The sequence below is a fragment of the Chanos chanos genome, chromosome 8 (assembly GCF_902362185.1).
Source record: "Chanos chanos chromosome 8, fChaCha1.1, whole genome shotgun sequence".
Lineage (NCBI taxonomy): Eukaryota > Metazoa > Chordata > Actinopteri > Gonorynchiformes > Chanidae > Chanos > Chanos chanos.
In genome coordinates, this window is record NC_044502.1 from 26,027,119 (window position 1) to 26,088,815 (window position 61,697).

The following is a 61,697-nucleotide window of genomic DNA, read 5'->3' on the forward strand; positions in this document are numbered from 1 at the left end:
ACAAGCATCTCTAACCATAAGGCCGCGGCTGCCTCAGCCTTTGACAGCCTAAAACAAGCCCAAAATGACTGCTCAAAGTAACTGACAGTCATAGCATATGAATTTAATGACTACATTACTGCAGACATTGCAATGCTTAAAATATGTATGGCATATATAACCTTCAGAAAAAGGAAGGAATAAGCAGTGAAAATAGAAGTGTCTCAGACTGCAAGAATGGCTGAGTCCAACAGCCCTCAATGGACCAAGGTACTGAGAAATATCAGCTTGTTAAATACATACGCAGTCCCTAACTGTCATGTAAACGCACACAGAAATAAACTGATTAATGTTCCAAATGAAATCTGATTTTGGAAAATCACGTGCGTTTGAATGACACTCTGTGTTGCAGAATTTTGCATGATAACATAAGCAACCCTGTCTGTACCCAGTTTCCGAGAAGAACGACAACATTTGCACTACTTCCTGTGAGCTACTTTTTAAAATCTTGCCCAAAATAAATTATTTTAGGTTCTTTCATAAATGCATATTTTAATCACTACAAACAAAAATGCTAATAAAGGAGGGAGGAAAGAATTTTTTTCTCTTAGTGAACATTGTGCTTAAATGCTTGAAAAAGCAAAGTTACTGTCTTTTTTCTCTGCTTTTTTTTTTTAAAACCACCTCTCTTCCCAGAAGTGCTCATAGATCTTGATGTACAAACCCGTCCTCTTACAGTTGATAAACCAAAGCTGCTAAACCAGTCCTGCAGCCTGTGATAACAGTACATTATCAAAGGTTTTATGATGATTGACATATTTTCTGTTACTAATTTCGCAGCAAAAAATTAGCCATGTACTTATATTGTTAATTCGGCCAGTATTCAGACATTCAGGCTCACCATTCCAAAATCTTACATTCACATTTAGTTAACTGGGGGATGATTTTGTCCAAAGCAACTTACAGAGGAGCAGTGAGGATAGGCTTAAATCAACACATCACAGTACACAAAACTACAGCCAAGAGCCAGTCTAGGTATTGTGTATGGTTTTATTGCTTCATACAGCCGATATCTGTTCTATATGTCACAGTGCCCTTTAGTAATAAGGGTATAACTAGACTGGTTCTAACACACCCTCTTTTATCTATTTATATTAATCCCTCTAGCTCTTCATCCATCTTTACTAGTAGCCTTCCTTACTGTCCAAAGTTTCTTTCTATTCTAACATATTACTGCAAAATTGTCCTGCCACTCCCTTTTCTATAGTTCCACTCATCCCTCCATCCATTAAACAAGCATTATTCATCGATGAATCTCATGTTAAATCACTGGTAATATTGGCAGTAACTACACCCCTAATATATCCCCTTGGCTCCTGATTATTATCCTGTTGTTACCTTATGGGCCCCCTCGCCATTTTCTATTAAAACCAGTGGTAAATCTGTGTTATAGTCCTTTACTTTGGCACAGACGAATCTTTATTAAAAAGAGAGATGTAATTTGTCAAATTGTTTATTGTTCCAGTTGGCTCCACTCCTATGAGAACATTTAACTATGATTTTATGAACAGTAAACCAAGACATGAACCAAGGCAGTCTCTGAGTAGTTACCAAAAAACACAAATTAATAAAAAAAAAGAAAAGAAAAATGCTGTCTGGGTGATGCAGGCCCTCCTGTCTACTTTACTGTACCAGGCCCTGACAAACAATCACTGCATTTCAGAACGGAGTTGAAAAACACCTTTATCACAAACTGACTTTCAGAATCATACATCTATAAGCCCATTCCCATAGTAATACCCAATAATAAAACCCAATAATAATTAAAATTCTTACACTAGCTTGCAGCAAATTTCATGTGTTTTGAAATTTGGCCGTGTAACATGAAACATGAAGGTCATGAGGGATTTTATTTGGGTCAGATCATGTGTGATATGAGTTCATTTACACTCATCAAACACAAAACCTGGAGTAAAGCATTAGAATGTACAGACAAAAATTTAATTAAATTAGACTTTAATGATTAAATTATTTCGCCACTAATCAATGCCCCCTTAGATATTTTACTATCCTGTCAAAACTGACATCAATAACAATAATTAAATAAATTAATGAAGAAATCAATTCCCAAAGGGTCTTAAAAACCAAGATAGTCTTAACAAAGACCGTATGTCAACTTTAAACCTGCCTGGAAAAAGATATATATTTAATTTGCTCATATACCTAAAAATATATTGGGGTAGTTAGTAAAATAAAAACATACATGAAATCAAAACATCGAAAGAAAAAAGAGATGCACTCTGAATTACAGTATAAACAAACAATTCAAACACAAAGAAAAGGACATCTATACAAACATACGACAAAAATCTGATGAGTGACAAACATCTCATTCCATAGCCTATTATATGACTCAGTAAACATGGAAGGCACTGTGCTTCAGTCTCAGGCCTGTACAGTCTCCTACACGGGGCAATGAGACAGTTTTAAAGGCAGCCTGTGGTACTGGTGCTGTATTCCACTGGTATTACATTCTGTTGTATTGATATTGTATCGGTACTGTATTCTGCTGTATTGGTACTGTTTTGTATTGATGCTTGTGGATCAGAGTGATTTGAAATGCCATGGCCAGGTATCTCTATGAGTAAACTCTGAGTATGACAGCTATGATAGATGAGACTATGATATACAGTATAATACGTGAACTCCAAAATAACTGAGATGAAAGTAGCACACTACTGCTCCTGTTGGAAGAAAAGTCACTATAGGTCAAATAAGAGCAGGTCAAACCCAAATCCTCTCTGATTATACAGACTGTTAGCCAATGCTGACAAGAAATCAAGATCAATTTGTTATAGACAGACATTTAAATACGAAAAAGGGAGAGAGATCTCATAAACATTCCATTTGTCAATAATTTGAGACTTTATATGGAAAGTAAACCTGTGAAATCAAAGTGCTAATGATAACTTCTACAGTCAGTTGCCGTCGGTAAGAAAGGAGTGATGATGCTAATGGTTGGGCACTGCTAATCACAGTGCACTTCACCGACATCATCAGTGAAGAGCATTCTCAGTGTAACGAGGGCAGTATCTCCAGTATCTATTAACTGCTCTCTTTCCGATCCACACACATACATATGACACACATACACACACACACACATGCCAGAGAGATGATGGGAACAGTTTTACAGAGTGTGTTTCAGGGCAGTCCTTGGTTCCAGTTTGCTGAAAATGTTGTGCTGCAGCTCTGTCAGCATGCTATCACGCACCTCTGAATCTGAAAGGATTTGCTAGTACAGGGAAAAAAAAGGTAAAACGTAGAGTCACAATGCCATATGCACACACTTGTATTCAGTTTAAAAAGATATACTGAAGTCTGTAGTCTAAAGCTAGCGTGGAAACCAAGCAAACAGTCATGTGTACAATACACCTCCTTACACAAATAGGAGAGCAGAATTAAGGTTGGGGTTTTTTTGTATTAAAATGCTTACCTCTATAAGCTCATTCCTCTTCAGCAGACTGTCATTTAACGTTCTCTCTGTTTCCTCTCTCTCACGTTTCTCAGTTCTCCATGCTTGCTCAGCCTCTCTCTTTTGTTTTGCTCTCTCCTTCAGTTGATTCTGTGCCTGTCTGAGTTGGTCTGTTAGTGCAGAGATGGCCTGTGCATGATTCTGTCTTTGGTCCTGGTATGGAAAACAAAAGGGGGAAGAAATCAAACCAGAATGTTCTTTACTGCTGAAGGGTCAGACGACTAGTTTTACGGCTTGACGCAGCTAATGTTGGTGGCGTCTGAAGAACCTTCCGGAAGAACAGGTCTGGTGATCATACAGTAAGAGCCACTGTAAGATAACTGTAACCTTACCTGAAGCGTTGTCTGTGCCTCCTCCAGGGCTGTGGAGAGCTTAGACACCTCCTGTTTTACAATGGTGCCTTGCTCTTCCCTCTCTTTGAGCCATGCTGTCAACAGAGCATCTTTTTCTTGCAGCTGTCTGGCCAGAGCAGCTTCTGCTCCACCCCCTGATACCCCCTGGCCTATCACAGAGTCTGAAAGGGCCTGTGGGAGGAGCAAAAGGACACACCAGAAAACATAAGTAGACTTTAGTGAAACCTATAACAGAGAACTGTGAAAAATTTGATTTCTTAACTCTCACTTTGCTTTCCACCATATTTGGAATTTTGCCAGGGAAAAAGAAGAAAAATAAGGTTTTAACCAAAAATGAACAGTTAACTGTTGGTAGACTGTGCAGACCTGCACATCTTTCTGGGAGCTCTGTAGTTTCTCTTTCAGATGGAGGATGAGTGTGTCCCTCTCACGAAGCACGGCTGCCAAGGCCTGGTCTCGGTCTCTCCACGCCTCCCTTTCTTTCAGCAGCTCCTTCTGGTCTCGTTCTCGCGTTGCCAGCTCCACACGCAGCTCCTGATATTAAAGAAACACAGGAATTTTTTTCTCAGGAGGGTCTAAGATGGATGTATTTATGTATTTACCCAAGGAGAAGTCAATGGTCAACACAACAAAAATAGAGTATGTCAAGGGAAACAAAATGAACGTGCTACTAGTACCATGGACAATTGACTTAAGAAGCAGTAAAAAGGAAAACTGGAATCAGTAACGACGGGGGGGAAGGAAATAATCAGATTTAGAGAAAAAGAGGAGTTATATTATTAAGGGTCTATAAGTGAAGAACATTACATAGTAGACTGGAAATATTATTACATTTTCTTTAAAACCTGCACAGTGTAGCAACTTTTATGGGAGATGGGCTCATCCAGAGCAGACACAGTCAGTTTGGAAACAGTGTTAAATCAGCTGATTTATTCTGAATGGTCAACCTCGCACAGACACAAAGTGACCAAGACGTTATGGGGATTTTAATCACAACATAAATCAGAATCTAATAATCTGTCCTCAGTTTTCTCATATTTTAGCATCCTGAGGTAAGACCTCACTAGCTAAGTTGAAACTGATGATGTTAACTACAGATTTGTTAATTGCACATAAAAACAAATGGTCTCTGTTATTTCATGTAGACATATTTCTGGCACAGAGAATATACAATTATTTTCTTAACTTCAGATACCACATGCATAATCCAAATACATTTTGGCATCATGTATGTTTTACTTCACTTTTACTGTTTTAGCAGAAGCTCCTGGGATCCAAGAAATAGTGACTGTCAAATTCTAAGTGAACTCTTTCGAATGAAAACACAAGTATCTGTGCCCTGTATTAATCAGAACCAAACCAAAATCCATGGCCACTGCAATCTACTGGTTATAGCAACATTATGTGAACATATATTTGTTGGGTTTCTTTCTTCCTCTCTCTGGCTCTCTGTCTCTCCACTCTCTGACTTACAAAGGTAATGCCATATAACTTCTAGATTATGCAGAGTGCTGTGATTGGCCTGAACCCATGCCAATCTTTGTTAATGTCTCCATCCACTTGTTATCTGTGAATGGTGAAACAATGACGCCTGTTTGCTGTGCTTTTAGCCTCCAGCTTTTGCTCTCTGCGGTTGTGATCCTGTTAACTGTGACTGTTTCATTGCCCTGTGGACTATGTGTGTCTTTATGGGGCTGTTGACTTTTGGCTTATGGCTTGTACTGGATGATTTGGAAAATTACTTTGTTTGAGGACAGAGAGAGCAGGTGATATGAGGCGTTTTACACTACGTTTAAAGCAGCTATCATGTAAATAATAGTTCGACAGAATGGGCGAAAACCACGTATTTAGCTTTATTAGAAAGGTAGCTGGAGTCGGCAGGTAGACTCAAGAAGACTGTTCCATGACTCTGCCCTTCTTTCTTTTGGGATTAAACTTTAAGGTAGCTATTTTCCTAAACCAAGTATAAATGAAAGAAAGTCACTGCTGTTCATCTATGCCTCTTTGTTCATGCACCGCCACCAGCTCTCTTCCTCCTTTTCTCTGTTTCAGTTTGTAAATATATTTGCTCAGTAAATATCTGCGTGCATTGTGTCTTGTATTTCTGTGTATCGCATCCTTCATTCTTTCCATAACGTTTTGTTATGCTACAGATCTCCTAGTCCACCTACAAGCAAAAGGTCATAACAAACACAGAATGCAAAGCATATAATGCTCTGACTTTAAAATCATGGCTTCAGACGCTTGCCATACGTCTTATTCAGCACTAATCCACCAAGAGCTATTCAGTGTGCCCTCTACCACATCAAGGCAGGAAAAAAGCCCTTGGGTTTTGAAGTGTGGAAAAAAGCCAAACAGACTGAATCCTGGGTAAACTGAGTGTTCTGCTCAACTGGGTTGATGTGTTTGCTCTGAGCGCTTACATTGATGACATCCTGGTTGCACTGTAGAACGGTGTTAAGTGTGTTCAGGTCTCTCTCCCTGTCTGCTGCAGCCTGCCTCAACATCTCCAACTCCTTCCTCATCTCCTGCTCTTGCTCTCTCAGCTCCACCAGCTGTGCATCCACCACACCCTGAAAACAAATACAGAGAAGAAATAAAATCAAACAACCAACACACATGAGAAACAAAGGTAACCACTGATCCAGAACAGTCACATTATGGAACCATATGGACACTGCTGCATCATCATGCAAAACAAGAAACTGAATGGAGAAATTAGTTTTTGAAATTTGTTTAACCTGTTGAATGTGGATTCAAATGTGTTCCTGAAACTGAAAATCGGTGACACTGTATAGGAGCATGTGGGTATATCATTACATTAAAGAGCCATCTTAGAAGCATCATCTGCTTATCCTGACAATGGCACTTTATTTCTCTATGCAAGAGTTTCAGCTTCATTAGTTAGATGAAAACTTTATGATGTTGAGTCATCTTTTTTGCAGTTAGAGAGTTGGTACAAACCTTGTTGTCAGGTTGTGCATTTACCAGCAAACTTTTCACCAGTTTATCTGTCTCCTCAGTTCCTGCCCCCACTTCTGAACAGAATTTACTGATCAAAGTAACGCATTCCTGAGAAGAAAAGAATTTCAGCTTTCTTCAGTACATGTGCCTGGTTATCTGCTGTTTCTTTTTCTTTGTTGTGATGATAAACAACTAGACTGTCTCACCTGGATGACTTTCTCTCTGCTGTGAAGCGACCGACTCATGTTACGCATTAGTTCACTCTCATTCTCTGTGTTTACCCGCGGAAACTGCGAGAGAATACACAAACAAACATGAACCAGGTGGACCATCTGCAACTGTCTCACACACAATATGACCTTCAGTTCATTTTTTGTACCAGCTTTTCTTTATCGGCACACATAAAACACATAACACTCTTGTCCCACATTTAATTATATAACCAAAGTACAAAGACTAATTCAGATGACGTCTAATGCAGTGCTTCTTATGACTGCATGTAATTTATGTGAACACAGGAGCAGCCACAGAAAACCATGCTATCCTAAAGTCCACGAGTGCACAGCACAGTAAGAATAACCATGCAGAAGTTTCACTTTTCAGGTTCTTCAGTTTTTAATCTTTAAATAACGAATCATACAATCAAATTCTGTGTCAAAAACAACAACAACTATTAGATGTACAATCCTTTTAAAGAAGTGTGGAAGCACAAGCTGTTGGTTTTGAGTGGCATGCAGAGATATGGGGAATGACAGACACACAAAAGAGACTGAGAAGAGATTTTGATCTGATAAGTTAATGATTCACATGTAGCCAGACTAGCAGAGCCCAGGGCAAACTCCTCCGGTTTGAGAAGATTCCAGAGAGAGGCAGATTGAGAAAGTATACCTCAGTGTATTAACACACCTTTGTTTCATAAGAAAACACCACACACCTACAGCATAATCACTTCACCAAAAGTGGGTGTGTGGGCAAGCATGTCACAAATATTTTTAATCATGTTTTGTCCTGTCACAAACAGGACAAAGAAATGAATCCATTCCATCTGATTGTCTAAAGTGTTAACTTTAACTTATTACTAATGCACTGTCAACTGAAACCAGCAGCTTTTTTTTCTCATGGCTTTTAAAAGTATTTCTTAATGGCCCTGATAAATTTCAGTGAATACCCTTAAGTATCTTCCCTTTTATGACTCACCTCTGCAGGGTAAGCTGGCTGACTGGAACCATTTGTGACAGGTTTGGTCTCCTCCTTTAGCTTTGCTTCCAGGACCCTGATGCGGGAATGAGCTTGTTCCAGCTGTTCACGTAATTGTCTAACCGCATGGTGCCCTCTGCCTCTGGTGACCTAGACCAATGGAAAGACAGAAAAACGCTCAGGGCAGGCCTTCAAACCAAACATTAATTACCAAAAGAATCTGACAAGAAATATGTAATTCATGGCATGAACTGAACTACACAGGTTTCTGCATGAAGACGAGGGGGGAAAAAAGTTGAAAATGCCTTAAAATTCCAAAGAGAACGGAAAAAATGTTTGTTCTCACAGATAAAGATACATTTTGTTGTTTGTTAGAGCACTGGCCTGCAGAGGGCTCTGAGATGTGGACTTAAGGGGGACATCAGCCTGTGCCCCTGTGCCAGGCGGAGGTTTAACTCTCCTTCTCACCTGTCTCTGAAGAGGAAGGAACTCGTCTCTCAGTTCGGTCAGCATGTCTTCACTCTCTCCGTCCAACCCAACTTCCATCCTCCCATCCTCCTCTCCGTAACTCAGCACCCTAACTACACCCGCCCTGGGTGACACGCCTGCATCGACACCATTTTGCCCTCTCCTGCCCAAAACCGGGATGCGACTTCCTGCAGGTGAACTCAGTGGCTTTATCCCAATGTTTTTCATCTCTCGAAGAACTATATCGAAGTCAAAGGACTGCTCCTCTGGCCAATCAAATGGATCGAGGCCGTCAACTAAATCCACTGACTGGACAGAGTTAGTACGAGATGGCCCATGTAATGAGACAGTTGAACCAGTTGCAGAAATAGCACTACCGCTGAGCGACGGTGCTCTTGACCAATGAAGAGGCATGCTGCGGGACTTATCCCTAGACAGGGCCAATGGGGAGAAAGCTTGGTCGGGAAGGTGACGAGGAACACCACACACAGATTCATAGTCAGAGTCTGACACTCGTAGGTAGTCACACCCCTCGCAGTTTTTCCCCTTTTTGCATCTTTTACCCGTTTTCTTAAAATGTGGGCATGAATTGGATTTTTCAGACCACCACTCAAACTCGGACAGTGCCATGTTGTCTCTAAGCATTTCTCTGTAGCCCTCAAATGCAGATCCTCCTCTCTCTCCTCCTGCCTCCCAGTCATCTTCACTGGAGCTTCCCTTCACCCCAAAGCCTGGGTTAGACCGTCTGAACGAGCTGCGGACCCACTGTCTTATCTTATCTCTCTCTAGGGTGAGCTTCTGAAGTCTCTCTGTGGACAGGGCTCTAACTCTGGCAATGACAGTGTCAAACTTAAACACTCGCTCCAGCACAGACGCACATTTACCACATATGAAATCCATTTGGCTGCCACCTCTGGGCACATCCTGCCCTAAGATATGTGTCAGTATTGAAAGCAGATCCAGGTCTTTATTGGTGGTGGGGAGGGTGCGCGACTTGGAGAGAGAGTGAGAGGAGCTCAGTGACAAGGTACTGCCTAAAAAAAAAGGTAGACAAGAACAGGTTCATTAAAAAAAAAATGAAAAAAAAAATTAACAAACCAATAAGAAATGTAAAACCAGAAGTTGGCATTCTATGAAGAAAATCTACCTGACCAGAGCAAAACTTGGTTTAAAAAAAACAAAACAAAAACTAAACATAATCCATAATGTCTGTAATAAGAAATCGGTGACTGAGTTTAGGTGTGTAGTGTGTGCCCTACCCCAGGGGCTGCTGTGGGCAGAACTGGGGAGAACTCCCCTGGATAAGGACCCTGTTGGGGTTTGGGGCCTCCCTCTTCTCCTATGCTGAGCTGCAAACAGCCATCGCCTCTGGTTGCCCTGCAGGTCCCCTCCACATATTCTACATCCCTCACTGCTCTTCCTTGAGGTCATCCTGAATGAAGCAGGTGTCCTGTAACAAAAACACGGGTCAGTGTTGTCCAGCGTCTCTCCGTGATGTATCATTTCACGGGTGCAGCACGGCCCATAAAATACAGCACAAGGGTGCTACATTATTCTATACATTTATTTAATACAGAGGACTATACGGCTAAAGCGAATTTAGCTGTTATGAAGTAAAATGGACTAATCTGGTTAATCTCTGTATACGACTCCCATTATTCGGTCTGGCCTCATAGCTGACCGTTAAACCTGTCATCACCGGCCCGCTGAACCCAGTGTTTACAATTGGAAACCACAGCCTGTACACGTCGACCTTCAGCCTACACAATCAGCCAACACTCACACGTTCGACCAACTGAAAAGCCCACAGGCACTTCGAAGAGTAAAAAAAGATTCCTTCGCGGACAATTCGTGAACAACAGAAAGGAGACGCTGAGTAGCCTTGTTCCTTCAATATTTATCAGTTCGGTCTCTTTACGTGCGCATTTTTGTCACTATATTTTGAATATTACAGGTAAAGCTACGAAGAGTCGACAGAGACCTCATCTCGACCGGGAGGTGTTCACGTGTTGCGCGATTTTATCAGCTTTTCTCAATCTGTTCCGCAACATCTGAATAGTTTAGAAAAGAGCAGAGAGGTGCGCTGTCTATCGAATATTAACGATCATTTACTTGCGAATTCAAAACAATTCCAAAAATAAGACTTAAGTTACTTTCTTGTCCTCGATGGAACGAGGAAATAGCCTAAACAGACAGCCTTGCAAACAAAATATCTCGATAACGTTTGCAACACGAAACAATCTAAGCAGTTTATCAAAATTAAGTTTTTAATCGAGGCCACAGAAAACCGCGAAGCAAAGTATTAGGCTTAAAAAGTTACAACATTCAAACTTACAATCTCGACCAGGAACTCCACAAGACAGCTGCACCGCAGAGAGCCTTGGCGCTTTACCTTGCTGACGTCACTACAAACTCGTACCTATTTTTGACTTCTGCTGATGTTAGGTACCTGTCCACGCAATGCTGTTAAAAACATTTTTTTATGGTTCGCGTCGTTGTAAAACAATTTACGGTGCGTCTAGCCGTTATATGTGTTCTATGGATATGGTGCGTTGAGGGTAATTTATACAGAGTGACCCACGTAGTAGAATAAAACACACAGTACAACGTGTAGCTATTCTTGTCCTCAGTTGTCATTGATGACGTTTTTAATGTTTAATGGAATGACAATTGTAATGTCAAATGTCCAAACCACAATAAAAAGCAGCAGATTAATTTGTTGTTCAAAAACCAACAATAATATTCATTATTATAAACTGTCTAAATCAGCCTGTTACTGGAACTGTGATGCTACAAAAATATTAATATCAATAATTAAAAAAAAAATGCAGAAAACGCATAGATCTTAGTCTTTGTATGCATGCATAGATTTAGTTAATCTAAATAGTCAGAGACAGGTGGGCATGGCAGGTATGAGGTGTGTTTGAGTTCATTATGTAAGCCAGGGTTCAATGCAGTCCCTAAACACAGTGAAGTTTGAATGCCAGGAGGTATGACGAACTCCAGAAAAAACACACTGGTGCAGGCCTCCATTAGCATCCAGTGTTTTCAGTCCAAACGTGTCCTTAAGGTACCACTGAAAGGGAGAGGAGAAGAATACTTAAGAACAGCAGTAAAAAGAGCAATGATAAAACCAGTGATAATGTTGAGGTGTCAAATGAGTGTACACACGCGCACGTGTATGTGACGAAAACAGATGCGCACAACTGTCATTAAGGAAGATCTATAAAACAACTCACATTCTGATGCTTCATATCAACAACATTTTCATTTGAATCATAAAATCCAAAGAGACTGTTGGGAAGAGGAGACAACAAAAACGGTTATTCAAAAAGTTCCGGTAACATCTCCATATTTCCTAAAAACCTTCTGAATTACAGCTCTAACTCAATGCTGCTAACAATGCCAACTCTCAAAACATCATCCCTTTCCATGAAATATTACTGAAATGTCCCTTATGTTATATGAGCTTTTCAAAGAAAAACAGATATGAATGATTGATTCTGTAAGTTACACAGCGACTGAGTTGAAGATTTGAGGTGAACATTTCTTACTTGGAGTACATACTAAAAGGCCATGCCGACCTGCCTCTCTTGCTGACCTGGAATACCCTGAACATAAACAGGTGGACAGAGAACTACCAGAGATGTTGACAAGGGGGAGGGGGGAATATGTTGCCATGTTTTGGTGTAAAAATGGTGCTTTGTGCTTTGTCAAGATTTGATTGCGAGTGATATTTGCACTCCTCTGTAAATTTCTGCTCTGGAATCTATAAACTCCCATCAAACATATGAGCCTTAAAACCCTAAATCGCAAGGCATCTTCCTGTCAGAGAGATGAAGAAACATTTGTACAGACCTGGACTGCCATGGTGTAATGACTCCATCATCTGGCCCTCCAATCAACACCAGTTTCTTAATGCGCAGGAAGTTCCTCTTCCACGCTGAGGGAGCACAGAAATTTAGTGCACTCAAATTCAATTAATGTAACTAACTCAAGCAAAGTCATGAACAATAAGATCTACATAAATCTTGCTATTAAAGCAATCCACAACTTTTCTAGAAAGAAAATCAACCCAATCATGTACTGAAAAAGAAAAGCCTGATGTATGAATGTTTAATGGAGTCTTGACTTATTCACAGTAATAAAGGAGTACTATTCCACAGTAGTATTTTTTTTCAGTCCCTTTTACTATGATGGAAATGAGCGTCCATTTACTTACATAAAATATTTGAATGTGCTCTCTCACCATTCAGCAGGGGAAGGTAATTATTGCCCTTAAGATACCTATTCTCTTGGTGTGGATCTGGAGGGAGAGTCAAACAAACAAAACAAAAAAAACAAACAGATGAATAAAAAGTGAAGCGATATGGCAGGTAATGTCAGAATGAAAGATAAGTGACTGGTAGATGATTAATACCTTATATATATGAGTGCTTGTACAAAATCCATTTGAAAAAAAAAAGTAACATGTAACACATAACAAGTAACACATTTAAAAACACGCCCACACAATTACTCAAAATAATCATAATTTTATTTATTTATTTTCACAGTCAACAGAGCAAGCTAATATTTTTTTAATTATTAAATTCAATAAATTCTAATATATCTTATTAAAAAAAATTTAATTCAATTTTGCTCTTATAGTATCTAGTTTTGTATCTAGTCCCTTATTAAAATCTGGACAGACCTTTGACAGATTTGGTACAAACTGATGTAACCCTCTGGCCAGAAAAGTCATCTGCCCTCCTATAGCAGTGACTATTTTATGGACAGTCATACACACATTAAAGATAAATATCTAAATCAAACGTACAGTGTTTTGTGTTGTGTTTACACGAAAGCTATTCTTTTTTTTCCTTAATACAAATATATTCAAATAATTAAAGGGTCCTATTAATGAATTACTGCAGCACATTATGAAATAGAAATGACCAGGTGCAGTTGCTTTTACCTTTCCAGTAGTTGCAGACTGATATTCTCTGTCCCAAAGGATTGTAACAGATGCGATGGACTCTTGGTTTGATGTAACGGGGGAAGAAGTGTCTGAGATAACTGGTGTCTGTAAGAGACAGGTTTTCAGAGCCACATTACCCATGGTTTTACCCAGACATTTTTTAGTCAAATATGATTAACTGACGCAGTGTTGAAACGTTCAGTTACTCCTTTGGATGTTTCCATTGATCTGGATATTTCAGAGACAAATCATTATCACATTTGTATGAAAACACAAACACAAATCACATGTTATATATTTGTTCTAGCTATTTGCTATACATTTTGTTGAACTTAATAAATAAAAGGTTCAGTCATTATTTTGCATGTCATTTTTCTGATTCTCCAAATAAGAATAACAGAATGCAAAAGCATATGACAAGGCCCTTTTTTTATTTAATCTAACTACAATGTGCAATACTGGAGGGACAGGATGGTCCCTTGCCCTGGCAGATCTTCTGCTACCTCTCCATTGTAAAGCTAACTACTTGCACAATCTAAGCAGTGACCTCTAGCGGCCTAAAAGAGGAACTAGCCCCTGGACAATTTCTTACTTTCTTTGTGTGCTCAAGGTTCTTTGTCTTAAATAAGACCGGATATTTTATAAGTACATTTGCTAACCTCCATACTGCCCAGCGAGGGGTGAGGACAGGCAGATCAGGCTGTGAACGTTGTGGGTGGGAAGAGTGGCAAGAATCCCACGACATATCAGTCCTCCTGTGAGAGAAATGCACAGAGCTGTCATAACAAGCACAGACAAAATCAAATGATGATATTCACATTGTTTCAGCATCCCCATAGCCGAAAGCCACTCGAAGAAAACAGGATGATGAATATTTTAACCGTTTTGGGTTTTTTTTTAAACCAACATCCAGACATAATAGGAAATGTCAGGATCAACAATCGAAGTTTATTCACTTTTGTTTGTCTAGTCAGTTCAGTGCTCATCTATATTATTAAGGAAAGGTTTGGAGAATTATAGTCAATTAACACATTTTCCAACTGCTGCACAGGCTCACAGAGAGGTAGAGAGGGGTGGCACAGAATGGATGGAGGGATGGGCAGATGGACAGACAGACAGACAAACATCTTCATCACAGTAACACTAATAAAATCAACACATACATTTCTTTTAAGTGATCTAAAAGCACACAGAAAAAGTTTAGCACCCACCCGGTTTCATTTTCGACCGTCATACATGCATTTTGTTAAGCCACGAAACCGCAATGAAAACATCAAGTTCACTTCCCCTTTTAATCCATTTTCTGTAAAGTGCTATCAAGCACGCAGAATGATCCCTGTGACTGATTAAGCACAGCGAGGTCACGATTAGAGCTGCGTATATAGACAATCCTGAGGACTGAGCCGCGGTGACGGACCCCCTGTATATTACAGCACTGTACCGACTTAGTCATTTGTTAAGTTTGACTTCAGTGCAACTTTTAAAAAGTCAGTAGTACTAATGATATAGAGATGGTACATCATGTGTTTAAACAATTTAACAGGCAATAAAACCAAAAAGGTAAACAATAGTGATGGCCAATCATGGAAAACTGTACAAAAAAATATCTAAGGCCTTAACAACTGATCTGAGTTCAGCTGCACTCTTCCACTCATAGTGGTTGCACTGAGGAGAGCAGCTGAAAGAACTGAACCATGTATCTTGTGTGTCAGGTAATGGTTAAGGAGAGTGAATAGAGCCAAGGCAGAGAAAACACGGACACTTTCGAGCACGGACTGACCTTGTGAGAAGCAGATGAGATGGACTCCATCTTTGGCCTTTTGCATGATAGGGTAGACAAACCTTTTGATGCTCTCTACCTGTTTCCACAGTCTTTTGAAACTGGCCAGGTAGTTAAACATGTTCACTGGTATCACTTCAGTGCCTGGGTGAGACTGGGATAGCATTGGGGAAGAGGAAGTGAGATGACAAAGAGGAACAAAGCAACAAAATTTGTCTGAACATGTGTCACTTATGTCAAATTATGTGGATATTATACCATACATCATTTACCAAGTGCATTTTGGGTTTTTTTCTGTTTTATGTGCTCAGACAAACTTAAGTGTTTATCACAGAGGCTCTTTTTAAAATTGTACCCCCAAATCACTCTTCTTTATCTTCTTCTGGCCATGGCAACCAGAACAACAGGCAAATGGACCAGCCTTTTGTGTTCATACATGACCCTAGTTTTGGGTTATGATAACTGCTATGATTAACTCAGGGGATATGCATGCAAAAACATGCTTACACTGTCTATTGTGTCTCTGATTTAATCATGTGATTCCTTAATTTCGTCACTAAAGTACAGGTTCGTTTGCGCTGTGCGGCACCGTAACGGGCTGTAAACTAATAGTACTGGTAGTTATCATTCAACGTTTAAACATCATAAAAAATGACAATAGTACCGGAATTTTTCAGGGCTAAAAAACAACAACGCGTAAAATTAGCTAAGCGTAAAGCTTTGTTCTTACCTTAGCGATAAATCTCGCCAAACCTGAGAGCTGTTTGGGACTATCAAGTATCCCATGAACAATAATTACAGGTCGGTATCCTGCCACAGAAACGTACATACAAGTTGTGCAGAAAAACGCGAGGCAGAGCAGTTCGAAGTTCTTCATTTCAACATGCGTTCGATTAATGATGCGCAAAACTTGAAAGATTTTTTGATCTTCTAGACAGATCAGTTGTGCGCCATTTAAACCTGTTTTAGCGTCAGGTAGCACTGAAATGACTTCCTTTAATATTCGTAATGACCAGGATTTGTCTTCTACTTCTATGTTCTCCTCTGAGTTCACTTCCTCAGACTCTAAGCATGCACTGATGTTACTGTACAGACCTATGAGGCGAGTATGTGACTGCGGCCAGCTGCCGAGCTCCAAGTATCGGAATCGGAGTAGCGCTTGCGCGCGAAACACGTTAAATGTTTTAATGTTGTGGTTGACGCCTGCTTGTCATTCATTGGCAGACTATAGACCAATCATGGTTATAGTTTATGATGCGCACTCTTAACGCCCACGTGTTCTCCGAAGTAATTAATCTGGCACTGAGCCGTTCCTTAGCCTTGAGCTAAACCAAATAAATGGTAAAGGAAGCGTAATCTGCAGAACACCATTGTGTCTATATTTTCATGCCAAATGAAGGGACATTCCTACTTTGCATTATTTACGGTTTGATTCGGGTACTCGCCTGAATCACACTTAGCGAGCTTATTCGAAAAGACCTCAGACAAAACACTGCTTTCAGTGTGGTGTTTTTAAATTGTGTTATATTCACACAGTGTTTATTCGTATATGCCAAATGTAGTTATGGGATTTGAAAAAAAAAAATTACCTTACTTCCGTCTCTTGTGTTTTTATTGAGTGGAATGTTTCCTGTGAATTTTCCCAAAAGCTTAGATGTCACAGGGTTCTTGTCTGATCTCTGTGTTAAATTGTTCAAACAAGTAAAAACTGTATAAAGCACATGATAAGTGCATTCATTTAAGAGATATGCATCAAGAACACTGATGAACCAGTTCCATTTGAATATGTTGAGGTGAGTACCATATGTATTTGACACTTTACCTTGACAAAACATGACAATGTTTTCCAGTCTATAATTTGTCAGTTTGTCTCCAAAACAATATAATTTGCTCCAGTCCAAGCGTTCTCAGTTGTCGGCGAATTTCCTTTAATTATCTCTGTTTTATCTGGTTTTGCAGGATGCTTAAAGCAGATTACTTTACATTAGATTAGTTTGGATCAAAACCCTATCCAGGAAATATCTATTGGGTCCGACAATAACTTTGGAAAATTGCGTTATGTCAGGAAAAGAGGAAAGGAAGGCGGCGTGCGTCGACGCATTAGGAAGCAACCGTTAAAGAATCGCATTCCTCTGCCTTCCATACTTCTGGCAAATGTTCAGTCCTTGAGGAAAAAGATTGACGAGCTTCGAGGAAATGAAATCCATTTACGCGGTTATAGGGACGCGGATCTTATGGCATTCCCCGAAACCTGGCTCACTGACTTGGACATGTACTCGAATTTGGATATTAGCGGCTTTCCTACCGCTCTCCCTTCCTCTGGAATGGTTTACCAACAGAAATTAGGGAGGCAAACTCTCTCCATACCTTTAAAACCAGACTAAAGACTTATCTATTTTCTCTAAATTATGGATAATATAATTCTGATTTGGTTATAGACATGTGAATTCCTTTGAGACTATAAATAGTGACATTGGGCTCTAAATAAACGTGAATTATTATTATTTTTATTATTATTATTATTATTATTATTATAATTATTATTATTATTATTATTTGGGTCTCCTGCCCTGTTGGTTCGGGTACAGGGAGGTGACACAGAAATCGGTGGGGGCGGGGGTGCGCTTGTACATCAACCGCAGATGGTGCAGTAATGTTACTGTGAGTGAACGGCTGTGCCTCCCCGACATATAGCTATTGTCTGTGTCAGTAAGGCCGTTTTACCCCCGAGGGAGTTCCCCCAAATATTCGTTACCTTTGACTACATTCACCTAGTGTTAATCTCGTCAATGAAATTAATGACGAATATATTCGTTGACGAAGGGATTTTTAATTTAGTCAACGATGACGACGACTAAACGAAACACTGCATCTTGACGATATAAGAGGTAAATTTGATCTCATTATATTATTGACGAAAATACGACGAAACGAAAACATCGTGAGACGTTTATTATATCAAAAACATTTTAGAAAGAACATGGATGATTTAAATAGTCCAATCACAGACACACATTTGCTGTTGCAAAGTAGCACTAGAAAACGCATGCTCATTATCGACAGATAGGTAGGCTAACTATGTTAAGGAAACATCTGCACTCTTTCTTCATTTCGTCGTGTCCTCAAACAGCCGTACGGTATGGCAGACAATTCACCAGAACCGGGGAGGAAGAGGTCAAATATATGGCAGTTCTTTATTATCCCTGTCGTTTTTCTGACCGTATGTACTCCCGCAGTTTTCATGATATCAGTTCCATTGCAGCGGTATCATGTCCGTCCTAATGCTGTGTAGAGTGCTTGTATACAGCTAACTAATTGGTCTACTCGTTTTTTTTTAATTTCCGTTTTCAATCGTTCATTTTCCCATTGAAAATGAATGGGGAAAGTTCTAGGTTTCTAGTTCTACGACGAGGGGTTGTACACAACTCAGTTTTTGCACATTTAGCACTGCCAAATGTAAAAAAAGAAATGCAATAAGATTTTCAACTTTCAGTTTGTTAAACATTTAGAGAGAAATTCATTTAAAATATTGTAATACCTTTTCCAAGGGTAATGATCAGCATTAAAGCAAAATTATAATATAACATATTATATAAATATAAATTTTAAATGAAAATGTTAAATATAAATGCAAATGAATTTCTCTCTAAATGTTTAAAAAAGTGACAATTGAAAATTGTCGTGCTTTCTTTTGTTTTGTTTGGTTTTTTTTAACATTTGGCAGTGCTAAATGTGCAAAAACTAAGCAGGAAAACACAAGGTGCAACTTTTTACAAACGGCACCCCAAAGCAAGCTCAAACCAGTATGAATCAAACACTGATGCTGCGGCAATGCATCTCTAGTTGTAATCTACAGTTAACGAATTGTTACAATTTGACAAATATAATTTCGTCAACTAAAATGATATTATTTTCGTTGACTAAAATGATGTGCCACTGTAGTCAGTGAGTTATTAACTAAATTGAATAAATATGACATGACTAATATCTGACTAAATTTAAGCGACATTTAAGTCGAAAGACTAAGACTATGACTAAACTTAAATGTGTAAAAATAAAAACTGCACTCACCCCAAGTCACCCCAAATCTGAACATATATGTATTAGGCTCTGGAAAAAAAATGTCAGTACGCTACACTAAACGCACAGAAGTGTGGACAGCGATCGGCGAAGCATGTGCTGACCCTTCAGACCGTGTGATCAGCACCGCAGAAAGCAGCGCGCAACAAAGCAGTGCGTATGAGACAACCAGCATCATGACAGCTGAATCGATGACCCAGAAGAACATATAGGCCTACATGTTTAAAACTGAGTAAAATACATATTTGCCATTAAGACAACGGCGGAGCAGATGCAAAACTCAACTGGCTTACTTATACAGCCTACATTGACACTGTGTATTTCCTTTTTTCTTTTCGGTTAGTTTTCTGGCCTGGGATATGTTGATTTGAATTATGACCCCTGTTTGACGTTAAACTTTACACTTGCGTAAATTAAATGACGACAGTAACTTTAAGGGATACGACCGCTCAAGCCGTTAGAAACGTAGCGATTCGGAGTAATTTTTTGACGAAGCATTTCGCATTCGAAGCGTTTTGCACAGCCATTAAAGGAGTACTCATGTTTTCTCGTTTTGCTCTACACTGGGATTTTTGACGTAGTCAGTTGTCGAGAATGAGATGAATATAATACAAGCATGGATGTCCAAATCAAATTCAGCTCTTAAGTTTACGGTTTTGTACATGTAGCACATGGTGTAACAAAACACCATGTGTAAATATCTAAAATTAACCAAGAATTTAATTATTAAACAAATGATCCAAAATCTGAAAATGCTTTTGTAATTTTAATACTTCTAGCCTGCTAAATATTTGAATCGAAATCCTAAATGTCTGAACAGCTTGTGAGTCTTGTTATCAAACCATGTGTTGACGTCCGCTGTTGCCGTGTAGATGGGGGGACATCGTTACTGTTGCTCTCTGCTTTTGTGGTTCAGAACTGGTTTATCATAGTATATTTGCTATGTATTTGAAGATTCCGCAAACATCACAAGAGGTACACCAAGCCAAGTGATAATCAAATGTAGCGTAAGTACATGGGGGACATGGAAGCGCTTGCTGTCACTGCAAATAACACTGTCAGTGACTGCGGCCAAGACAGGCAACAGCTCTGTTCTGTTCTGTTCATTAGGCCAATGTACACAGCACCCTGCGTATCTCTAACAGCAATGGCTCTGTTATCGTTTTTTAGACATTTCGATAGATTTTTCTTTCAGATTCTGTTGGATGACTGTGTTACTCCCAAATATTCCAAAAGGATCAGCAGGAGGAATTTTGTGAGGAGTTTAGTGTGAAATCTGCCACTTTGATGACAATATTCTGCACATCATTGCATCAAGTATTTTAATATATGACCCTGGGGATGATCACCATCTTCTTTAATATAGTGCGTGAGTGTGTGTGTGTGTGTGTGTGTGAGAGAGAGAGCGAGTTAAAAGATTCCAGCCAGCAGTCATTTTGCTTCAGCCTTCGTAGAGTTCTGGCCATGTGGCAGTACAGAGCTTTAGTTATCATGCTTCAGAGATTATGTTGTTTAATCATGACATTGGTTGATGATTTGATCATGGTCAGAGAGGTAATACTTGCATGAATGGTTGTCTGTTTGAACAGAACAGCTTGTATCAACAAGGTCCAGCTCTGGAAATCTAACTGTCTCTGTGTATAGACTTCAGCAGCTGGCAGTTTGTGCTGGAGTGAGTGCTCAGTACAGACAGGGTGATGGAGAGAGATGGTGTGTCACTTTGTGATAGTGATTGCATTCTTTTACCTCAGAAGGTATCAGGGAAAACTTTCCCTTATTGTTAAAATAACTGATAAAAAGCCTGATTAGTCTGTGAAACTTAGCAATGCTTTAATCGATATATATCATTGAATTGAACCGTCACGTGAGATTTGCCCAAGTTTATTCAGTATGTCCTTTCTTTTGATTGTTTCCAGGCAGTTTTAGAGGTTACTAACCTAAACATTCTTTTCCCCTTCCAGTCTTTGTCTTCTGAGTTACTGACATCTACCCTTTCACTATGTTCTTCCATCCTTTTGCTGAGTTACCCTTGGTATCCATGGTGATACTGAATATGTTCGACCTCCTGTCTCTCTTAGCCTGTTCTCATTCAGCATGTAAACCCCTCAACCAATAAAAAAAGCCAGATATTTAGCATTGCCTGCTCCTCTGGTGTGTCTCTCTCCCTAACTCATCCAGCACTGACATACCGATGTCTGATCAAAATGCTGCCTATTCATACTCCACATGAACTCCCCCACTTCCCTACAAAGTGCATATGGAGCCATTGACCCTTAGACAGGTATTTACTGAGCGAAACTCATTCTGATCCACACCAGTTCTCTTTGGTGACCTGTTGGTCATCTCTTCCTGCATTGCCATGTTAGCAGCTGTGAAGACACAGGTGGTAAACTTCTACAAGACTTCAGTGTGCTACAACCCTGATCTCACGTGACTTTAAATCATCTGATAGACAGCTCGAGTGACGGTCCTCGATAGTTCACGTTTCAGTGTCTGCAAAGCTTTTGAATTCTGGATGGCCACCAGTTCCTGTTTAACTATAAATCCCCTCGGGACTCTAAACCTATGTACCTCTATTCATATAGGCGAAAACATAGAAATGTTAATCAAAGATAAATATTTGCCACCTTGTCGTATTTGAAAGATGAAATAAGGACTTTTACGTTGTTTTTTCCTTAGCAGTAGACGACCCGGAAGTAAACTCGAAACTTCCTGAATAATGGCCGTAATGAAAAGTCGTGTGAGTAATGTTGGTTACACCGTTGAGAGTAGAACTATTTAATTGACGTGACACAAAAATTAGCAAAAATACTCGTTGTGCCCCAAAATGTCGATTGGTAGAGTTTTTACGATAGCCTGTGTTTAGGAGGGAATAGCATAGCAATTTCAAGTTGGTTAACTTAGGCTACCGCAACAACTGTAAACAAGGTAAGTTAATGTTTTGTTAACACGTGTTTCTTTTGCACTAATGACTAAATTAGCAAGTGTTACTGTCAGGTTCTTAGTGACATATTTCATATTATAGATCTGTCTTTGAGAATGAGAGGGAAGCTGAGTGCATTTGCAGCTAAATAGCTAGGCGGTAAAGAGTACAAGGCACTGACAACGTCGAGAAGACGTTATTTGTAGTGTCTCAGAGCACAGCTATATAAGACAGTTATAGGTATACGTTTGTAGCTGATGTTTTGTCAGGTTGTACTATACACTATAAAGTAACTTTGCAATTAGCGATGAAGTTAAGTATTTCTTTTAGAGTTAAAACCTCGCATCTTTTGACTCTTGAGATGCGGTCTGTATTTTTAAGATACACTTACCTAACGATTTACCTGAAGAAATAATTCTGCTCTACACTAATGCGTCTGGCAGCGTTTTCGTTCCATATTATATTGTAGTCTGTTGATGATTTATTCAGTAAGCCACTACTTACATCTGCTCTGATAATATACGTCCTTTGTTCTACAGACAGATCTTCTCACCTCGCCATGGCGAATCTGGAGCAGTGGGTTAATGACCGTCTCCATGACATCCTGGGCTTGAGTGACAAGTACGTTGCCCAGTTCATGATAGGCCTCGCACGAAAGTCAGCTGGACCTCAGGACTTTATCGGTCGCCTTCAGCAAACGGGAACTATCGACATTGACCGGAGAGTAACGGCATTTGCGGAGGAATTGTACAACAAGGTTTAGTTTTTTGTTTTGTTTTTTGTCTCCCACAATGATTTATCTTTATTACTTTAGTGCACAGTAGTCCTACTTTAAATATCCTTATTGGATTCATTTAGGAGTATGATAAAAATGTGTCTGTAATATTTTAGTTGTGGTAGATGAATGACTGCTTTTAACACTTATATGTTTTTTGGTTAGGTTCCGAAGAAGCAAGTGGTTGCAAAACCCTCCCGTGCAGTGGAGCAACAGGTGATAGAAATGGAGAGAAAGAACAGAACCTACACTCTTCTGGAGGATAGTGAGAGCGATGATGGGGCAACCAGAGAAAAGACGAGAGAGAAAAAAAGCAAAGAGAAGAGCCGAGATAGGAAGAGGAAGCACCTCAGACAGAAAAGAGATGAGAGCCCTTCGTCCAGTGAAGAAGAGATGAAGAAGAGGTGAGATATGATAGCCTGTCACATGGGGGAAAAGCAGCCCAAATTGAACTTGTATTTTTGGTAACAGTCTCTTACTCCTGTGCTTAGAGATTGATAACTACTATTTGTGCTTATATTGTTTAGTTCCAGAGGAGCTGTAGAAGAAAGCAAGCGAGCTGTGAAGGAGGAGGAAGAAGAGGAGGAGTGGGAGAGAGAAGAGAGAGAAAGACTACAGGATCTGCAAGAGAGGGATGCCTTTGCTGAAAGAGTGAAGCAAAAGGACAAAGACAAGACAAGAAACATCATGGAGAGGTCTGATAAAAAGGTGAGAGGTTTAAGATAGGCTGAGCAGATTTGTATTGTGGGAAACTTCAGAATGAGAGCAGCACTAACAGACTGTGTACTATTGTGTAAGTGTAGGTTGTGAACATCAGTTTTCATGTGTCACGTTTAATATGTCTGGAGGACAGACTACACATTCAGTGGCCACTTTATTAGGAAGACCCAGTCTGCTCTGGTGAGACCCGGCTTTGGCTTTAGAGCAGCACGAATAACTTGGCACATGGGTTCTACAGGATGTCCGGAAAACTCCACAGGGACGCTGCCATGCTGTGTTTTGAATGGCGGTGCTCCACACAAGCTGCTTTCATTGGGTTGAGGTCTGGGGACTGCACAGGCTACAGAGGAACAGTGACCTGTCAGTCATGTCTCTGGAGCTAATTTGAGACAGCATGCGCTCTGTGACGTGACACATGTCCTGGCTGAAGTATCCATGGGTGGCATGTTTCAGTGTGAAGGGGCATGAAGGGATGCACTAAGTTGGCATCAGTGCTCAGTTGTCCCCATGTATTCTTTGTCTGCTTTATATCGTAGTGATTGTAACAGGTGAACTAATATATTCACTGATCTGTTTCCCAGGCTTATGAAGAGGCACAGAAGAGACTGAAGATGGCTGAAGAGGACCAGAAAAAAATTGTATGAATTTCTCACTTGCATGTTTTAATGTGACAGAATTGTAATTAAAAATTCTACATTTGTTTTTATCTTGATCACTGTACCAATTACTTATATGTTTCTGTTGTGATACACATTGTGACAGAGTTTTTCAAGGACCAGTAGATCTAACTGAAATGTGTTACATGTGAAATGGGATAATTTTTTTTAAACAGACACATGTCTCAGAATGGCAGAATACAAACTGTAATGGAACACTTTACCAATGTACTGAATCCTAAGAACATTTTCTGAACATAAACTACTCCTAGTTTATCTATGAAAAAAAAAAAAAAAAGTGGTGGTTTGATTGAAAAGGGGGCAGCGTGCTGGCTTGCTGTTAATGTTGGTGTCTTTTTTTCTCTCTCTCTCTCTCTCTCTCTCTGTGTGTCTCCAGCTCCCAGAGCTGAGGAAGAAGTCGCGTTGGGAGTACCTGGCCAAGCGGGAGCAGGAAAAGCTGGAGGATCTTGAGGCTGAGATCGCTGATGAGGAGTTCCTCTTCTCCTCCGACAACCTCACCGAGCGGGAGAGGAAAGATCTGGAATACAAGCGTCAAATCCGAGACCTGGCACGGGATTATAAGAAAGCCGGAGCTAAGGAGCAGGAGGAAAGGAAAAACAGATACTACATGCCTGAGGAAGTCAGGAATAAGGTAAAGAGAACGGCTGAAGTTGTAGTTTGCCCACTATGACTGACTTGTAGTTGGTTTTACTCTGTGAATATTTCTGAGGGACATGCAGATTCTCTAGGAACTTGACCATTGCACCCTGTTTGATGGGCACTCTTGCGGCTAAAAACTCGGTTTGGTGATAACACCTGCCCTCTATAGAATTCATGAACGGCTAACGTCACATATTTTGATATGTTTGGATCTTCTTAACATTCTCTTTGCCATACCACTCCTTTCTGTCCTCCCCTTCTTCTTGTTTCCACTCCTCCTCCTCGTCCAGTCTGTCCCTCAGAGGGACATGGAGATGGAGTTTGAGGATGGGCCGCGTGAGGGAGGAGGAGAACAGGGGCGCTGGGAGGAGGCCCGTGTCGCCACGGCCACGCTGCATTTCGGGGCCAGAGAAGAGAGGGAGCGCCGAATAAAGGAAGAGAAGGAGAAGTACCAGCTGGTGCTGGAGGAGGAGGAGATGATAAACTTTGTGAGCAGTGCCATTACCATGAAAGGAACTCTGTCTGAGAAGGTTGGTTTTCTTTCTGTTTGCATTCAGCATTGAGCACTGTGCTGTTTGGTGTGTATCGGCCAGGTACTGGCTGGGCCTGTGTCCTCTCCACCGTTACCGCAGCGTTCACTGTCTTTAGAAACTTGACTGGAATGTGCAGAGTCAGTCACCTTCTATCTACTCATTCTGACATGCCCAACGTCGGCCCAGTCACACGTGACAACACATATACCCCTTTTCCACTGCCCCGGTGCCGGTGCCTGATCGAGCACCGGGGCCGCGCTTTTCCACTGACAAAATACTGGTGCCGGAGCCCGAAAAGCTGGCACCGGCACGGCACCACAGAATTGCTGGTCCCAAAAGTTGGAACCGCTGACGTCAGAGGCTATGCAAATAAAAACCATGCGAGAACCAATCAGTTCAGCGTTTGATGTGTTTGGTACGTGACGTTCTCTAGAGAGGCGGGAGTAACGAAAAACGTCTGACCAAGTAGCGATAGGCTAAAGGATATTTATAGCATGAAAATATGTATATGATTAAAAGATGTATGCGCAACAATTTGTGTCTGCATCAATACGGGCTGTTGTTTACATGTTACATGAACGTAGTCAAACCCAGAGTGGTAGAAAAAGACACTCTCTCTCTCGGCTCCGGCTGGTGCAAACCACTGCAGACCTTCATTTAAACACTCGTTTTAACTTTTGAGCTAGGTGACAGACTTACTATTTTCATTCATTTTGCCCGCAGAACGAAAAGTTATAGGGCAAAATTCGTGAGGTGTTTCGCTGTGTAGAAGCCTAGCGCAAAAGTAAATTTATAAAAGCAAGCAGATGTGTTCTGTCCGACATTATTTTTTCCCCACGGAAATTACCCAAACTTTCGCTATGTAGCGTTCGGTTCCCAAACCTGTGGAAATGCGGGCCGGTTCTCAAAAGGCACCAAGGCAGCACTGGCTCCGCACCGGCACCGGCACGGGCGCCAGCACCGTCGTAGTGGAAAAGAGCTAATTGTCCAGCCTCAGACCAGTTATTTAGGGGAGAGACTGCAAGCAAGAATCTCTACTCATCTCTGGAAAATAAAGTTAACCCCTCAGAGCCGTTTTGGCTCAGCAATGGAAAGGGTCAAATAAACGCTGTTTATTTCTTTTGACATGTTCTAAAGACTTGTCTGAAAGAGTCATGTGTGTCTCCCATTAACATTGTAAGGGAACACAGAAACAGAAATGAAAGTTTTAGAGAGCTGTCTCAAGAGGGCGCCATTTCTCCTGTGTTTTGCCTGAGAAAAAGCAACAGGCCGGTCTGAATGTAGAACTGATGTGTGAGACACGTGTTAGGGATGGTACTGACAGATGCCAAAAGTGGCTGACTGTATGGAGTGAACAGAGGAACAGAACTCTTGTTCATTTAATGCAATAAAGTTCATTGATTTCTCTGTGTGTGTTTGTGTCTGTATGTGTGTATGTGTGTGTGCATCCCCGTGCACATGCGTATATATCTATTGTATATAAATGTGCATGAATGTGTGTGTGTGTTGTCTGGGCAGGAGGAGCATGACTCCGAGCTGTCTCAGGCGGAGAAACAGAAACTGTCCATACAGGAAGTGAGGAGGAGTCTTCCCGTCTTCCCCTACAGACAAGACCTACTCGCCGCCATCCGAGACCACCAGATCCTGGTCATCGAGGGAGAGACAGGGTCTGGGAAGACCACTCAGATCCCTCAGTACCTCCATGAAGAGGTGCATAACATTTACTGTATCACTGCCATTTAGCCTGCTGAACTGTGCCTTTTAGGCCAGATGAGTGGATGGTCTTTTTTTAGCAAAACTAAACTTATAAAGCGTCAGAGAAAAATAAAGACAGTCGCAGTAAAATCAGCCCATATGGGGTTTGTGTTTTAGACACTTGTCTGGTTACAAGATGATTCTATATATCGTATTTACGTTCTCCTAAATGCTTTCCAAAATAAAAGGTCTTTCGTTATTTGTTTAACACTCTGTGAACATCTACCCATTGTTGTCTTTCAGAGTTATAGAAAAGGTGGCTTGTGTGTGTTTCAGGGTTATAGAAAAGGTGGCTTGTGTGTGTTTCAGGGTTTCAGCAAAGGTGGGTGTGTGTGTGTTTGTGTTTCAGGATTATAGTAAAGGCGTGTGTGTGTGTGTTTTGTGTTTCAGGGATATACTAAAGGAGGGATGAAGATCGGGTGTACTCAGCCTCGCAGGGTGGCTGCCATGTCCGTAGCAGCCAGAGTAGCGCAGGAAATGGGCGTCAAACTGGGGAATGAGGTAACATCCTAATCAAAATCAAACTTCAGCCTTTCAGAAATCCAGCTAGTGCCCAAATAAGGTGAAGTAAAAATTGCTCTAAGTAAATGATACTTCCCTCAACCAAAAGACAGTTTTATGTGAACTGGGAAAGCGGAATGGTTGTGATGTGTTGGTAATTGTCCTTTACAGGTGGGTTACAGTATCCGTTTTGAAGACTGTACATCAGAGCGCACTGTTCTCAAATACATGACTGATGGCATGCTGCTAAGGGAGTTCCTCACTGAGCCTGACCTGGCCAGCTACAGGTAATCTCAAACTGTCCTGTCTTTACTTAACTACAGGCAATGTCAAACTGAAATACCTTTACTTAACTATAGGTAATGTCAAACTGGCCTCTCTGTACTGAACTTCAGGTAGTGTTAAATAGGCCTGTCTTTACTTAGCTACAGGTAAAATCAACCTGGCTTATCTCTACTTGTCTTTTTTTCTAGCCACAGATAATATTAAACTTAACACTCTATAGGTAATGTCCAGCTTACCATTCTGAACAGATAGCGTCGAAATTACCAGTCTACCTGTAGTGTTAAACTCCCCTGTCTATCAAAATAAAACTAATGCTAGACAGGACACATTATAGGTGATGGTGTCAGTAAATGTAGTTGTTTGCTGTGTAAATGATCTAACGGGGTCATGTAAATATTGTAACTCTACCCTGTGTCAATATAAGTTGGTGATTTCTGTGAGAAGACAATGGGTGTTTTTGCAATGTAACTGCAGGAATGAGCTACACAGCTTCAGCTGAAATTTCAGTCATGTCATTTTCCTAATTTGCTTTAACTCAGTGCCCAACAGAACAAATTCTTACTATCTCTGCTGCCATCTAGTGGTCTGTATGGATAACTTTTAACAGGAAAATGTTAGGTGACAATCAAACTTTGTTAGCCATTTGTTTACCAACAAGATATTTTTTCTTTCTGTACTGTTCATTCTTCTCTCTCTCTCTCTCCCTCTCTTGCTCTCTCTCAGCGTGATCATCATAGACGAAGCTCATGAGCGGACGTTGCACACAGACATCCTCTTTGGGTTGGTCAAAGACATCGCCCGCTTCCGTCCAGACCTGAAGGTTCTGGTGGCCAGTGCTACCCTGGACACGGAGCGCTTCTCCTGCTTCTTCGATGACGCGCCCGTCTTCCGCATACCAGGCCGCAGGTTCCCCGTTGATATCTACTACACCAAGGTAAGTTTTGCCTTTTCATCCTTTAGCAATTTAACATAACAAACTTCGAACGGATTCACCAGAAATGCAGTACAATTTACATAGAAGGATATAATGTTGTAATATATGAATCGGTTCATTTCATGGTCGTCTGTCCTGGACAGTTTGGGGTTACTCTGTGTGTGTGAGGTGAAATGAAAACAGTGGTGATGTCATGTGATGGAAGGTTTGCCTTTGTCAGACTGATAAGACGGTTCTGTGTCTCTGTGAGACAGGCTCCTGAAGCTGATTACCTGGAGGCCTGTGTGGTATCAGTGCTACAGATCCACGTCACGCAGCCTCCTGGAGACATTCTTGTCTTCCTCACCGGTCAGGTTAGTCTGCCTGCAACCTTTTCATTCTTTCACTTTCATTCGTCTCTGCATGAGGAAGATTTCCACTATCTGATGTGACCTGAGAACTTTACAGGCATCAGATCTGCCTGACTTTTTTTCTGTCCTTCTTCACAGCCTTACCATACATCATTTATAAACCTCTTATTCATGCAGAAATGACATCATGACTAAAAAAAAAAGAAAAAAGCTTGGAGCTTGATGACAGATGCGGTTGTTAAATGTATCATGTTGTGTAAATGCTGTCTATCTCATTGTTAATAATGCTATCATTTATCATTATTATTTATGCATTATTTACCCTCCCCCGCTCAGCTGTGACAGCTGTGCTTGATGTGTGTCCATGCTGTTCTCCTGTTCTCCTCTAACAGGAGGAAATTGAGGCGTGCTGTGAGCTCCTGCAGGAGAGGTGTCGACGCCTGGGCTCCAAGATCTCGGAGCTGCTTGTCCTCCCCATTTATGCCAACCTGCCGTCTGACATGCAGGCCAAGATCTTTAACCCCACACCCCCCGGGGCACGCAAGGTCACCACACTCAGCTGTGTTTTTCAAACCCAGTCCTCTGGGGGGTGCCATCTCTGTTAAAGATTATTAGAGCAGATTTGACAAAGAGCAATTAGTGAAGTTATAGTTATTAGTTATCAGTAGTAGTAAAGAAATAGTTATTATTATTGGTACATATTGATTGATTGTTTGATGGGTTGGAGTAATAATAGTAATAGCTGGATTAGATTTTCAGTCTCAGTGGGACTCACTGGCATTGTAATCTCAGTCATTTCTGTGTGGTTTCTGTGCTACAGGTGGTGGTGGCGACAAACATAGCTGAAACCTCCCTCACTATCGACGGCATCATCTACGTGATTGATCCAGGCTTCTGTAAACAGAAGAGTTATAACGCCCGCACAGGGATGGAGTCACTCATAGTCACACCCTGCTCACGAGTAAGACGCACGCACACACACATATATGCACACGCATACGTAGGCACACGTACATACACAAGCATGCGCGCGTGCACACACACACACACACACACACACACACAATTTAAAGTTGACCATCTGTCCAACTAGTGTCAAACTAGAGAGCTGACACCCCTAACACTGTTCCAACCCCATCCCTCGGTGTTAATGTACATTTCATGACTGTTCCTGCGGCAATACTGTAAAGCCCACGCTGATTCTCACTGTGACTGCGGGGATATTTTTCAATTTGGTCCCATACCTGCAGATTAGTGTGGAACCCTGTGTTAGTACCACTACCCCTGTTCCCCTGCTCTGCGAAACCTCAGACCCCCTCAGAAATGTGTGTTAAAGTTTCATTTCTTATTGAAATGTCTTTGATGTTACTTGTGCATTTGATTGGATGCTGTGTCATTTAGGCCTCAGCCAATCAGAGGGCAGGACGTGCGGGCCGTGTGGCAGCGGGAAAGTGTTTCAGACTCTACACGGCCTGGGCCTTCAAACACGAGATGGAGGAGACCACGGTCCCCGAGATCCAGAGAACCAACCTGGGCAATGTCGTACTGCTCCTCAAGAGTCTGGGTCAGAACCACACTGTTTAACACAATGTAGTACTTCTTTTAAACAGTCTGGGTCAGAACCACACTGTTTAACACAATGTAGTACATAAAAACAGTCTGGGTCAGAACCACGCTGTTTAACACAATGTAGTACTTCTTTTAAACAGTCTGGGTCAGAACCACACTGTTTAACACAATGTAGTACTTCTTTTAAACAGTCTGGGTCAGAACCACGCTGTTTAACACAGTGTAGTACTTCTTTTAAACAGTCTGGGTCAGAACCACGCTGTTTAACACAATGTAGTACTTCTTTTAAACAGTCTGGGTCAGAACCACACTGTTTAACACAATGTAGTACTTCTTTTAAACAGTCTGGGTCAGAACCATGCTGTTTAACACAATGTAGTACTGCTCCTGAAGAATGTGGGTCAGAACCACACTGTTTAAACACAGTACCAATCCTGTTCTCATTCTCTTCATTACTTCATTACATCATTACTGCAGCATAGTTAATGCTCTATTACTGCACTCAACAAGATATAACTATGGTAAATCTACAAAATTACTGTAGTTCTGGTCAAATGTTGCGTTTGTGCATATGAGACCATGTTCATCAGACCATCATTAAGAAAGTATTTTTGTTTAATATTGTGAGTGGATTTGCATAGCCATCATGTATAGTGTAGTGCAGTTTGTGCTTAATGAAAATGGAGTTTGTTGGGTTTTTTTTTTTTATATGTATAGGATTATATATGGCTTGTCTAACTGAGTGTTGTTCTGTGTGACAGGTGTTGATGACCTGATCCATTTTGACTGATCCATGTTGTTCTGTGTGACAGGTATTAATGACTTGATCCATTTTGATTTTATGGATCCTCCTCCTCATGAAACCCTGGTTCTGGCCCTGGAGCAGCTCTATGCCCTGGGAGCTCTCAACCACATGGGAGAACTCACCAAGGTAACACACACACTCCCTGATGCCTGCGCACACACACTGTCTACTTCCTGCACACTGAATGATTGATTTCCCTTGGGTTTTGGGCCACATGTAATCATATTTGTTACTTACTCAATCTTTGTCACTTCTGATGATTTAAATTTTTTTCATTTTGGTTTTAATGTTTCAAATTACCAAGGAAACCACTTTTTGCAGCATACACACTACACTCGTCACACAGACTATATATGATTAAGAAATTATTCTTTCCATCATGAAATTTCCTAAAAACAATGAAATATCTTTAGAGGCATGAGTCATTGTTTTTCTTTTGAAAGTTGGTTAGCTCTAGTCTCTACCTTGTCAGGTCAAGAGTTTTAGTCAGGCTCTTTCATGAAGGTCATAGAAAGCTGACTGTTATTCCTGGGCTCTTTTTGTTTTGTCCAGTTGGGGAGGAGAATGGCTGAGCTGCCCGTGGACCCCATGTTGAGCAAAATGATCCTGGCGTCTGAACAGTGAGTCTCCATAGTGACACCATGATACCATGACTACACACAGCAATCGTCTGCTCATCATCTCACGCTGTTTTCACTGACAGACAACCAACAGCAACTTCTATACTTTACGTTGATAAAGGCAATAAAAAAACATTATGGGCAAAGTTTGCCAAAATGGTTGTTATTTGATGTTCCAGCGATAGTGGAGGGTAAAAGCATAGAGAAGTCCGTGTGACTGAGGGGTGTGGCATTCTGTCGGTTCTGTACTGTCAGTATACGACTCCTACACAGCTGTGGAAAAACCCCACACACAGAGTGACTCACAGAGAGACATGGATGACCCTGTCCTTATGTGTGTGAGCTGTACACGGTACACATTCCTGAATGTCCCAAAGACAGTCATGTCAGTTATGGACAAGGACATGCCTAAACTTGTAAATGAATGAACAAAAGTATTCTATGTTTTTTTGTTGTTGTTTGTTTGTTTGTTTTGACTCGGGTCCGTGCTCCTCTCCCTGTCTCCTCTCGCAGGTATAAGTGTTCAGAGGAGGTGCTGACCATTGCGGCGATGTTGTCTGTCAATAACTCCATCTTCTACCGACCCAAAGATAAGGTGGTACACGCAGACAATGCCAGGATGAACTTCGTCATCCCGGGAGGAGACCATCTAGTGCTTCTGAATGTTTACACACAGGTAACAGGCGTGTGTGTGTGTCTGTGTTTTGGAAGTTTAGTGGATGCCCTTGGATGAATCACAGGGGTGCGGAAGTGTGTGTTTATGCATGTTTGTTTTTGGTTTTAATAAGATGGGTGAGTGGTTTCAGGGTGGCTGACCTGGATAGGGAAAACGATAAGTGTGTGTCTGTTTATGTTTACTTTACAACCTGTAAACACAAGGTTTATGGAGAGTATTTGTCTAACACGCCTCTTGTCTCTGCTTAAGCTCCTTTAAAAAGGTCAGCTCTGTGTATGTTGTCATAGCTCCATGTAAGTTGAACAACACGGCTGATCTGTCTTTGCCTGTTCATTTCTGGTATAATAAGTCATACAGTGGCTCTTGCTGTATGTTTTGAATGTATTGAGTTGACTGTGAATATCATTTTCTCTGCTGTGTCCAGTGGGTGGAAAGTGGCTATTCTACCCAGTGGTGTTTTGAGAACTTTATCCAGTTCCGGTCCATGAAGAGGGCGCGGGATGTTCGGGAACAGTTGGAGGGGCTGATGGACAGGATTGAGGTGGAGGTGTGCAGCGCCAATGGAGACAGCGCCCCCATCCGCAAGGTCTTACACATGCACACTTATCCCCCCTCCTCTCGGTCTAACCCTGCTGAGTCATCTAATTAACATCTTTAGCACCAAGATGTAGAGAAATGTACACAAATGTAGAAATATAGACCATTGTTTTTCAGTTTAAGTCATGCATAGCTGTGCCACGTTGGTAAAAACAAACAAACAAAAGAAGAAATGCCACACAGCGCACACTCTTTTAATAAGATGCACATATGCACTTTGGCAGAGGATAGTATTGTTATTTTAACACTCTGACTACTGACTACCAAAAATATCTCACAACATTTACATAGTTACACTTTCACATTTTGTCTGCGTGTGTCTCTGTGTGTGTGAGACCAATCCCACATTACACTGCATTACTCAGCAAATCTTCAGCTTCCTCCATCTTTCATTCAGTCTTTCATTCACTCACTCACTCACACACACACACACACACATACACACACACACAGTCTCTTGCTCTCTCTCTCTTTTTCTTTCTTTCTTTCTGACACTGTTCTTTTATTGAACACAGCTTTCTGTGTTCAGGTGACACCCCAGCACACAATGCTCTACACTACAGGAAGAGGAAGAAAAATGTGATAAACAGTAGTGATGTTTTTACATTTAGTCATTTATTCATTTAGTGAAAAGAAACTCTTCCAAACACACGAAATGTTTGAGTTTTGACTGGTTAGATATGAGACACTTGACTGTTTGCTTTATTATATTGTTTTTATGTATACATTTATCCATGGCTGCTTGTGTGGTGCCTATGTTATGATTTGTAATGACTCCATCATACTGTGTCTTTGAGGGAGTCAAATACAGCAATTCCATACTGTTTGTATGAGAGTTAATACGATTTAATGACTCCTTCATACCTTGTGTTTTTGAGACAATCCGTATGGTTCATTGACTCTGTCGTGCAGTGTGTTTGAATCCTGTCTGTCTCCCCTGTCTCAGGCCATCACTGCGGGGTATTTTTACCACACGGCGCGGCTGAGTAAAGGAGGCTATAAGACTGTGAAGCACCAGCAGACGGTCTATGTCCACCCTAACAGCTCTCTGTTTGAGGAGCAGCCACGCTGGCTTATCTACCACGAACTTGTCTTCACCACCAAGGAGTTTATGAGACAGGTCAGAGTCTGGCCTCCTCTCTGTCTCCCTCTCTTTCTCTGTCTCCCTCCCTTTCTCTGTCTCCCTCTCTTTCTCTGTCTCCCTCTCTTTCTCTGTCTCCCTCCCTTTCTCTGTCTCCCTCCCTTTCTCTGTCTCCCTCCCTTTCTCTGTCTCTCTCCCTTTCTCTGTCTCCCTCTCTTTCTCTGTCTCCCTCCCTTTCTCTGTCTCCCTCTCTTTCTCTGTCTCCCTCCCTTTCTCTGTCTCCCTCCCTTTCTCTGTCTCTCTCCCTGCCTGCCTGCACGCTTCTACTCTTTTGTATATTTACCTCTTTTATTCATTCACTCACTTATCCACTCATTCATGTGATCTTTTGTCCACTTGTTTGTTCACTTATTCATTCATTGATTGAGTTTCTTTTCTGTCACTTTATTACCACATACATGCTCTGATACTTGCCTTAAACTCCAGCACTTGGTCTTGCTTCTCTATCAGTTCATGCCACTGGATTTTTTTCTCACTCATTGTCTCTGTTAGGTTGTGGTGTTGGGGGTTTTTCTCGCTCTCTCATTCTGTCTGTTAGGTTGTGGTGTTGGGTTTTTTTTTCTCACTGTCTCTCTCTGTCTGTTAGGTTGTGGTGTTGGGGGTTTTTCTCACTGTCTCATTCTCTCTGTTAGGTTGTGGTGTTGGGGGTTTTTCTCACTCTGTCTCATTGTCTCTGTTAGGTGATTGAGATTGAGAGCAGCTGGTTGCTGGAGGTGGCTCCTCATTACTATAAAACCAAAGAGCTGGAGGACAGCAGCAGTAAGAAGATGCCCCGTAAACAGGGCAAGGCCCGCGAGGAACTGGGCTGAACCAGCAGGCCGCCGAACGAAGGAGAGCGTGTGTCCTGCTGTCTGCAGACCATGCTTAACCACAGGACCTGATTCATGACTCTTTCTTGCATGTGGGACAAATACAGAGAAAAAAAGACCTGGATAAGAAAATGTGTCTTACTTCGTTTGGCCAGACTGTGTTTCAGATATCTTTGGGACGTATTGAGTGCCTGAAACATGAATCTAGGGTAAACATGAATGAGTGTTTGTAGAGTCCTTTGCTTTGGCTGTGAGCCCAGTGAATTCAGTGTCTTTGTGTTAATGTTGTCATGCATCTTGTTTGCTTTATGCAGATCAGTGTAGCAGTGAAAGTTGGAGAGAATGAACTGTGGATGCACAGCACTGAGAATATGAGTCATGTTTGACTTATTCCCTTTTTTTATATTTTGATACTTTTTTTTTTTTTTGCAAACTAAGGTTAAATATTTTGAATGTGTATTTGACCTGGGTTTAGGTGAAAATGTACAGGGAGAAAAAAAACATTATTTTGCTCTTTTCTGTTTGTAAAGGGAAAAAAAGTTTTTAAAAAGTGTGAATTAGCATTTGACTGTTGGTGTGTTGTGTTTGGATCTGGGATACAGTTTTTCAGATCACAGCTGTAGGTTTCTGTCTGGGCCAGCATGTCTGGATAATGATGGAATTTTTGGACGAGAAAGAGAAGAGTCGTAAAGATGAAAATTTTTGATACTCAAATTCACCAAGCAGTGTATGTGGTAAACTGATAGCATGTGAGCGCTTAGCTACATGATTTAACAGTCTGCCAGAGGCGTCAGAGTGTGGCTATGCTAAGTTTGATGCCTCACTGACGGTAGAAAAGCTGTTGTAGAACAGTGGACAGCATCCACTCCTGATGGACACTGGACAGACTCTCTGAAAGGTAGGCTTTTGTGATGTAGCAAGGATACACTGCTAGTGAAACATACCTCAGAAATGATTCAGGAATTAGTGGTGTAAAATAGTTGATACAGGAAGACTGCAACCTGACCTGCTCTTGTTCCAGACTTTCTCAAGAAGTCTGTATCTCTCAGTGGAATCTCCACCTTCTGGAAAGTGCCGAGTCATGACTCCACACAAAGCCTGTTATCCTTTTTCTGTCATACAAATACAGACCAGTATCCCTCCTGTTTGAATTATGTACAGCTGTGCCACGCTTGTGGAAAAAACAAACAAACAAGAAACAGTATAAAACCTACAAAATATTTCATGTTCAACAAAATGCTTAGACACATACTAGTCACTACTCACATGGACAGTGGCAACAGGCAATTAGCATAACAATTAGTGGCAGTGTAATGACACATAATGGATATGGGTGGAGCAATGAAGGTTCTCACTCATTTTTACCTCACTCACACCTCATACATGAACTCATTTACAAGGTTGGGTGGGATTTAGAGAAATCAAGAGAGCACAAATGAAAGAGTTACCTGTTTGATCGCAAAACAGTTTCAGCAAACCACAGATATGAGCCCACTGACCAGTTGCTTCCCGTGGGGGTTGGGACAGCCCGCCCAGTGATGCATGCTGAGGATGGAGTGGTAGCCCACAGCTCTGGTCACTCTGCAGGTTAGTAGATAAAACGGCAGAAAGAAAGGACTGATGTTAATCCAGGTCAAGACCAGTTATCCATCAACATCCCTTGCTGTCAGATCAGTATTTCAGGAAGAGAAATGTTATATCATAAAGGAAGAAAAAAAACACTCTTTAAGCAACTAACTTTATTTTAAAGAACTGTTAGTTGAATGTCACTTGAAAAATATTAGCATTAGACACTCAGTTGTGACCAGGTAGGAGACAATGTTTTTAGTGAGAACTAAAAGCTGAACTAAAGTAGGACTAAAGCCAGGCATACCCAGGACAGCATTGTTTTACAGTGTGAATGCTCTGTGGCACAGATTGCCTCACTGCTTCTCCACCTCGTAAACAAGCGAAGTGAATGTGTAAGTCCTCAGAACGTCCTCTAACACACTCATGACAACACACACGCTGTTCAAAGGTGCCACTGTTAAGTAGTAGCTTAAATAAGCATGTATAACTATTTAGAGACAGACAATATCAGATATTTTTCTTTTTGATACTTTTCACTGTTGTGGCCAGAAAGGATCCTCAGTAAACAACGGTAGGAGGGAACCACGCAGAGAACGGTCTGGATTTTTCCACAGGGGCAGATTAAGACTAGATCAAGGTTTAGTTATTTCATCTTCCTTTGAATCACACACTGTTGTAATGATATTAAGGTGGTGACTTGTTGTTTTGATTAAACAGTACCTAGTGATGTCTGAGTTACAAAGCCAAATATGAATTTACCCATCCCCCCCCCCCCCCCACCCATGCCCTGCCAACTTCACCAGCTGCATTATCACTCCAGCTTGTCTGCACCTGTTTGTGTGTGGTGATGCCTCATCTCCATTGTTCTGAACGTGATCGGGGCCTGGCTCTCCGGATTTTTCCGTGACTTGTCAACTCCTCTCTGAACCTTTTTACACATTGAGATAATGTTTAAGCCACTGTGGCAGTCAGCAGTCAGAAAACACAAACATTCGCAGTCTTTGGCTTTCTCTCAGATACGGGCATGCTACACACTTGAGATCTCATGTGTTCTTATCTGCTCATGGTTCTCACAAGTGTGCGGCTATCTGTGTTTGTGTTTCCTTTTTTTACCGCCTCGTCAGAGTGGTTTGGAGGCCCGGGGGTTTGTGTGGTAAGATCAGGAATGACAGGCATGCTGGATAAGTGTGTAAGCACTATTGTGCTCTACCTAAAAACGGAATTTTCCATGAGTAGAGGTGCTCTTCACTGTCATGCGTCACATAAGTTCACATACATTTACAGTGTTTGGAATGTGTACTGTACATACTGTGTGAAAGTGTGTGTGTGCACGCACCCACAGTTATGAAAATGATCAGCTATTCATTGAATTTAACTATTTTTTACTTTAAAATGTCATACCTCAGATTTCCACCTGTTTCTAGATTTGGACTCAGAGTCTTTCTACGTCTACGTGGATAAAGGCATTTACAGAATTTATCAGCAGGTGTGAAAGAGAATGTAAAGTAATATCACAGAGAAACACACAACAGCACACAGGCCTTTGATAGAGACCCATACACGCATAAAATACAACCTTTTATGTAATACATGCTTCTGTTACCAAGGGGCATGTGCATTTACTTGTGCATTCCACACCAGCAACATGAAACAAGCATTTAAAATGCCACTCCGACTGGTCCAACAGGTTTATGAGATGAGAGGGAGACAGAGAGTGAGAGAGGGAGGGTGGATAGGCAGGTAGATTAAAAATATTCAGAGGAAGAAAGTATGCACAGAGAGGAGCCAAGAGAAGAAGGAAATGAATGTATAAGGAAGTGAGGAGGGGGGACGACTGGAACAGGCGAGGTGTGAAGTCAATTAACTTTACCTGTTTACCTCTGGCTCTTTCAGTCGGACGGCATTGGCAATGAAGTGGACAGCAGTTTAAACTGCTGGAAAATGGCTGGACAGGATCACATATAATTCCACACAACTCTACCTCATCAGGTAAATACAGTTGTTTTCTTTATCATTATCACAAAAAGACTTTCGCTAATATCTGACCAGGTAGGTATAGAACAACTGGACACTACTTTGTGAACACTGCGACGTTGACGTCTGAGTAAGACTAGTGTAGTAACGAGAGCAGGAGTGGATCACACACACCATGTCTGTGTGTTTTGTTTGTGTTATTAAATATTCTTTTACGTGACTTCTGTTTCTCTGTGTGGAGACCTGAGGATTGATGCAGCTTAACAACATTAAAAAAACACAGTTTTACCGAGGACTGATGATTAATAACCTTGTTAATTTTAGAATATGACTGACTGATTGACCTTTTCATTAACATATCGGCAGCGGGTGGTAGCAGCTGAAAGTTTTGATATGTGTGTCATCAAAACACAAAACATTCCTAATGAAGGGCGCTATTGGCAAAGAATGTCATTTTATTCCCAAGGAGCCCTGTTTGTGAGAAATGTTTGAAGCTATGAAAATTCACAAGGATAAAGCAGTGTTACAGTGTCTATTCACAGTAAACCAACCTCTTGCCAGTGGTGTACCAGGAGAGGATGATTTTGACTTAAGGTCTTTGTGCTGTGATTGGAATTTGAAAAGAATTTTCTGTTTTATCTAAGCCTTATCTGCCTCCGCTCAGCTGATTTATAAGCTTGACGGTCTGGTTCAGACACTTTATGAAGAGCTTTATTTTAAAACTTTTTTTTAAAATTCACTCACATTTCTTTCACAAATATGCTTTTTTCTTTTTTTTGTCTCATCAAAAGCAGTTTTTATCCATTCAAAAATGAATTCATCTAGATGCCAAAAACGTATATAAACACACACAAAAAAACAGTCTACAGTTCTGATGTAAGTCATTAAAGAGTCAGTATGTCACTTGCATTACAAACTTAATTCCCTAAGTTGAGTGATCTGATGGTAAGAAATGTTGCTCTCCCACAGGTCTGTCCATTAAACTTTCCCATCTGCTCACTGTGTCCGCCTTTCGCCATGAGTGACAGAAAGGCCAATGAAGGGGGGCAGGGCAGCAAGCCCAGACAGAACGTCAAACCCCAGCTGGATGGGAGGGAGAAGGTTCCGGAGAGGTCAGAGAGACGCAGCAAAGGTCATCGCAGAAGCCGCAGCAGCGACGCCGAGCCACGTGGCAGGAGGAGAGAGAGGGAAAGGGAGCACAGAGAACGGAGGGAGCGAGGGAGGAGCGAGGAGGGGCGTCGCCGTCGCCACGACAACAGTCACAGGGATGCTGGGTACCCTGACGACGACGAGGTTGAGACGGAATGTCCTGTGTGCTTTTGCTCATATGACAACGTGTTTAAGGCACCCAAGCTGCTGGCCTGCGGGCACACTTTCTGCCTGGAGTGTCTTGCTCGAATTAACGTCAACTCACTGGAGCTTAAGTCGCTCTCGTGCCCTGTCTGCCGCGGCCTCACTGAGGTGCCGCACGGACGCGACCTGCCGCACCTCGACAACAACCAGGACGTCTTTCGTCACCTCCCGCCAGAAATGCAGAGGGCAATGTCCGTGCGCTTTAAACGCAGCAAAGGCAAACTAGTGCTCAAGAACCCAAAAACGCAGAGCAGCCACACCAAACACAGCCTGAACCTGCCCAAAGTGAAGAGGTCGGAGGGACAGGAGGAGGCTGACAGAGGTGTTTCCCTGGGGGCGATGGAGGAAGGCATGGCTCCAGTGACCAGCTTGGACGTTGGGAGACCCCCAAACAGGGCCAGGGGTCGCATGCAGAGGATGTTTTTCTCCAATCAGTGCTACTACACTGTGGTGGCAGCCATCATCGCTGTGGTGGTGGCACTGATGCTTGTGGGAATCTTGACCTTCGTAGTCCTTCCCAACGTGCGGCCACAGGGGGGAGACAGACCCCACCGCCCACCCAACCCCCCAAACTTTACAACCCCACTCGAACCATAAAACCTGGTAGCAGAGAGAATTACGGCCAAATACACAGGGTCAGAGGAGCTCGGGTTAAAGAGAAGAAGGCTGGACGCACTGAAGAGACATTTGGCTGTGAGCAGTGCAAACTTCTACATTTTACAAACGGAGTTTACCAAAACAAAGATAAATGAAGAAATGGCACTTCCACAGTCTGTTTTAATGACAAATGTTGACATTATTTTTTTGTTGGAAAGCATTGTTTCATACTGACATTTTGTTTCCACAACTAAAAACCGCCATGCTCTGCTGTTCATCTGAACATTTGAATGGCGTTATTTCACAGTTTCTACAGTTTTGTTTTTCAGCCATATGCTGCATGGGCTTGTGATGCCAGGGGAAGCAGCTCTGACTGGCTGTGGCTGAATGACTGAAATCAGTGATAACTTATGAGATATGAAAACAGATTAAAATCTAATTTTACCAAGGCTTGTATGCGTTTGACAAATGTGCATTCAGACATGGAAATGATCTTTGCAGCTATACTTTTCAAAGAAAACAAATTGTACTGTATAGGTTTGCGTAATGGCAGTCTCCACAATTCATAACAACTGGGATTCACATTAGTTCTCTCTATGTCTATACAAAGGCTTCTTATACTTGTGAGGGGTAATATTCTTGCTGTGATCTGCTTCTAAGGCATATAAATGATCGTAAAGCACATAAATATTTTTAGGACTTGTGTCATGGTCTTAAGAAAAAAACCAAATTATTTCCATACTCATTCTTTCACTACATCTTCCTCTAGTTTGTGTAAGAAGGAAGAATTCTGATGAGATTTCAGATTAGCTTTAGAGGATTCCACACTCTAGAACATATCGAAACAACACATGAATTCCTCTAGGATTTATTTTAGCTTTAGCTCTTTCTTCCACAAGAAGAAATTATCTTTGAAATGATGAAAACCAGTCCTGACAGGAGACCGCAAGAGACAACTTTAAGCATTTATAAAAATACATAACAAGCCATGTCAAATGCACATATTTAAAGGAACAATGTAACCCTCACACACACACACACACACACACATCAGCAAATCAGCCAACCAACAAACAAATGAACACATGGGTATCATTTGTACGTGGCAATAATTCTGAGCTGAACAAGAAAAATAGTTTACCTCTGACAGATCTCTACTACAATAACATGCTGTCTTTTCTTCTTTTCCTTTTCCTGTCATTCCAGTTTTTTTTCAGTGCTTTGCATCTTTGTGTTAATTAGCATGAGTAACTCAGTCACTGTCACATTTGACCTGAAAGCTCTACAGTGGCTTGTTTTTTTTTTGGTCACATGTTTTCCTGACATTGCATAGACAAAAGCATTGGACTACATCACTTTTATTTCTTAGTGCTGCAGCGCCTTAAAACTAACAAACTTTACGTTACCAGGGAAGAAAGCATTTTCTGTACAATTTTTGGTGATGTACATTGTAAATAAATAAAACAATAAAAGGAAAACTTAAAAGTATAGAGCAATTCACATATTTTTGTGCAAATTATACCTTTTGGTATATCTAAAAGTTGAATCTATGCAAACCAGCTTTTTACTAAGTTTTAAGTTTAGCTCAGTTGTTATATCACTGTATGTTAACCAAACCTTTTAAATGATAAACAATGTATTTAGGTTGATTTTATCCCCCCGTTGGATTTCAAGGGAACAAAAGCATCTGTACATCCCACACAATGAGGAGGTGGGAATTCGTGTAGTATGTATGTATGTATGTACATATGTATGTGTGCATTCAGTGACAGAGTAATGCTCTTAGACATATTATACATGGCTTCTGCTGCGTCATTCATTGGGTAGACTGTATAAGGTGATCGATAGGCTTGTGTTGGAATCAAGGCCTATGATGTGGGTGACAGATATGACGAGCATGAGGTATGACGTACTTGCCCCGGCATTTTTGTCATCGCTTGTTGATGAATTTGGTAACGATGTTTCACAAAAGGTGGAAGAGAGGAACTCTGTCTGTAGACTGACGGTGCCATTATAGAAAAACAGTGGCAAAAGGCACTGAACTGGTTGATTGTATGTATCCGTTTTATTCAGAGTGCAGAAATCTCGTGCCTCCGCGGTACATACGCTGAATTTAACGCGTTATGACCGTTGACTCTTAAAAGCGCAGTTGCGACAGTGGGATGAAATAGGGGTTGGTTTTTTGGCGGGGGTACGGGGATAATTTTCTCTCGGGTATTGGGCGCGGGCCTGTCAGCACACATCTGAATTACAGCTCAGCTACTGAAACAAAACATACTCACTGTACGTAAAGACGTACATAATACACAAGTTCACAAAGATTAGCTATAGTAGCCTACCAATTCACGTGCTGATAAGGCGGGTTTCGTCGTCTCTGTTCCTCCTCCGGCTGCTGGCACTGTGCCCTAGTGCGGGGTCTTTGACACCGAGCTTTCTCCAAGACTACACAGTACCCCTGTCCTTCTACCCCTCGCCTTGCCGCCTCTGCACTCTGTACAGCATGGGGTACGGTTTGGGTCTAGGAAGCCGTGAACAAAACGATTGTGTGCAGGCAGCCATGAGGAAAAATAAATTATATCAAAGTGAACCTAAAATACATGACTGTAGGACAGCATATTATCTGACACTGAACTTGACTTGTATTACCAAGTGGTTCACTTCATGTTATATTTCATGGGCTCTCCATGGACGAAGATGATCATTATATATTGCGAGCGTACAATAGTGTACAGAAATGTACAAAAATGATTGTCACAAAAATTAAATTAAATGAAATTAAACTAAACTTAACTTTTACTCATAAGTCTTAAGCTTTACTCATAAACTACAGACGGATGTTCTTAAGGTAACGCTGAGAGGCGGGACTTCCTGAGTGTTACGCCGGAAGTGAGCTATGGGTCTGCATTCTTGAGCAAAGCTTGAGGAGAAATTATTACGAATGGAAGTTGATCGTAAAGAGTCTGATGAAACACAATGCCCCTTTCATGCCTTCCTGAAATTAAAGACCAGACGATAATTATTAAGGCGAAAACATGCAACGAATCGTCCCAAGGAGAAGACATACAGGTAAAGAACTGTCTTACGCGGAAATCAAGTTACAATATGGGTGAAGGAAGCCCTCCTAATCAAGATAACGTTATCACTAGAATGTCACGATGGGTGTTGTTTTGTGTTCATTTAGTAAAACATTAACTTGTGGATGTTATCAGGGTATTTGTTTCAATATTCCTGAAGTCCAAAATTGTAACCGAGCGGAAGGCTCGAGGAAAAGAATGATTTGAATGTCTGTATTGTTCGTGACGAGCCACAGGTGAGCTAATCGATACACGGATATCCTGGCATTCAGACAGGATTTACAGCGTACTGAAGTTTGCTATGATCTAATAAAGTTGCGATATACAAATGAAGATACTTTGTTATTGGCCATTTTTAATGATTAATATGAAAAGAAGTAAATAGCGTAACACTGGCTTATGAGCATTGTTGAAGCGTATCTCAAAACGCAGAGTAATTAGTTTTTGAGTGAATTTTGATTTGAACTCATCCTGTAAGTACCAACTGTGTGTTTCGGGTGAGTATATTAACATGACAGTCATGGTATTTCAACGCCCCCCCTGCAATTCAAAATAGGCTACCAGGGTGTCAGGTTAAAATTAATGTTGTAACTTGATACGTCACGCACAAAATCCATGATCAGGAAGGATAAACAGCCTGTTTTGAAACAAACTTCGTTAGAGTGACTTGAAGATCTGAAGTTGTAATGGATGTTATGTTTGAGTAATGTTGCTTGTTGTGGAAGTCACTGAGTCAGTGTGTTTTAGAACATATCATTTGAAAATTGTGTTGAGTGTTTCTTTGCACTCCGTCTTACTGTTCTGTATTTGTTGTCTGTTTGTTTTCAGAATGAGGGGAGAGGACTGACTTGAGAAGCTTGCTTTTCAAGGTTCCGTTCTTGTCCAGTCACACTCTGCTTTAGCTGACTCCGGCCACAATGTTTCAGACACTCCTGATGTACAGTATGTGAGGACATTTGACCACTTGTTTACCTGAACCCTTTGTGACAAACTGTTTATCAGAGAATTACTCCAGACCTCCCCCTCCCCCCTTCCCGCATCCTGCTTCCTGTCCCTTCCTGTCCCCTGTCTCCTCTCAGGTGTTGGGCCATGCTCCGAAAGAGAAGCTCCGTTATAGTTTGTAGCGCTTTTCTGTTTATTACCTGGAATGCTATACTCATCTTTGTCCTGTGGGGGCGCCCTCCCTCCGAACAGGAGGCGGGCGGTGGGCGTGGAAACATCGCCAAGGACATGATTCGTATGATCAGTGCTTTTGAAACGGAGCTTGAGGCACAGAGGAAAATCCTTCTACAGATAAAGAGCCATAGGTCTCTGTGGTCGCAGCAGAATGACGGGGGACTGAACGGCCAATCAGAAGCCGAGGACCCCTCCCAAGCCGTCATTCCCGTGCTGGTCATCGCCTGCAACCGTGTGACGGTGAAACGTTGTCTGGACAAATTAATTGAGTACCGCCCATCTGCCGAACTCTTTCCAATCGTAGTGAGTCAGGACTGTGGGCATACAGACACAGCTAATGTCATTAGTTCCTATGGCGACCAGGTGACCCACATTAAGCAGCCTGACCTCTCCGATATCTCCGTGAGACCGGACCATAAGAAGTTTCAGGGTTACTACAAAATCTCCAGACACTACCGCTGGGCTCTCAACCAGATCTTCCACTCTTTCTCCTACTCATCTGTAATCATTGTGGAGGATGATTTGGAGGTAGCTTACAGACACTGTTATATCTCCAGTCTTTGCATTAAGTCAAAATGGGATTTTGTGAGGAACATATAAAGTGGTTCATCTATATGGATAGTCAGTTTTTTAAAATATTGTCAAAACCAAAAAAGGACAGTGGTTATTTACTCACATGTAATGTCAAATGTCTTAAACGTGAATATACTTTTTTGTATTTTGATCATTGTATCACACTCACTGTAGGAGCACAGCCAAACAAACAACCAAAACAATAGTATGTTTCATCTGTTATTTTTCACTTGTGAGGGGGCTTCTTTCTCTTAGACAGATAAGTTATAAGATCATTGGTAGCCTATTGACTTCGAAAATACATTATTTTGCTTTGCTAGCTTATGCTAGCTAGCCTTTTCTTACTGATATGTGTGCACTCGGTTGATTTAGTGCTGGTGCATCTAATTCAAGTCACAGTTGCCAAAACAAAGCTTGCACTAGTTGTAGGGATATTACCTGAACACCTGGACAAGTTTGAAAAGTGGCAGATGTAAAGAACCTTTGCTTTCCTCCTTAAAAGAATTAGCTATGAATGGCACGTTTACTGTCTGTCATGTTTGTGAGTCCACCTGCCTGTCTCTCTTCTCACTGTTGAGGCATGTCTGTGAGTCCACCTGTCTGTCTCTTCTCTCTCTGTCCTGGCATATCTGTGAGTCCACCTGTCTGTCTCTCCTCTCTGTCCTGGCATGTCTGTGAGTCCACCTGTCTGTCTCTCCTCTCTCTGTCCTGGCACGTCTGTGAGTCTGCCTGCCTGTCCCTCTTCTCACTGTTGAGGAATGTCTGTGAGTCCACCTGTCTGTCCCTCTTGCTGTCCAGGCATGTCTGCTGTGATGTGTGTTTTGGGCAAACCCAGGACAGTACTATGAGCCAGCAGGTTTCTTTAAGCAAACAGTGTCGTGCCACTAAACTCAAGAAACCACTGGATCAGCTGGACTGAAAACGCAGCTACATCCATTTGAAAAATAACATTAGTGTGCATCCTTCACTGTGTGATCAAAGTATTTAAAAAAATAGAAAGAGAATCAAGGAAATCAGTTTTCCCTTTTCCAGTGTGAAACCCAACAATTGAAGATGAATTATTTGCATGCAGATTGCTCTCTCTGTAATGTTTTATCTCCTTTGTATAACTCACAGCCTGTTTCAGTATTGCTCTTGTGTGCCCAGCATCCTGACATGACCTTTGAACTGATGCGTTCCTTTGCTTTGTCTCAGGTGGCACCTGATTTCTTTGAGTACTTCAGAGCACTCTATCCAGTTCTGAAGTCCGACCCGACCCTGTGGTGTGTGTCGGCCTGGAACGATAACGGTCGTGAGGGATACGTAGACCCGGGGAAAGCCAGCGTTCTGTACAGGACAGACTTTTTCCCAGGACTGGGGTGGATGCTGCTGAAAGATCTGTGGGACGAGCTTGAGCCAAAATGGCCGGCCTCGTTCTGGGATGACTGGATGCGTCAACCCGATCAGCGAAAAGACAGATCTTGCATACGGCCGGAAATATCCAGGACTTTAACGTTTGGCCGCCGAGGCGTGAGCCTTGGCCAGTTTTACGATAAATACTTACGCTTTATCAGACTCAACTCAGAATATGTGCCTTTTACCAAACTGGACCTGTCTTACTTGGAGCAGACAAAATACAATGACATGTTTGAGAAGGAAGTTTATGGTGCTCCTTTGGTGAGGGCAGAGGAGCTAACGGGAGGAAAACTGACTGGACCTGGTCCGTTTCGTGTGCAGTATTCCAGTCCGGACAGTTTTAAAACACTGGCCCGTAACCTGGGCGTGATGGATGACCTGAAGTCAGGGGTGCCACGTGCAGGTTACAGAGGCGTGGTTAGTTTCCTGTCACGCGGAAAGAGAATTTTTATAGCGCCACCTGTCGGTTGGACAAAGTATGACCCCAGCTGGAGCTGAGGGCAGCTGGTTTAGTCCCAGTAAAAGACATGAGTAAAAGACACGTTCATTCTCCATACACAGCAGTCAGACTTGGGAGCTAACGGATGGGATGCAAGGCCTTGGCTGGCCGAGCGGAACAGGGTATTGGTTAAATATATTCTCATTGTAATATGGGTTTACTGGCAGGGTGTGCATTTATAGTCTCCTATAACTTTGTGGAATATTTATGCAACAAAAGGGTTTTAAGTTGCATTCAGTATTTGAAGAGTTGAACAACCATAAGGAACTTTGCCACTATAGAGATGATGTCATGGCTGCTCTGGCATAGAGACAAACAAATGTCAGAATGCACGAGGAGACAACATGAAAAGAAACCTCAGAGCAACATATAATGTTCGACCAAAGACCATAGCATAGAATAATACCACTTTACCCATCTCTCAGGATCATGTGATATGTGTGTGTTTTATGCTGTGAGCGGACATAATGAGATTAATGGTCCAGGAATCGGCTACTGCCATAGTTTTCTTTTTCCAGCGCCACAATTCTGTATCCATTCTACAGGGAGAATTAGGATGTTTATGCATATTTTGACTGTAAAAATGTGGCTTTCCTTTCACTTTTTTTCCAGTCCTAAGTGCCTTGTAATTTTGATTATCTGTGTTAAATGAGTTGTCAGTGGTGTTTGCGTTAGTTGTGATGATTAACTGACATGTTTTCAAAAAATGGTGAAGTTGCCTTTTTCTATTTGTATGATGGGTGTAGATATCTGATACTGTCAATCATTTCTGAAGTGGTACTGCAGGGCTCCTGGCCTTTTCAGTGGAACAAATCTATAGAATAATAAAGCAAAATGCTTTTAACAACTGAGTCTTTAACCAGTCTTGTCTTTCTGTTTGTATTCACTTGAGACGTGGACAGTTTTATTATTCTAACTCTGTATAATTTATTTTGGAGACTTTCTGCAGTACATTTTGAAGCATGAAGTGTGTGACTGATAAAAATAGTCTGAGTGTTATTTTAGGAAACAGAGATACACAAAGCCACCACTGTCTAGAGTCACAGCCGCTTTTTTAGCACTGAAATGGTCCATAAAAAGAAATTTAAAGCAAAAAATGAAACACAGTTTAAAAATAATATAATTATATAATTCCTTCTATGTGTAGCAATTTTGGACAAATTTTGGCAAAAAGATTTTGACAAACAAATATTGTTAAAAAAAAAAAAAGGAAGTAGGATTCAGAACAGTTCACATGGTCTGCTCCATAAAAGAGTATCAGAATGCCCTGGATAGGCTTAGAGGTTGTACGGGAGGTTTTTGTCAGGTACAGGATAAACCCATTTCTCCCTTTAATGCAAATGCAAAACTTTGACAGGAAACACCTGTCTCAACTGAAACCGAGAAGAAAATCTTCACTCACTCACTCACTATCAAAGCCGCTTGTCCTAATCAGGGTCGCAGGGGGTGCTGGAGCCTATCCCAGCGCTCATAGGGCGAAAGACAGGGAAACACCCCGGACAGGTCGCCAGTCCATCGCAGGGCAGACACACAGACAAACACACTCACATTCATAACTAGGGGCAATTTAGTGTCTCCAATTCACCTAACCTGCATGTCTTTGGACTGTGGGAGGAAACCCACACAGACAGGGGGAGAACCTGCAAACTCTCCTCAAAAAGGACCCCAGCCACCCAGCTAGGAATCGGACCCAGGACCTTCTTGCTGTGAGGTAATAGTGCTACTCACTGCGCCACCAAGTTGCCCTACAAAATCTTTAAATGGTCTCAAACATAACATAGACAAATGTGATTTGACAGCTTTTTTTGTTTTTCAGAAGAACTTTATATTTGAATGAAAATATGTGTTTTTGTTCACAAGTATAAATATTGCTGTAGAATTCAGCTAAAAGTATGAAAATATTGAGTGAAACCAAACATGTTCTCTAAATCAGCATAAATTAAATTTACATCTTGCCTCTGTCCTCACTTGCCCCCTCTGCTGGTCCTTTAGGGTCCTGTTTTCATTGGTTTAGTCAGTGTTCTGTCTCACTGGTTCACTCAGTTAATTATTCAGTCACGTGTTTCAGCTGTTTTACTTCATTTAGACTTGTTTTCTGTTTCTATAAACACTCCTCTGGGGGATATTCCAGAAATTGGGTTTGGTGAAAACTCTGAGTTAGTTAACTCAGAGCAAGAAGTAATCCTCCTAACAGAAGAGCAATATAGCTTTCTTTTGCTAAGAGAATGAAGCCATAGGACTCTTCTTTTAGGAGGTTTACTACTTACTCTGAGTTAACTAACTGAGTTTTCGCTAAACCTGCTTTCTGGAATACCCCCTTGTTATCTCACTTTATTGTGAGGTCTTGTGTTCACAAAGTGCATTGCTTACTGGTACCTGGTGTGTTTCTGTTCTACTGTGCCTTAGGATTAGAGTTAAAGTCAGAGTTAGCAATGTTCACAATAAGAAAAACACTCAAAGAAGAATCTACAAGAAGAAGAGTTAAATTATATAAAAAAGACACCAAGTTGTGGTATAACTTTTGGATTAGAAAAGTGAAGTTGCGCCATAAACATAAATAAAACACTGGCAGTGTTAACCAGCAATGAGAGAAAAAGAGAGAAACAGTAACAGACGTTGTTCTAGTTCAAATGCATCTATATAACATTTATTATATCATGTACTATATGACCATCAGCGTGCAGCCTATCAGGATACATCAGTACATATGAGCTTATGTACACAGTCTAACTGTGAGCAACACTGGAGAAAGACTACTGCTCACACAGATGCTTCAGTGGTTATTGGGCTTAAACTTGGGGCCACTTTTAGAAATAGGACGTATATGTTCAAGGCATGGGGAAAATAGCCAGGCCGTAAACTTCAGTAAAAGCCCCTATGAACTTTAGCAGAGCCACATGCCCTCTGGGTTTTAACTTCCTCAATTTGTCTGGCAGTTTTGTTAAGTCATTTCATGATCAAGAGAATTCTTATTATCCATGAATTATCTGTGAAAATGGATTCAGTTTTTAATAAATACATTTTTGGTGAGATGTCAGGTGTCAGGTCATCTGGGGACAGCTGTTTGGAGAATGTTTTGAATAGTACCAGTGGTTTTATTTTGAATACTGGAAAATATTTCCTTCAGGTGAAATAGGTCTTTATGCACCTCCCCCCCCCCCCCCCCCCCCAAACATGCACATCCCAGCTTATCTATTTGTAGGAACACAAAACATATGTAAACACACACACACACCCCAGTTTATCTATTTGTAGAAACACAAAAGATATGTAAAGCATACTTTAAACAAATAAAATGCAGCTGGAGTACAGTTACACACACACCTTCAACAGTTTGCAAATGTTCAGTCTTCAGAGCATTTCCGCTGGTGGAATGAAGAGTGGTGAATACAGGCTTGGAATTGCTGAATTTCTGCTTATGAACATGAAATACAGCTATCATTATAGTTAGGTTAATACAGCTATTTCTGCTTTACTTTATCCTTCCAAAACTATTGAACAGAATATTTTCAAGATACAGAGAGCAATGAGAGACAATATAATCAATTAAAATTTCTAGCCAAGTCCATTACAATTTTACCTCACCACAATACCAAAATGTTGACCAATGGTTCTTGGTGTATATGACAAAATGTATTAACGCGCACTGCCCTCCCTTCTCATAATCTGTGACGTACGAAGTCTACGGTATCCGTGAAAGTACAAACCACTCTCTGCGTTTTATATTTACAGTTTCCGCTCAGAGCATGTGTAAACACGGTAGCTAACTGAAGAGGGATGTGTTGAAATGAAAAAAAAAATGGAACAAAGTGTTGGAATTATGCGGGCATAAGAGTAGGTCTTTTGAATTATATTTTTGCAGTTCACTTCATTCCAAAGTTTCATTCGAAGTATTATTCGTTATGTGATGTGAAGTTTTTATCAGTTCGCCAGTTTGCTTGCTAGCTATATTGGTTGGGGTAGGAAACCTGTTATTACAATTATCCCTGCAAGTTATTAAGGCAGTTTAGACAGCACAGATAAGCCTCTTGTAAAAGTAAATTGTGTTTACGATCATTTCAGAATGGAAATAGCTGAATAGTTGCTTTTACAAGCCAGGCGAGTTTTATTAGGCCTGGAATGGAACTAGCCGATTACTGTGAAAAACCCGGGGACTCGGATAATGCCGATGGAATAAAAGAAGGAGTGGACCGATCTTGTAAGTGTGCGGAGGACGAGGTGATGGAATATGAAGACAGAGACGCTGATGGGGAGTCCACAATAACAGTCGTGAAGGAGACGAACGAGGAGGTAGAGCAACTGAGGGGAGAAAGACACGAGGAACACGAAGACCTGGATCCAAGGATACAGGTAGCTTGTTATCTAATAATACCTTCATTACTCATAACGAAACTGTCAGTTTGAGGCAGACTAGCACAAACTTGTCTGTCGGTTTGGTTGGATACGGTAAGACAAGTGCTTGATGAGTTAATTCTCATTCCCACTAATTCACGTGTTTGTATACATTCCAGATGTAAGTCTGTATAATCGCATTAATCCTAGCTGAAAAAAAATGTAAGCATTATGTTTTTAAGGATTATGATTTTGTCCTCATTTCCCTCGCGCAGGAGGAGCTGGAAAACTTGAACGAAGCCAGCGAGAAGATTAACCTTCTTGAACTGGAACTGAATGTAAGTGAAATGAGGTTGGAAACAATGAACTACTCTAACATGCTGAGGGTGTTTTGGAGTTTCACAAAAGGTTACAGAGGAAAGCAAGCAGTTCTTGATGGTGCATCTACTCGATTGATGTGATGTTGTGGTCGCAAGTTGTTGACACCTCATTGCTTACATGTGAGAGCACTGATTCTGTGCTTCCAGTGAACCTTATCTCATTGCATCTCTTCCTCTGCTACCAGTAATTTGTGAACTGAATGAGCTGAGTCTTCATTCTGATACTGCTGGTGTTTTATTCTCACCACATTTTGAACAGTGGCTATGGAGGGGACGTAACAAAGACAGAGTGGAATTTCAGCAATGTCTGAGACTCCAAAATTGATCATTTTGATAATCGGGATACACAACATTCCTTCTCACGTACACTTTTATGTATGTGTAGTATTTTTTTCCCTCTAAAGAAGTTAACATTTTCATTTGTTCCATTTGATTTGAAGCAGAAGTATAACAGCAAGTCACATGTAACAGTGTTTCTGTTTGGAATTGCTCCCAGAACTTCTTCCGTCTTTCTTGGAATGCTGCTGTACAAATTTGAATGGCCTCTAATGGATCCATTCTTTGGAGCGCTCCTTTCTTGACAGCAGAAAGATGCTCTCTGGTACCTTGCCTATCAAGCAGTTGAAAAAATGATGGAAACACACCAAACACAAAAACTGTGAATATATATATTAAGTACTAAGGGCTTGTGTCCTCCTTTTACAAGCTTCTGTCTCATTAGGAATTCTGCTTAATAAACCTTGGACTCTTGTCAGATATTAGACTTCTGTTTTTTTGGGTTTTTTTAGGAGTCTGTAGTTCTTTGAGAGTGAAATGAGGTGGAAATTTCATTGGCATCGTATACCAGAATGTCTGATAAGAACTGGAGAGGCTATGTAATATGTTTGACTTTATCACTGATGTTATGAAACAGTTCTTAAATCTATTCAGTGCTGCATATGGCATCGGGAATTTCTTGGAAAGCTAAGAACATTTTAAAGAAATGACATACGACCTCATATTCCATACTTTTAGTTCCTCTGTGTAGAGTAATAAATAAACCCTAGAGAGTCCCACAGAATACCTGCCCCCACAACGTTATCCAACGCCATGTTGAACGTGTGAGAGTTTGAAGGCTGCATTTGACATTCTTCAGATTGAAGGCCTTTCAAATGAAGAGAACAGTGTAAAAGAAGACCCGTCAGACCGTAGCACTTTCTTCCCCTCATCAGACAGGTTTTGTGCTCATTAGAGCATTGCCAAGGACTCTTGTCCACAGTGGGCCAGTGTTATTTTTATTGTTTTGTCAACCTCCTGCTCGTGCTCTTCCTCATGCCTGTTTAACCCCGTGAAGCCCTGACATGGGACAGCGTTTGGATTGAGAAGCAATCTTGTGGGGGTTTTTTTTGGGGGGGGTGTTTACATATTTGTTGGTTGATGAAAGTGATTGATCTGAACACTGACTTTAATAAATATGAGTGTAATTTCTCTGTCTGGTTTCTCTTGTGTTTAGGAGGCTAGGGAGAGCCATGGGAAGGTGCTTTCAGAGTCTGTGAGAAAACTCAACGTGCTGTCCACTCAGCTGGGCGGCTGCATCGAGAAAGCCAGGCCGTACTACGAGGCAAGGAGAATGGCCAAAGCGGTACGGGCACCAGGCTCATTCTCTCCGCTAATGGATATTATAGCAGAACCTCAGAGGACATTTGTGTTATTTGTATAAACATTTACCAAATGAAGAGCAGAATAGATAAGTCACTTCGATTCTCTTGACGCCCCCCCCCCCCCCCCCCCCCCCCCCCCAACTAAGATACAGTAACGACATTAAATACTTTCGCATGTCCTCTGCCCCCCACTCCTCCACCTCCCTGCTGTGTTCCATTATTCCATTACTCAGTTACAGCTCATTTAAGTCACAACTTCCTGTTCAAACACTCTGTGAATTATACAGAGACAACATCTTTGCTCTTTCAGAACGGTAATGAGTTTAAGAGTTGGTTTGTCTGTGCAGTGGCTTTCAGAACAGCATGCACTTTGCCCTAAATGAAAAATGACAGAATAGATTCTAGTAGAGACAGTCATTAATGTAATGATTTGGTGCCGTAGGTACTTTTTTTTCATTCTCATACATGCTCTGTGGGCTGTCACTAGCTCTGAGTCAATGTGTGAACTTTTATATGTTCAACTCTCCCTTTGCAAATGCCAAAACCTGCCCGGTTTTCTTTTACAGTATCGCACTCCTTCAGAGACAAACTGACTCCACTGTTAAGCTGAGTTTGTAACCTGGCGTAGAGCAATCATTTCACATAGAGTTTCCTTTACAAAAATCACTTTATACACCCTACATATTCTGCTCCTCCCAGGCGCAGCAGGAGATCCAGAGAGCAGCGCTCCGCTATGAGAGAGCCGTCTCCCTGCACACGGCCGCCCGGGAGATGGTGTCTGTGGCTGAACAGGGACTCAAGGCAGACAAGAACAAACTGGATCTCGCGTGGCAGGAGATGCTTAACAGCGCCACTGCCAAGGTGCCCCCACCACAACCCTTCCACACCCACCCCCTCTGTGGTTACTGCCAAAGTAAAAAGACCAAAAGGGCTCTATGGTTTCCCCTTGACGGCTGGGTTTTTGTAGGTCGTCATTTGTGTAGTGCAGTTACAGAATGAGTATTCTGATATTTTCCCACGCTGAAGCAGACTGATTTAGTCTCTCTGGTGTGAAAAGTGTTCAGTTTGTCTGTGAGAAACCGCTGGGTGTCTGTGATTGGCAGGTGAACGAGGCAGAGGCAGAACGGCTGTCCAGTGAACAGGAGCACATGCGTGTCTCCCTCATGTGCCAGGAGGCAGAGACGCAGGTGCAGGCCCTACAGAAGTCTTTGAAGAGAGCCATCGCCAAATCTAAACCTTACTTTGAGCTCAAAGCCCAGCTGAACCACGTACTGGAGGTCTGTCTGAAGCCATTCATTCATTAACATCACTCTTCACTAACATTACCAAGTGTTTTTTTGCACTGCCTTTCCTATATTACCATATCACAGAAAACAGGATGTCTTCCAATCTACAGCAAAATATGCTTTGGAAGTGGCTTGTAATAAGATAGCCTGGCTTTTGATGTTCTGTCCTTGTACAGCTTGTCTCAGGCATATTCAGGAAGTTCTTGGTATCATTGGTGAAGACGGAGATTTTGACTCATTTTAAACATCTGTTGGGGAAATTTCAATATCTTCATCTTTACATTAACTGTGACGTCAGTATAACATATGCACTGGTGATGCCCAGCTTTGACACACCCAGACAGACTCTGTACCCTCTACTGACCAGAGAGAAGTATACTCATGATTTAAATGTATGTGTTTATTATGCAAAATACATGAATATTCATAAAATGAATTCTGTTCAGTCATCATATGAATCATAAGATAAACCACTGGCTCCCCCTGTCGAGACTGTCTTTTACATAAAAATACAGGTAATTTGTCAAAACAAGCACTTTGTCCTTTGAAAAAGAGCATTCAGCTTCATTATCCCTGGTGATTTTGGTCAGAGTCCAGCAGCTGTTTGTCCTGCTCATGTTCCAGTCTGGGAAACTCCACTGAACGCTCTGCTAGGCACTGGGGACCGGTGTCAGACCAGCGCTTCGTCTGAATGATGAGACCCATTACCCAGTTCACTTTTTCTTCCTGATGCACTTCCCCAGTTTAAACCTGTTATCCATGGGCTGCCGTCGCCGGCCAGCTACTGGTGAACCGGTTAAGATCCAAAACAGCCTGGAGTTTTTTCTCTTAGCTATTGCTCACCATCTGTTTCTTGAATTTGCAAACTTACACTATGCAAATAATTGGGCAACAAATTCTGGATTAATCAAAATGTTTTTACTCCAGTGGTATGTTTGTCAAGGCGTTTTCCCTGGCCGCACCGTATATACAGAGAGAGAGATTGCATATTCACTCCATTTTACTCACAGTCCAGAGCTCTGGGCCTACTCTTATAAGATAACAAACCCAACAAAGCCCTTTCCACCTCCACTGAAGAGCATATGGTAAGGTACCTTTGATGGAATCAGGCCGTTGAAAGAGTGTGTGACAAGCAATTACTACGTTAAGAATATACGGATTACCGTTGTTATCAGTAACTTTCACATTTCCATGGGCGATAGTTTGAGATGAAATACAGTAGGAACTGTTAATCCACCAATGAAAACAGCCTCGTATGTCTGGTTTCCCTACCTGTACCACTTAATTTTCTCTCTTAGACTCTTACTGATTGAATTCAGCCTGCTCTCTGCTCTTGTCATTATCTCAGATATCATTAAATGAAGATTCATTATTGTTTAATTTGAGTGAGGGAAGCAGAATGTACAGGAAGATTAAGGCAGAGTTGAAGTGTTGGGAGAAGCAATGTTGGATGTGTTGAGGTGTCTCTTGGCTTTGATTTGGAGTGATGTGTTCCACACATAGGATAATCTGGTTTTACCAATATCAGTCAGGTGCCAGAGGACCTGAGTTTGTCCTTCTTCCCTCTGTCTCCCTTTTACAGTGAAACCTTGCATGTCATACACTGGTTTTGAAGGGTTTTTGTGTGTATATTAAATCAAACCCCAAAACTTTCACCTTAAATTCATGTGTCACATTCACTTTGGATCTCACTCACTCACTCACTATCTAAGCCGCTTATCCTGATTAGGGTCGCGGGGGGTGCTGGAGCCTATCCCAGCGCTCATAGGGCGAAAGGCGGGAAAACACCCTGGACAGGTCGCCAGTCCATTGCAGGGCAGACACACAGACAAACACACTCACACACACATTCATACCTAGGGGCAATTTAGTGTCTCCAATTCACCTAACCTGCATGTCTTTGGACTGTGGGAGGAAACCGGAGCTCCCGGAGGAAACCCACGCAGACACAGGGAGAACATGCAAACTGCCACCTTGGATTTACTTTTTCCAAATCTCTAAGTCAGCACAATATGAACATGATAAAAGCTTTGGTGAAACAAGGGACTGATGACAGATGTGTGTGTTTCATGTGTTTTTCCCCCCTCAGGATCAAAAATCAAGAGTCATGAAGTTGGAGGCACAGGTGGCTGAAGCAAAGTTGGGCTATTCCGACGCGCTGAAGAACCTGGAGCGAATCAGTGAGGAGATCCACGCCCAGAGAGAGCAGGACCAGCTCGACGGAAACGGAAACGGAGACGGAGACGGAGACGCGCCTTGTGGAGGGAGGAGGCCTCCTGTAGGAGCAGAGGCAAACAGCACCAGTGTCTCTAATGAGACCGGGGCCTGTGCAGACACGCTCAAACACAGCCAGTGGACTAACGCTAAGCAGGGTGTTGCCAAGGCGATGGACTGGGCCGAGAGACACAGGGAGTGTGTCTGGGGGCAGAGAGAGCAGGAAAGCCCAGTAGAGTTGGCGAAGGGTGGCTCTGACTCCTTCTCTGTTCTGAGTCTTCAGACCATCGTCTCAGACCTGGAGAAGAGCGATTCTGTGGAGCACCTGGGCCATCTTAGTGACGCAGTCAGTCTGTCTGATGGAGACAGTGTGAAAGACGAAGACAAAAGGGGAACGTGGCAGATGAACAGTACGAGCAAACAAAAACAAGTGGAATTCCTTAAACAGCACCAAAGGAGCATCAGTTTGTGAGATCACAGACTTGCCTGGACCACCTTGTTTTTGTCTGCTTGCTCAACACCCCCTCCAGACAGTCGTTCCTGTTTGCCTGCTGTCTTGACTGGTACTTTGCACTGACTCCCTACATGCCTTTCTGTTCTCTTTCTTTTCTTTTTTTTTTTGGTCAAATGACTTATGGGTGACTTAACCAAATTCAAATTCAGGTTTGTTAGCCAAGTTCATAGTCACTCAGCATCACTGATCAACCAACCAAACGACTTTTTCTGAATGAAGATATAATGATTTTGTTTTGAAAAGAGACTACATGAAAAAATGACATTTGATTCTCTGGGAGATTTGATAAGTTATGTCATAGGGCTGGTCCCAGATCAGACATATTCACAGTGAAACTGTCACTTTATCCCCGTACTGACCGAATGTGTTGAACACTACAGGAAATCAATGCTCTGATGATCATTTTCACTGACTTTCAAGCTCATTAATTCCAATACTTAGACCTACGTTTTCCCCCCCAGTATAAACATTACATGTGAAGGCATGTTAATTAACAGTAACTTAAAAGTTGATTAAAAGAAAAAAGTATTTCTGCTCTTTTCTTTTCCAGTTTTGTCCCTAGTTTGGAACATCCACAGAGTTGATTTTGGACTTCTTTTCTGCTTGAAAAATATTGCAAGAATTGATCATGTATGTTTGTGTGGCATCGTGCATAGCACAACATAAAGACAGTAACAACAAGAATATGTGTATTATAACAATATGTTTTAGTTCAGAGAGAGAATTTTATCAGATGATGTGCGACATAATTTTAATGTGCAGTGCCTAAAGAGCTTTATGGTGAATTTCACCTTTAATGGTGTCTGATCACCTCTCTTTATGATCCCATTTCCAGATTTAATCGTCTTATTTCTGTCAGAAGACATCTTGTCTTATTTCATCTCTGTGTTATTCTATTGCTTTTGAATTACATTCCAATCAAGCCTTTTTTTGATTGAGTAAAATTTTTCTTTATGATGTGATCATGAATTCTGTACCTGAGCTGTTGCTCAGATATGGCCTGAGTCTATTTATCAAGCTTTGTTCTTTTTTAGGCAGATCTATTTTTATCTTTTGCTCTCTGTATTCCACTGCCTATTCTAACTTCCTAACAGATTTGTAAAGTCTGTCCAAGTTCTGTGTATAAGTTTGTAATGATATATCGTTGCTGATAATTTATGTGAAATCTGACCAATTAATAAATTATTATTTTGGGGTGATATTGTTTTGTTTGCATTTTCCTTGATGTGAAGTCAATAAAATATTATTTAGGTAGCTCTTATTGAAATAAGGTAAAATTGTATGTTCTAACTTTTATCTTTGATGTGTAAACTCAAGTCAGGAGATAGTTTTACAGAGTGTGTTGAGGATTCTCAAATCCACTTTTAATGCAGGGGTAATATATGTAAAGCCATGGTAGGAACAAATGTGCCAGTGACTTGTCCGAGTTGTACAGAGAAGTCTCTGTGGAAGCGATGACAGGTCATTGTCCACTCATGGTGTTTGGGTGTAGAGCTACATGGCTTGGTCCAAAGAGGTCTCGTCATTTGGTTTGAATTTCCAAACATTTATGTTCGATCTTGTCTCAAATATTAAGAGGACAACAACAACCAGATTTACACATCCCATAGGAGTGATTAAACAGACAAGAAAAAAAACAACTTGCCCTTGGTGGAGCAGTGTAGGATCAGCCCTGATTAAATCTTTGCCATGGGTGTGGAATGTCTACAGCAATGTACTGGGAACCGAGTTGCCCTGTGTCTACACACCCAGTTTCGAAAATTTGTGCCTGGTGTCTTTTCTCGTCAGTTTACCTCTTTTTTTTCCTCCCCCACCCTCCTTCCCATGTGTTGGTCTGTGCTGAAAATAGCTGACTGATAGAACTGACAAACATGTCGTAAAAACAGAAATCTCCAAGACCGAAGATTATTACTAGGATAAACAATACACCCAGAGAAAAGCACTCCAGATTGAACTGCACGATGGGAGTGGAAGAATGGGTTTGGATGAGAAACAGACAGTATGAGGATCGATTGTGCAGGTGGAAAAAGTGGAATACCTGTCCTGTAGCCCCACTGAGCCGTTTTTATGGTGATAGTCGAGAGCGTGGCTGTTTTGAGTTTGTTCCGGTCGGTGTAACAGTGGAGTCGTCGGTGATCGCGTGAGGGAGGAGTGCAAGATGTTAGGACGAGTAGACAGCTGCGCAAACTACGTTTCATCATATGACGTCGCAAGCAAGAGCGAGAGAGGGACTGTAATGACAAAGAAAAAAATGGAAAGGTTACGGATGCGCGATGTCGAGTAGGAAGGAAGTGTGTATATTTAAATGCATTCTGCAATTTACATCACAATATTTTCCAGCATAAAAAAATAACAATTCTATGCACGCACATCTGTATGTCCCATGTATTCAACGGGGCTAGTATTGCACATTCAGAGGTTCAACGAGCACTGTTGGTACTTTGACATCCACTAAACAGCAAATTAATTGCTTTTCTTTGCCACGAGTAGACATCGGACGCCACAACTGGCCGGTCAAGTTTGTGAGTAGTCTAAGTCAGTTTGTTTCCTCCCTTTGCTTTGTGTGTCCTTATTCCATTTAATGGTTTGCCGGTGTTCTGTGTATCGTATTTTATCAGATCAAGTGTATGATAGGCTATTTTTAGCCTTGTAACATTCTTTGATTCCTTGCAGTTTTTCGAACTCCTCCGATAGCTGTCTGAGTAGCTGCGCGGAAAACTCGTATTTGCATTTTTTCAGAACTCAATTTGACAGCATCCCGCCAACGACCGGTGTTTTTAGTTGTCTCTGTCCCCACCCAAGAGCGCTTCAGTGGCTGTCACTGAGGACTCGTATAACGTCGCAGTCTCTTTTATTGAAACTCTAAACAGTGTAAATGGTAAAAACCTTCACACAGTATTTAAGGATTTATTTAGTATAGACAGAAATTTATGGGCAGTTTATCACAGCTGCCTCAGAGACGTAATAATGTTATTAAGGGCATCCACGTCAGCGTAAAGTTCGTGATATTATCTTAGAAATCAATGTCTGAGATTTTAACAGTGCATGCATTTGCTTCTTCATTCTTACAGAGTAAACGAGTTTGAACATGCTACGAGGGAAACTGAAAATCTGAAAAAAGTCAAAGTGTCACTGTGTGTTTCTGTCACACGGTCAGACTCGGGAACCACTATAAAAGCTCTCTCTCACCGCCCTTTCAGCTTCACTTGAACAGCTTGTACCTCACTGTTTCTGACATGTTCTCTAAGTGTGACAGTTGCAGTGGTAGGGCAGTTTGTATTGTCTTGAATAGTTTGTCATCCGCTATGAACTTTGGTCTGCTAGATTGTCTGACAAACAACACAGAACTCATTAGCAGTGTCATGCTTGCCTTTTCAAACCAACAGTCGCATATTATATTTTTTGTATTATATTTATTGTATTTGTACACGCCGCCTCATACAATACATACGTAGCACACGCAGTTTTGATGGTAAAGATAATTCTTAGCTGAAAA

The 61,697-nt window shown here is 41.4% G+C and overlaps 6 protein-coding genes across 7 annotated transcripts; 4 read left to right on the plus strand and 2 right to left on the minus strand.

The window, feature by feature from the left end:
* Window positions 1–2,301: 2,301 nt before the first annotated feature.
* Window positions 2,302–10,860, minus strand: si:ch73-95l15.5 (uncharacterized). The gene is made up of 11 exons (XM_030783287.1): window positions 10,832–10,860; window positions 9,756–9,946; window positions 8,497–9,530; window positions 8,029–8,178; window positions 7,038–7,121; window positions 6,832–6,939; window positions 6,291–6,440; window positions 4,234–4,401; window positions 3,847–4,038; window positions 3,476–3,667; window positions 2,302–3,274 (listed from the first exon to the last, which is right to left on the minus strand). The coding sequence occupies exons 2-11, from the start codon at window positions 9,925–9,927 to the stop codon at window positions 3,170–3,172; spliced, it is 2,355 nt and encodes a 784-aa protein (XP_030639147.1). The 5' UTR covers window positions 9,928–9,946; window positions 10,832–10,860; the 3' UTR covers window positions 2,302–3,169.
* Window positions 10,861–11,428: 568 nt separating this feature from the next.
* Window positions 11,429–16,113, minus strand: LOC115819509 (lysosomal thioesterase PPT2-like). The gene is made up of 8 exons (XM_030783017.1): window positions 15,967–16,113; window positions 15,237–15,390; window positions 14,116–14,211; window positions 13,454–13,561; window positions 12,719–12,802; window positions 12,355–12,439; window positions 11,736–11,790; window positions 11,429–11,572 (listed from the first exon to the last, which is right to left on the minus strand). The coding sequence occupies exons 1-8, from the start codon at window positions 16,111–16,113 to the stop codon at window positions 11,429–11,431; spliced, it is 873 nt and encodes a 290-aa protein (XP_030638877.1).
* Window positions 16,114–22,062: 5,949 nt separating this feature from the next.
* dhx16 (DEAH (Asp-Glu-Ala-His) box polypeptide 16) lies at window positions 22,063–35,943 on the plus strand. Of its 2 annotated transcripts, none has more exons than XM_030781904.1 (21): window positions 22,063–22,244; window positions 22,779–22,996; window positions 23,180–23,418; window positions 23,542–23,722; window positions 24,316–24,372; window positions 24,788–25,042; window positions 25,341–25,580; window positions 27,102–27,293; window positions 27,729–27,839; window positions 28,011–28,126; window positions 28,848–29,058; window positions 29,313–29,411; window positions 29,801–29,953; window positions 30,229–30,369; window positions 30,810–30,972; window positions 31,790–31,908; window positions 32,335–32,402; window positions 32,916–33,078; window positions 33,503–33,664; window positions 34,622–34,795; window positions 35,497–35,943. In XM_030781904.1, the coding sequence occupies exons 2-21, from the start codon at window positions 22,799–22,801 to the stop codon at window positions 35,623–35,625; spliced, it is 3,171 nt and encodes a 1,056-aa protein (XP_030637764.1). In that variant the 5' UTR covers window positions 22,063–22,244; window positions 22,779–22,798; the 3' UTR covers window positions 35,626–35,943. The 2 variants fall into 2 exon arrangements, with proteins under 2 accessions (XP_030637764.1, XP_030637765.1); XM_030781905.1 differs by having other exon boundaries at window positions 27,105–27,293.
* Window positions 35,944–40,185: 4,242 nt separating this feature from the next.
* On the plus strand, window positions 40,186–41,118 carry rnf183 (ring finger protein 183). The gene has a single exon (XM_030783019.1). The coding sequence runs from the start codon at window positions 40,186–40,188 to the stop codon at window positions 41,116–41,118; it is 933 nt and encodes a 310-aa protein (XP_030638879.1).
* Window positions 41,119–44,011: 2,893 nt separating this feature from the next.
* On the plus strand, window positions 44,012–47,836 carry mgat1a (alpha-1,3-mannosyl-glycoprotein 2-beta-N-acetylglucosaminyltransferase a). The gene is made up of 3 exons (XM_030782368.1): window positions 44,012–44,184; window positions 45,021–45,896; window positions 47,136–47,836. The coding sequence occupies exons 2-3, from the start codon at window positions 45,282–45,284 to the stop codon at window positions 47,832–47,834; spliced, it is 1,314 nt and encodes a 437-aa protein (XP_030638228.1). The 5' UTR covers window positions 44,012–44,184; window positions 45,021–45,281; the 3' UTR covers window positions 47,835–47,836.
* Window positions 47,837–51,983: 4,147 nt separating this feature from the next.
* Window positions 51,984–58,663, plus strand: sh3bp5la (SH3-binding domain protein 5-like, a). Its single transcript, XM_030781631.1, has 6 exons — window positions 51,984–52,185; window positions 52,443–52,505; window positions 54,040–54,168; window positions 54,887–55,048; window positions 55,291–55,464; window positions 57,563–58,663. Exons 1-6 carry the CDS (start codon window positions 52,057–52,059, stop codon window positions 58,157–58,159), a joined length of 1,254 nt encoding a protein of 417 aa, XP_030637491.1. The 5' UTR covers window positions 51,984–52,056; the 3' UTR covers window positions 58,160–58,663.
* The last annotated feature ends 3,034 nt before the right edge of the window (window positions 58,664–61,697 follow it).

Excerpts from the sequence above, each read along its gene's own strand:
- dhx16 (XM_030781904.1), top strand. The coding sequence starts at position 22,799 with ATGGCGAATCTGGAGCAGTGGGTTAATGACCGTCTCCATGACATCCTG. Across the intron at positions 23,723-24,315 it reads TGGAGAGGTCTGATAAAAAG|GCTTATGAAGAGGCACAGAA; the intron begins GTGAGAGGTTTA and ends TCTGTTTCCCAG. Across the intron at positions 32,403-32,915 it reads ATGATCCTGGCGTCTGAACA|GTATAAGTGTTCAGAGGAGG; the intron begins GTGAGTCTCCAT and ends CTCCTCTCGCAG.
- LOC115819509 (XM_030783017.1), bottom strand. The coding sequence starts at position 16,113 with ATGAAGAACTTCGAACTGCTCTGCCTCGCGTTTTTCTGCACAACTTGT. Across the intron at positions 14,212-15,236 it reads TCTCATCTGCTTCTCACAAG|GAGGACTGATATGTCGTGGG; the intron begins GTCAGTCCGTGC and ends TTTCTCTCACAG. Across the intron at positions 11,573-11,735 it reads TTGATATGAAGCATCAGAAT|TGGTACCTTAAGGACACGTT; the intron begins GTGAGTTGTTTT and ends TCTCCCTTTCAG.
- rnf183 (XM_030783019.1), top strand. The coding sequence starts at position 40,186 with ATGAGTGACAGAAAGGCCAATGAAGGGGGGCAGGGCAGCAAGCCCAGA.
- si:ch73-95l15.5 (XM_030783287.1), bottom strand. The coding sequence starts at position 9,927 with ATGACCTCAAGGAAGAGCAGTGAGGGATGTAGAATATGTGGAGGGGAC. Across the intron at positions 9,531-9,755 it reads TGCCCACAGCAGCCCCTGGG|GCAGTACCTTGTCACTGAGC; the intron begins GTAGGGCACACA and ends CTTTTTTTTTAG. Across the intron at positions 6,441-6,831 it reads ATGCACAACCTGACAACAAG|GGTGTGGTGGATGCACAGCT; the intron begins GTTTGTACCAAC and ends ATTTGTTTTCAG.
- mgat1a (XM_030782368.1), top strand. The coding sequence starts at position 45,282 with ATGCTCCGAAAGAGAAGCTCCGTTATAGTTTGTAGCGCTTTTCTGTTT. Across the intron at positions 45,897-47,135 it reads TTGTGGAGGATGATTTGGAG|GTGGCACCTGATTTCTTTGA; the intron begins GTAGCTTACAGA and ends GCTTTGTCTCAG.
- sh3bp5la (XM_030781631.1), top strand. The coding sequence starts at position 52,057 with ATGGAATATGAAGACAGAGACGCTGATGGGGAGTCCACAATAACAGTC. Across the intron at positions 52,186-52,442 it reads ACCTGGATCCAAGGATACAG|GAGGAGCTGGAAAACTTGAA; the intron begins GTAGCTTGTTAT and ends TCCCTCGCGCAG. Across the intron at positions 55,465-57,562 it reads AGCTGAACCACGTACTGGAG|GATCAAAAATCAAGAGTCAT; the intron begins GTCTGTCTGAAG and ends TTCCCCCCTCAG.